The sequence below is a fragment of the Ovis aries genome, chromosome 14, assembly GCF_016772045.2.
Source record: "Ovis aries strain OAR_USU_Benz2616 breed Rambouillet chromosome 14, ARS-UI_Ramb_v3.0, whole genome shotgun sequence".
Taxonomy (NCBI): domain Eukaryota; kingdom Metazoa; phylum Chordata; class Mammalia; order Artiodactyla; family Bovidae; genus Ovis; species Ovis aries.
The window spans coordinates 33,695,443-33,766,230 of record NC_056067.1 but is presented as its reverse complement, the minus strand read 5'-3'; the positions used below and the strand labels follow the sequence as shown (position 1 = coordinate 33,766,230).

Below are 70,788 nucleotides of genomic sequence, written 5' to 3'. Positions count from 1 at the left end.
GAGAAGTGGGCTGGGGCCAGGACTGCTTTTGATCTTGAGAACTGTGGAGGGCATAAGAGTGTTTTAAACAACATTGGACTTGTTGTGGTTGTTCAGTCGCTAAATCGTGTCTGACTCTTCGCGACCCTGTGGACTGTAGCATGCCAGGCTTCCCTTCTCTGTCCTTCCCTGCATTCTGGAGTTTGCTAAAACTCATGTCCATTGAGTTGGTGATGCCATCTAACCATCTCATTCTGTGTTGGGCCTTTCTGCTCCTGCCCTCAGTCTTTTCTAGCATTAAGATCTTTTCCAGTGAGTTGGCTCTTTGCATCAGGTGGGCAAAGTATTGAAGCTTCAGCTTCAGCATCAGTCCTTTAATGAATACTTAATGATTTCCTTTAAGACTGACTGTTTTGATCTCCTTGCAGTCTGAGGGGCTCTCAAGATTCTTCTCTAGTGCCACAATTCAAAAAGGTCAATCTTTGGCACTCAGGGTTTTTTATGGTCCAGCTTTCTCACATCTGTACATGACTACCGGAAAAAGCATAGCCTTTATTAGGCAGACCTTTGTCAGCAAAGTGATGTCTCTGCTTGGATGAGTGGTGGTAGCACTCATAATCAGACCTGTGTTTTGAAAAGAGTTTTGCTGGTAGTGCTGAGATGGTTGAGGGCAAGCCAGAATGGAGGCAAGGAGGCTGAGAAGTGGTGGTCGCACTATCCCAGGAGAGGAGTGATGGTGCCCCGGGAGGTGGAGAGAGATAGATGTGGAAGGTAAAATCAGTAAGGCTTGGTGCTGTCTTGGGTGTGGGGGTTGAGGGAGCAGGTGGAGTCAGGATGATGCCTAGATTTCTGTTTGGTGCAGCAGGGTAGATAGATTCACTAGGAGTGGAACACTGGAAGGGAATCAAGTCTGGGGAAGAATAACATGAGTTTGATTTTATACATGTTGAATTTCAGGAGTTGCTGGCATGCAGCAGAACTCTGAGGGGAGTCCAGATGGAAAGATACCCTAAGGACTTAGATGTGCAGGCATTAGAATTGATTGATTCATCCATCTATCCATCCACTCATCTATCCTCCCGTGAGTTCATGTGTTCTTTCTCCCATCCTGCGGTCATCTGTTGATGCACTCATTTGCCCATCTGCCCTCTCACTGTTCCACCTCTCCTGACTCCTGTCTTCCAGTCCATCTACCCATCCATCCCCTGAACATGTCTTGGTAATGTTAAGGAGAGATGAAGAAAGCGGCCTTGGTTCATGCTTGTTGAGGTGTGGGGACAAGGGCAGGGCCCTCCTAAGGCCAACAGGCTCAGAGGCGGTGCTGAAGTAGAGGGAGGAAGCTCAGAAGGTGGAGAAATATCTATTAAACCTACAGCAAGACCTTCTGAAGCTGTTCTCTGCTAAAAGCATGGAGGGGTTTGTGCTTTCATCCCACTTTGCTGATGAGGAGACTGAGGCCCTCTGAAATGAAGTGGTTTTCCAGAGATGCACACCTGGTTAAGCCATGCCAGGTAAGATGATGAGACACTTTGAAATAGGCAGAAAAGATTACCAGATGTCCTTCTCATTGACTGTTGGGTGTTAACCCATCACATGTTTATCTGTTTCTGTAGGAGTTTGTAGCTTTCGTGGTCTCTGAGCTGTTTTGTTATTTTGGAAATAGTAGAAAACTGATTGTGATGAAAACTATTGTGGTCCCTGTGATGCAAGTGAATTTCTTTAGGTGAGGCCAGTTGGTATCTTGTTGGGAGTGGGTGGGCTAAAAGCTGTAGTTGTGGCTGCACTTTGGATTGGACTTTAAATTGTGTATAATGTCTTACTGGTTCCCTCATTAGTTAATGAGTTAAATCATTGACATGTATTCATGAGTTAAATGAAATCTTTGACATCTGTCCGTCCACCTAACCTTCCTGTCATTGATCCACCTCCCACACACGCACTTATTTTTCCTCATGTCCATTTACCCATCCTTTTGTTCTTACAGACTCCATTTATTTACCCATCTATTCATCTGTTTACCCCATTTGCACCCATCCATCCATACTTACTGTTGCCTCCTCCAGGCCCAACATGTTGAAACAAAATAATATAGGAAACCAGTTCCCTGCTCTTAAGGAGCCTACAGTCCATCAGGAGAGGCAGGACAGTGGTCGCAGAATAATATATTTTCTGTGCCAAATGTGCCCAGAGAAAGGGCATTTAACCCAATGTGAGGAACTTAGAAATGCCTGCACTGTGCTCTTTGAATTGAGCTTAAAGTTTAATTAAGATTTTGCAAGATGGACAGGATTGGTTGATGTTCCAGGAGAGAGAGTAGCTTGCGTGTACAATGGTGGTATAGCTGTCAAGAGACCAAGGTAATTTCAGAAACACAGGTAATTTGGAATATTGGGAGCGCAGTTGAGTGTGAATGACTCATGTACTATTTGAGAAGATTGGAATGCAGGTCTGGAGTGTTTCCCACACTAAAAATTGATTCTCCAACTCTCCACACATCAAGTGGTTATCCAACAACTTGGTTCAATTCTTCAACTCCCCAGAGTTAGCACAGATCCCACAGCTTAAAGGCACAGCACAGCAAGACTGCTCCCCACATTAGTTATCAGTTGCAAAACTACCCTTTGATTATAAAGAGAAAGTTCCCATGGTCCTTTCCTTGGGTTCAGTAGTTTGCTAGAATAGCTTGAAGAACTCAGGGAAACACTTTACTTAAGTTTATCAGTTTCTTACAGAATATACAACTCAGGAACAGCCAGAGGGGAGAGATGTATAGGGAAAGGTGTGAAGGTGTGGAGTGGTATGTGAAACCTCTGTAACCTCTCTGGGGGCACCACCTCCCTGCACCTCTATTTGTTTGCCCACCAGGAAGTTCATCAAGTCTCATTGTTATTCAGCTGAATCTCCAACCCCCATCCACTCCATCCCCTTCCTATAGGACAGTGAGTATGGCTGGAAGTTCCATCCCTGTAATCACTTGGTATTTCTGGTGACCCTAACCATCCTGAGCTGTGTTAGGGCCCTTCTCGAAGTCACCCTACTAGCAAAAACTCAGGTGTGCTCGAAGGGCTTGGTATGATTAATAAAAGACACTCCTATCACTTAGGAAATTTCAAGAGTCTTAGGGGTTCTATATAAAAACCAAGTATTATAACAAAAGATGCTCATATCACCCTTCACATTCAAGAAATTATGTGGTTTTCACTTGCTCTGTGCCAGGAAGCCAGGATAGAGACCAAATATATTTCTCATTATACTGCAGCAGGTCGTAAAGGCCTTGGATGACAGACTAATGCCTTGAATAACAGGCTGAGGTCCTTGGGGGGCATGTAAGAGCTTTATGGAGGGAGTGACATTGTCAGGTATGCGTTTTAAAAAGATCTCTCTGGCTGCCTTGTAGAAGATGGGGTTGGGTGTGTGTGTGTGCTTAGGAGATCAGATGGTCCAGTCTGATCTGTAGAATGAGGACTTTGCCCATGATGGGCTCTTGATCCAGCCCTCGAGGTTGGCCTAACCACCATGTTTGGCCTGGCCCCAAACCTGATTCTCATTCCATTTACTCTGCCAAGGCTGAAGTCAAGGTAGCCAGGCTGAGGCTTGTGGCATGAGGAAGATTTAGATGTTCTGCATTTTCGAGGGTGGCATACAGAACCCCCCACCAGGGTCTTCAGGCTTATTGTGGTCCATCTCCAGCTTCAGAGCTGCCATGGACTTTTGTGAATTGCTCACTGGCTGATCTGTCAAGGTTACTAGGATCTCAGTTCCATGCCTCACTTTTTTGCCTCTACAATTTACATCCACAAAACCTATTAACTTCCCATCAGTCACACCATGATGTTTCCTCTGGTCCCATGAAATCTCCATCCCACCAGGCTTGCTAGTGACACCTGACTGTGTTTAGCCCAAGCAGAGCTGCTGCTGGGAGTCAGACATGGCCCTAGCCCTCAAAAACTTGCCAGTGGGATGAAAGACTGATCTGGGAGTCCCGCTGATTTGGGCCGAGAAACACCAGCATATGGAATGGGAAACAGCTCAGGCTGCAGAATTGGGTGGACTTGCGTTTGTATCTTTACCATTCACTGGATTGTGCCCTTAGGGAAGTCGCTTCATTTCCTCTGAGCTTCAATTTCTTCATATGTAGTAAGGGAAAAATAATATTTACTTTATCTTAGTCTGGATTTTTTTAGGTAGCAACTAATACAACTGATGAGAACCAACTTGAGTCTTTTTAAGCCAGAAAGGAAATTTACTAGAACCCAAGTCTGGGCGTTTTGAGTGGAGTGGAGTGGAGACCAGAGAAGCCGATGGGAGCCTTGGTGAGACTTTGCCTCTTTGTGCCTGCATCTGTCTGCTCACTGTCCTAATTTTTCTCCTCTTTCTCCATTATTCCATATAAAAAATCCACACTGCAGCTTAGGAGTGAGTTCACAGCAGCTCATTTTAACTGCAAGCAGATCTGACTGACCCTCTTTCAGACAGAAGTCCAAATACCCAAGAGATAATCTGATTGGCTGAGTTGTATTAGGTGTGCACATCTGATCCAGTCAGCTGTGATGGGTCTGGGGAGGGAGCATGTGGCACAGATGTGGCAGCTGGTGGCCGTATGCATAAGCAGGGGGGAGTTCTTTGTTTATTGAGGTACAGTTGGTTTACAGTGTTATTAATGTATTAGTTCCAGGTGTACAGCATAGTGATTCAAAATTCTTATAGTTTGTACTCCTTTTGAAGTTATTACAAAAATCGACTGTATTGCCCTTGCTGTATAAGATATCCTCATAGTTTACTTATTTTATACATAGTAGTTTGATCCTGTTAATCTTCTACCTGAATATTGTTCCTTCTCCCTTCGCGTGTCCTCACTAGTCGCCATTAGTTTGTCCTCAATTACCTGTGAGTCTAAGTTTTATTGCATGCTTCCATTTGTTTTTATTTTTAAGATTCCACAAATGAATGATAACATGCAGTATTTTTCTTTCTCTGACTTACTTTACTAAACACAATATCATCCAGGTTGAGCCATGCTGTTACAAATGGCAGAATTTTCTTCTTTTTATGGTCGAGTAATATTCCATTGTGTATGTGAAGCACGTCTTCTCCATCCATTCACCTGTTGATGGGCACTTAGGTTGCTTCTGTATCTTGACTATAGTAAACAGTGCTTCTGTTTACTATACATTGGGATGCATGTGCCTTTTGGAATTAATGTTTTTGTTTTCTTCAGATGTATATCCAGGAGTGGAATTGCTGGATCATATAGGAGTTTTATTTTTAGTTCTTAAAGAACCCTCCATACTGTTTTCAGTAGTGGCTTCATCAGTTTACAGTCCCACCAAGAGTGAACTAAGATTCCCTTTTCTCCACATCCTCACCAACATTTGTTATCTGTGGTCTTTTTGGTGATGGCCATTCTGACAGGTGTGAGGGAATATCTCCTTGTGGTTTTGATTTGCGTTTCTCTGATAACTAGCAATGTTGAGCATCCAAAAATGGTGACTGTTAGCACATCTGTCCCACTCCAGTATTCTTGCCTGGAGAATCCCAGGGACAGAGGAGCCTGGTGGGCTGCCGTCTATGGGATCGCACAGAGTCGCACGTGACTGATGTGGCGTAGCAGCAGCAGCAGCAGCAGCACATCTGGATGTCTTCTTTGGAAAAGTGTCTACTCAAGTCTTCTGTGTGTTTTTAATTGTTTTTTATATTGAATTGTATGAGTTGCATATATATTGTGAATATTAAGCCTGTACTGGTCATATCATTTGACCAGTGTTTTCTCCCATCAGATATTTCCTTCCTTTCCATTGGTTGTCTTTTTATTTTGTTGAGGTTTCCTGTGTTATGCAAAAGCTTTTAAGTTTAATTAGATCCCATTTGTTTATTTTTTTCTTTTATTTCTTTTGCCTTAGGACTCAGGTCCAAAGATTTTTGCTATAATTTATATCAAAGAGTGTTCTGCCTATGATTTCTTCTATGAGTCTTATGGTTCCCGGCCTTACATTTAGGCCTTTAATATATTTTGGATTTATTTTTGTATACAGCATGAGACAATATTTTCGTTCTTTCACATGTAGCTTTCCAGTGTCCCCAGCACCGGTACTGAGGATGCTGTGTTTTCCCCATTGTGCATTTTTGCCTCCTTTGTTGTAGATTAATTGACCATAAGTGTGGGGGTTTATTTCTGGGGTCTCTATTTTGATCCATTGCTCTATGTGTCTGTTTCTTAGGTCCATACCATACTGTTTTGATTATCATATAGTCTGAAGTCAGGAAATGTGATACCTCCAGCTCTATTCTTCTTTCTCAAGATGATTTTGGCTATTCTGTATCTTTTGTGTTTCTATATAAATTTTAAGATTATTTGTTCTACTTCTGTGAAAAATGCCTTTGATATTTTGGTAGAGATTGCACCGATTCTGTAAATTGCCTTGGGTAATATGGTCATTTTAACAGTGTTCTTCCAGTCCATGAAGATGGATTCCCATCCTTCCGTCTGTGTAGTCTTCAGTTTCTATCCTCAGTGTCTTTTGGTTTCTGAGTATATATCCTTTGGGACTTCCCAGGTGGCTCAGTGGTAGAGAATCCACCTACCAAGCAGGAGACACAGGTTCAATCCCTGGGTAGGGAAGATCCCCTGGAGGAGAAAATGGCAGTCCACTCCAGCATTATTGCCTGGGGAATCCCGTGGATAGAGGAGTCCGTCAGGCTACAGTCTGTGGGGTCTCGGGAGTTGGATGTGACGGAGCACACGTGAGACATGAGTCGTTTACCTTTTTAGCTGTATTTATTCCTAGGAATTTTATTTTTTCTCATGAGCTCCTGTGTTGGATGCGTATGTATTTATAATTGTTATATCTTTTTCTCAGATTGATCCTCGGATCACTATGTAATGTCCTTCTTTATCTCTTGTTACAGTCTTTGTTTTAAAGTCTATTTTGTCTGATAAAGTATTGCTACCCTGGCTTTCTTTTGACTTCCATGTGCATAGAATACCTTTTCCATTCCCTCACTTTTAGTCTGTCTGTGTCTTAAGATCTGAAGTGATTCTCTTATAGGCACCATATATGTGGGTCTTGTTTTTGTATTCATTCAGCCAATCTGTGTCTTTTGATTACAGCATTTAGCCCATTTACATTTAAAGAAGTCGTTAATAGGTAATGTTCTTGTTGCCATTTTGTTCACTGTTTTGGGCTTGTTTTTGTAGGTTCTTTTTTGTTCCTTTTTTCTTCTTTTGTTCTCTTCCTTGTGAATTGATGACTATCTTTAGTGTTATGTTTGGATTCCTCTGGCTTCCTTAGTGGCTCAGTTGATAAAGAATCTACCTGCAGTGCAGGAGACCCAGGGTAGGGAAGATCCCCTGGAGAAGGAAATGACAACCCCCTCCGGTGCTCTTGCCTGGAGAATTCCATGGACAGAGTAGTGGGGCAGGCTACAATCTATGGGATCCCAATGAGTTGGTTACAACTGAGCGAGACTTTCTTTTCTTTCTTTGGATTCCTTTCTATCTCTCTCTTTTTTTGGTGTGTGTATTTCTTACAGATTTTTGGTTTGTGGTTACCATGAGTTCTATCTATCTATCTACGTATGATTGTTTTAAGATGCTGATCTCTTAATTTCAAATGCATTTTAACATGCCTGAATTTTTTAAACTCTCCTCCCCTCATGATGACTGTTTTTGACATCGTATTTTGCATCTTTTTGTGTTGTGTATCCCTTAACTGGTTATTGTAGAAGTAGATGACTTTGCTGTTTTTGCCTTTTAACCTTCTCACTTGCTTTGTCCATGATTGATTTACTACCTTTACTGTATGTTTGCCTTTACTGATGAGCTTTTTCCTTTTATGATTTTCATGTTTCTGGTTGTGGCCTTTTCTTTTTCAGTTACAAATCCCTTTAACATTTCTTGTAAAGCTGGTTTGGTGGTGGTAAACTCCTTCAGCTTTTGCCTATATGTAAAACTTTATATCTCTCCATCAAATCTGAATGAAAGCCATGCTGGGTCCAGTATTCTAGGTAGTGTGTTTCTCCCTTTTATCACTCTAAATATATCATGCTGCTCCCTTGTGACCTTTTAATATTTTCTCTTTTTAAAAAATTGTTACCACTTTAATTACAGTGTGTCTTGGTGTGGTCTTCTTTGGGCTGATTCTGTTTGGGACACTGTGCTTCCTAAATCTGGATGTCTGTTGCCTTTCCTTGGTTAGGGAAGTTTTCAGGTATTATGTCTTCAGATATGTTCTCTTCCCCGTTCTTCCTCTCTTCTTTTTCAGGCTCTTGTAATATGAGTGTTAGTGTGCTTGATGTTGTCCCAGAGGTCTCTTAAACTGTCCTCATCTTTTTTTTTTTTTCCTGTTCAGCTTCAGTGATTTCCTTTTTGTCCAGCTCACTGATTCATTCCTCTGTATAATTTAATCTACTGTTGATACCATCTAGTGTATTTTTCATTTCAATTATTATATTCTTCATCTCTCTTTAGTTCTTCTTTATATGTTTTCTAACTCTTTGTTAAAAACTTCTAGCTTCTCACTCTGTTTATTGTTCATTCTTTTCCTGAGTTCTCTGATCATCTTAATGATCATTACCTTGAACTCTTTATTGGATAGATTGCCTGTCTCTACCTCACTTGATTCTTCTCCTGAGGTTTCATTGTTCCTTCATTTGGAACTTGTTCCTCTGTCACCTCACATTGCCTAAGTTGATGTTTTTATTTCTTTGTGTCTGGTAGTTGGCTGTGCTTCCTGACGTTGGTGAAGTGGCCTTTTGTACAAGACATCCTGTGTGTCCCAGTAGCACACTGCCCTCTGGTCACAGAGCTGATGCTCTAGGTATGGGGCCTTCTGTTGTGGCAGGTTGATAGCCGTGGGTGGTCTGGTCGGCGCGGTTGGTCCCCAGTCTAGTTGTCAACCAAGACCCTGCCTGAAGCAGGGGGTGATTTTCAGAGAGAGTGGGGACTTGTGAGGTGGGCAACACCCCCAAAGTTGTCTCCTAGATTATCTTAGATATGTTGAGGAGACTAAATATGATAATGAATGTAAGCGGTTGGCACAGTTCCTGGCATACACTTTGGGCTCTATGAATGGTATCTGCTATTATTCATTCATTGCCTTATTTAATAAGGACTCTTTAAGGGTGTGGTTTCTTAGATCCTACGCTAGGTGCTTAGGACAAAGCTGTAAGGTCCTGTTGAAGTTTTTGTCAGGATTGAAAGAAATGATACATGCAAAATATTTAGTGTAGTTCCTAACTCACAATAATGTTTCAGTAAATGTTGTCTATAAGTAAGTATTGAGTCTAATTGAAAAGGAGTGAGAAAAATTCTTACATTTTTTTCTATATGTCTTTTGATCAGTTGGCTACAGGACTGAGCCATGTTTGGTTACAAAAAATAGATATTATTGATCAAAGTAATGTCAGCTGCCAGACTGATAGTTTTCAGATGTTGTTTTTAAGTCAGAATTAAAAGTTTAGGAATAACTGGCAAATGAAATAACACTGGCATCTTCTGAACGCAGGCACTTAAACCATTAAGAGCTAGCTAAGTTAAAAATACCCATGTGCAACGTGTGATTGTCTTTATTTTCCTGACCAAGAATGGACAGATCTGCCCATCTGCAGGAGACTTAAGTTGTGGTATAGCCACACGACAGAATTCTGCAATGAAGATGAACATACTTCAACCGCAAGCTATGTATGGGCAACTCACAAACACGGGGTTAAGTGAAGGAAGCCAGACACTGAATGATTCTATTTATATGAGTTCCAAAACAGGAAAAGCACATCTATGGTATTATAAGTCTGGGCAGTGTTTGCTTTCGAAAAGGCATTGGCTGGGAGGGGGCTCCAGGCATGTTGGTAATGTTTCTCGAGCTGAGTGCTGGGAACACAGGTATAGTTTGTAAAATTTTACCGGACAGCACACTTGTGTGCATTTTAATGTATGCTTGATATAGTTTGATAAAAAAGTTTTGAAAACTGATAGAGTGCCCCTTTGTTCTGTACCTGCACAGCCCAGGCAGGAGAGGCAGGCTCCCTACCTGGTGACTGAGAAGGAACTAGATTTCCAGGCAGGGGGATAAAGGGAAAGGAAGTCATATTTATTCTGTCTGTGGAGAACTTTGTTTTGAGGCTCAGTAACAAAAATAGTTTCACATCTTCTGAACAATAATTTTCTCTTTTTGTTTATTTTAAAATATCTCTTGAATATTATAAATGTTTCAACAGGGGGCGCTTTCCTCTGCAGTGGCTGCTACTGAAAGTTTTGGGGTCAGCCTCTGGCAAGTGCAGGGATTGTATCTTTAGATGTCATCCTGAGTTTTTTATTTCCTGTCTTTATTTTTCCCTTCCTAGTTCACTCATTTGTTTAAAAAAATTGCAATGCGTGTGTTTCCTTTGTCCAGATTCACTCACTTATTTTTTAGAAGTTGAGGTGTGTGTTTCCTTTACCCCTAGTCACTCATGTGTTAGAGAAAACATAATAGTGTGTGTGTGTCTTTTTTTTTTTTTTAATTCAGTTGTGCTGTGTATCATGTGGGTTCTTAGTTCCACAACCAGGGATTGAACCTGAGGTCCTTGCATTTAAAAGTGTAGAGTCTTAACCACTGGATCACCAGGGAAGTCCCAGTATATGTGTGCCTTTTAATAGCTTTGATGCTTTTTGGAGAAAAATGGTGTACAAATAAACAAACCAGTGCAGAAAACATGGATAGCAACCTTATGTGTGTTGAGCATCTCCACCACTTATTTCAGAGGATGTTACAGGGGAAAAGTGTGGTTTGGAGGGGCTGACTTGGCACATAGGAGGTGCCCAGTACACTGGTGAGGCATTGGCCAGCAGGGCAAGGATGAAACACAGAGGACCACATGGGGCCTCTGCTTTCTCCAACTGCCAGAAAGCAGAGAGAAGTTCACTCTGGTCTGGTTCAGGAGCTCTGGACTTGGAGCCAGAAAACCTGGGTTCCATTCACCCTCTTTTTCATGGGCTGTGAGTCCTGTGACAAATCCCCTGTCCTTTAAGAAACTTTGTCCAGCAGAAGGTCTCCATCAGGCACTGCCTGGGCCCTGGGTCTCTTGTGCAGACTTTGGTCCCTCCCCTGGGGCAGCAACCAAATATGAAGGGGACTCTTCTTTTTTTAAAAGTTAAAGTATAGTTGACTTTATGGGCTTCCCTAGTTGGTATGTGGTAAAGAATCCATTGCCAATCAGAGAGACCTGGGTTCAGTCCCTGGGTCAGGAAGATCCCCTGGAGAAGGAAATGGCAACCCACTCCAGTATTCTTACCTGGGAAATCCTATGGACAGGGGGCATGGCGGGCTACAGTCTATGGGGTTGTAAAGAGTTGAACACAACTTAGTGACTGAAAAAACAACATTGTTGATTTACAGTGTTGTGTTAATTACTGCTGTGCAGAAGAGTGATTCAGTTATACCTATATATATACATTCTTTTTCAATATTCTTTTCCGTTATGGTTTATCATAGGCTATTGAGTATAGTTCTCAGTGCCATACAGTAGGGCCGTGTTGTTTATCCATTCTGTATATAAAAGCTTACATCTGCTAACCCCAAACCCCCTCCCCACCTCTCCCCCCAGCCCACTCCCCCTTGGCAACCAGCAGTCTGTTCTCTGTGTCTCATAAATAGCTTCATTTGTGTCATATTTGGGATTTCACATGCAAGTGATCATATGGTATTTGTCTTTCTTGACTTACTTCACTTAGTATGATAATCTCTGCATCCATGTTGCTGCAAAGGGCATTGTTTCATTCTTTTATATCAGTCAGTTCAGTCATTCAGTTGTGTCTGACTCTTTGTGACCCCATGGACTGCAGCACACCAGGCTTCCCTGTCCATCACCAACCCCTGGAGCTTTCTCAAATTCATGTCCGTCGAGTCAGTGATGCCATCCAACCATCTCATCTTCTGTCATCCCCTTTACCTCTCACCTTCAATCCTTCCCAGCATCAGAGCCTTTTCCAATGAGTCAGCTCTTCACATCAGGGTGGCCAGAGTATTGGAGTTTCAGCTTCAGCGTCAGTCCTTCCAATGAATATTCAGGACTGATTTCCTTTAGGATGCACTGGTTGGATCTCCTTGGAGTCCAAGGGACTGAGTAGTATTCCACTGGATGTATATGCACCACATCTTCTTTATTCACCTATTGATGGACATTTCTGTTGTTCCCATGTCTTGGCTGTTGTGAATAGTGCTGCTGTGAACGTAGGGGTGCGTGTATTTTTTGAATTAGAGTTTTGTCCGGATATATGCCCAGGAGTGGGATTGCTGGCTCATATGGTAATTCTATATTTAGTTTTCCGAGGAGCCTCCATACTGTTTTCCACAGTGGTTGCACCAGCTTACATTCCCACCAACAGTGTATGAGGGTTCTGAAGGGGGCTCTTAACCCTGCCTCCTCTTTCTGTCTTGGCTCTCTCCACCAGAGCTCCTGGGGACGCTTGGTAACTTGGGGACGTTCAGTGCCACCTATTCACATTCATAGGACTCAGAAGAACAGGCAGTCGTGGAACCCAGCAAGACGGCTGGGCGTGCTTCAGTGCGCCTGTGCCTGCACCTGCGCCTGCTCCCCTTAAGCAGGCCCAGCAGCTCAGGAGCCAAGGGAGCTGGCAACCCAGGCAGGCAGACAGACTGGCCCCCTCTCTTGCCCTCTCATTTGAGGAGTCTGTCTGCTCTTTGTTTTGAACCAACCAGGGTGGACTTGAAATGCTGCTAGGGGAACTCATCTCCCAGGAGTATGCTAAGCATGTCCCCCAGATGCAGTACAGAAAGATTTACACCCCCAGCCTGGAGTAGCTGAGCCTTTGCCCTTGGGGGAGGCAGGGCAGAGGTCCTGCAGAGTCTTGTGAGTTTGACCCTCTGGGGAATAAGCTGTTTCTTAGCTTCTCTGTTTGGGCTATATTGCCTTGTTCCTTTTAACAACATCATGAGAAATGCTGGGCTGGATGAAGCACAAACTGGAATCAAGATTGCCGGGAGAAATATCAGTAACCTCAGATATGCAGATATTACCACCCTTATGGCTGAAAGTTACCACCCTTATGGCTAAAGAGCCTCTTGATGAGAGTGAAAGAGGAGAGTGAAAAAGTTGGCTTAAAGCTCAACATTCAGAAAACTAAGATCATGGCATCTGGTCCCATCACTTCATGGCAAATAGATATGGAAACAGTGGCAGACTTTATTTTTCTGGGCTCCAAAATCACTGCAGATGGTGACTGCAGCCATGAAATTAAAAGATGCTTACACCTTGGCAGGAAAGTTATGACCAACCTAAACAGCATATTAAAAAAGCAGAGACATTACTTTGCCAACAAATGTCCATCTAGTCAAGGCTATGGTTTTCCAGTGGTCATGTATGGATGTGAGAGGTGGACTATAAAGAAAGCTGAGTGCTGAAGAATTGATGTTTTTGAACTGTGGTGTTGGAGAAGACTCTTGAGAGTCCCTTGGACTACAAGGATATCCAACCAGTCCATTCTAAAGGAGATCAGCCCTGGGTGTTCATTGGAAGGACTGATGCTGAAGCTGAAACGCCAATACTTTGGCCACCTGATGTGAAGAGCTGACTCATTTGAAAAGACCCTGATGCTGGGAAAGATTGAAGGTGGGAGAAGAAGGGAACGACAAAGGATGAGATGGTTGGATGGCATCACTACCTCAGTGGACATGAGTTTGGGTGAACTCTGGGAGTTGGTCATGGACAGGGAGGCCTGGTTTGTCGGAAAGAGTTGGACACAAGTGAGCGACTGAACTGAACTGAACAATGTGCTACAAGGATCGCATAAGCAGGGCACATGCTGCCCTCAATATAAGCTTTTTTCAACTCAGTCTGGAAGAAAGGACACCCCTCACTGCAGCGTTGGCACTTCGTTAGATCAAGCCACACCCTACCTTAAGCCCTTCAGTGGTTTCCCATTGCTGTAGGGCCAGGTCTACATTAGAAAGGACAGTCAAGATCCTTTCTGATCTGGTCCCTGCCTGCCTCTCTAGGTTCTACTTCAGTCACTTTCCCCTTCCCCCCATGGGCTCCACCCATCTCCAACATCTGAAAGCCCCCTTTGCAGCGGCTTCTCTGGCTTTATTTTCCCTCAGGTTGAATTAATATCTCCTTCATCTGGGGTCCCACAACACACTTCACATTTCAAAGTGATAAAAATTGCGTAAGATTTTCTTTTGTGTTTGTACATACACGCCACCCTGTTTATGAGCCTTTGGAGGGGAAGAGCAAGAGTTACTCAGTACTGTGTCCCCAGCTCAGGAGCCGGCCCGGGGCTCCATAAGCCTTTGCTGTACCAGTGGAGTTGGAGCATAAAGATGCCTGCCACTGTGCTGGAACAGGGGACTGCCTCTGGAGCATCCCGTCTGCTCGCGTGTTGTTCTAATCCTTTTCCCTCCCTGTCGCTTCTCAGGGTATCTCTTCTAGCTTTCCTCCTCCTTCCATTTGATAGTTATAAGCTTCACAGAAGAGCTGCAGCTTTCTTGAGAGAACAGTACCCTTGATTGCTAAATTAATATGCTATATTCACAAACCAGGTTTGGTGAGAATGACTGCTTTCTTACTAGGACATTGCTAACTGCATAGCAGTCCTTTAGAAGTCAAACAAAGTGTACTCTTTTTTATTTAAAAAATAATTTTAGACTTACAGAAGAATTGCAAACATAAGAGTTCATGTACATCCTTCACCCAGATTCCCCTAGTGATAACGAGTTATACAGCCATAGTACAATGATCAAAACCAGGAAAGTAACGTGGGTACAATATTTTATTGTATCCTATGTGACATTCTCTAGTTCTTACCTAATGTTCCTTTTCTGTTTCAATATCTGCTTCAGGATCCCAACTTGCTTGTAGTTGTGTCTCCTCAGACTCTTCCGGTCTATAACAATTCCTGATTTCTTTCCTTGCTTTTATGAACTTGACATCTCTGAGGAGTACCGATCAGTTACACAGAAGCATTTTCTTTGCTTCTGGTTGGTTTCCAGGTGATTGAAGTTCCTGGAGGTGTGTGGTCAGGATGAGTTCTGGATAAGTGCTTCTTTTTCCTTTCCCTATCACTCTGCTTGATTCCCTTGGGTTCTCTGGAGCAGGAGTCAGGGGAAGAAGCCATTCTGTGGAGGTGACCAGTGCTTCTTGACCTTGGGTGGTTACCACCACAGTCAGTTCCCAGTCACATCTGCAGTCAGTTATACAGGTAACCATGCACAGTGACCTCGGGGTGGCACAGACTCCTCCTTGCTCCTCCTCCTTCTCTGCACGTCTCCCCTCGCCCAGTCGTCCTTGTTGATAAGAGGTGAGAGGAGGAGGCTTCAGGACTGGCACACCTGTGCACACACTTTCCTGGAGTCACGCTCTCTGGGACACCTTTGCCAAGTCTGCTCAGGGACTGGCTGGTGTATAGGGTAAGGGGGACCATGTGCTGAGCCTTATAGCCCCCCTGCTACTCACCAGTGATGGGCTATGTGGACCATGAAGTTAGGGACAAGGGCAGAGGCCTGGGAGAGATGGCAGCGGTGGTACCAAAGTGTCAGTCGGCTCAGCCCCAGCACAATCACAGCACTTTCAGTCAATCCTGGGCTTTTTGAGGAATGATGGAAGAACATCTTAGAATCCAGTCACTTAGTTTATTCACTCAAATTTTCATCTACCCATTTATTTGAACAGAGTAAGGCCTGGTTCGTTTTTATTGTTATTTTGGTTATTGCTGTCATTAAGTATGAGGACCTAGGGATGAATACAACTCAAGCCCTGCCCTCAGAGTGCTGGAGGGGGTGAGGAAGAAGGGAGGCAAGCCCACAGAAGACCTCAGCACCATGTGACAAGGGCTCCGTTGAAGGGATATATTAAGTTTGTGGGAACAAGGGAGAGGGAGTGACTTAATTGTGACAAGGATGTGAGGTGGATGGGGCAGGTGATGCTAAAGGAGTTAGAAGAGTTAGGCTGACAAACAGGGAAGGAACTCATGTCCCGTCTAGGGGAACAGCCCGTGCAAGGGCCTGGAGTGCAGAAAGCCTGTGGCTAGTGAAGAAATGGAAAACTCCCCACACCTTCACTCCTTCATTCATTCATCTACCCACTTGTTCTGGGCCGGCTTTTCTGGGAATGGGGCCACCGAGGGGAGGCAGATCTGGCCTTGCCTAAGGGTCTCACAGCCAGGGTGGGGAGCTGTACAGTTATTTTGAGAGCACAAATACACATAGTGCTTTGGGGAGGAGAGAGGGATGGTAGGGAAGCCTTCTTGGAGGAGGATATCTTTGAGGTTTGATTGGAGAAGGGGTTGAGCAATAAAGAAGCAGAGATGGTCACTCTTTGTAGAAAGAGTATCATGTGCCAAGGCTCAGGGGTCATTTGTTTATTCATTCATTTATTATATTTATTCATTCAACAAATATGTATTGAATACCAGCTATGTGTCTGTACTATGCATAGAGATTTCAAAGTGAACAATTATGGACCTTACATGGAGAGTTTTAGTTACTTTAGGCTAAATCACGCTTTGATGACAACCCCCTAATCTCAGTGGTTTACGACAGCTAAGGTTTACTTATTAATTTTTGTTTGTTTGTTTATTTTTGGCAGCACTGAGTTTTCTTTCCTGCTCTTGGGCTTTCTCTAGTTGTGGTGAGTGAGGGCTGCTGTTGGTTGCGGTGAGCAGGCTTCTCATTGAAGTGGCTTCTATTATTGTGTAGCACTGGCTCTAGGCATGGGCTTCAATAGTTGTGCACAGGCTGAGTTGCTCCATGGCATGTGGGATTTTCCCAGACTAGGGATTGAACCCCTGTCCCCCGCATTGGCAGGGGGAATCTTAACCATTGGACCACCAGGGAAGTCTGTTAAGGTGTATTTTTCACTCAAGTTATGTGTTCATTGCTGGTGGCAAAGAGGAGAGATGGTAGAACCATGAACTGCTCCAAAGAGGCAAATGTCTCTTCCACTCTCATTTGGGAAAGTGCATCACCTGGCCAAGTTTGACATCAGTGGGTTAGGGATGGGTAAACCTCCCACAGAGAAGGGCAGTGCATATTTTGACCAATAAGGCAACCTACCGTATGGTCTGAGGAAAGGTAGCTTAATATGACTGGAATGTCCAATATGAGCCCAACTAAGAAAATAAATTTTAAGGAGAAGCCAGATCATGCACGGCCTTGAGTACCAGGCTAAAGGGTTTGGACTTTTATGTCTGGCAGTGGAGAGCCATGGCAGGTTTGAAAAATTCTGAGGCCTGTTCAGCAAAGAAGTGTAAGATCTCATCTGCACTTTAGACAAATCATTTCAGTATTAGCAGGAGAGTGGCTGGCAGGGGTTTAGGCTAGAGATAGGAAGAACAATTCGGAAATGTGGGGGGTACCATAGTACAGAGAATGAAGTGGGTTCCAACTAAGGTTGGAACAGTAGAGAAGAGGAGGAGAGGGCTTCAAGAGATGCCCGGACTAGAATCGAGGGAGTTATTGTTCTACAGATAGTTCAGAGAGAAGCAAGGAGCGAATATGTGTTCCAGTGGCGCCTTGTGCACCAGTGAAGTAACCAAGAAATTAATTGCTCATAGAGTGAGACCCTGATCAAATATTTCTCCATTAACATTTTTCTATAATTAAAAAAATTTAATGCTTACTTTTTTGGAGTATATGTTCGATGATTTTGACAAATGCATAGACTTGTATAACCACTGCCACAGTTAAGATAATGAAAAGTCTTTCTTGTGGAGCTTCTCTTTGTTAAGCCATTCTTCCCCTATAGCTCCTGGAAACCCTGATCTGTTTTCTGCTGGTATAGTTTTGCCTTTTTCAGAATGTTGTATAAATGGAATCATGTGGTATGTAGCTGGAGAAGGGCATGGCAAGAATACTGGAGTGGGTTGCCATGGACAGAGGAGCCTGGTGGGCTACAGCCCACGGAGTTGCAAGGAATCCCACAGGACTGAGTGACACACGCACACGCACACGCACACACGCACACGCACACACAGACACACAGACACAGACACAGACACACAGACACACACAGACACAGACACACAGACACACACACACACACCCACACACCCCTGTCACCGTAGCCTTTTAAGTCTACCTCCTTTTGCTTAGCACAGTGCACTTGAGATTCATTCAAGTTTTTGCATGTATCAGTGTTTCCTTTTTATTGCTAAGTAGTATTTAATTGTATGGCTGTACCACATGTGTGTTTTTTTAAAAAATGCCCCATATCACTTTTCAGTATTCTCCACACTCTGTGAAATGTTGGCTTTTTATGTGATACCCCAGGCAGGGCATTTCTGTTTCTTGCTGAACACCTTGTGTCTGTAGGTCTCCCTGTGCTCAGTCAGGAAAAGCCTTTTCTGGTTGGTTTCCTAGGCTCAAAGGTAGAGTTTTGCTTGCTTTCTTTGATGTGAGGACTCATTTCCTGCTTAGAGTCCCATGTGAAAACAACCCCCCACCTTGCACAGCTTCCTGTGTAACATCATCAAACATCCCACCAGCAACTGTTACTGAGGAGCATCAGAGGTTAACTGCACTTCCTACACCTTATGCTACAAAAGCATATTGCAAAGTCCTGTGAAGTCTCTGAGAGTTGGTTGACACTCAGCTTTCCCAGACATATCCAGATTGCCTTTGGATGGGCTGTGGAAATTGGTCTCAGCCTATTCTCTTATGTCTTTGAGTAATGTAGTATAAGAGTGATGTAAGATTTTCTATGCATTTCAGAATCCTGTGGGGTCACTTGGCTAGAAAACCATGTTTTCTTCATCCCACAGATTATAATAGTTCAGATCCAGAAAGTTGCTGGAAATTTGGGGTTAAACAGCTGCAGAGGCTCCAAAGATGCAGCTCCAAAGATGCAGGTCCCACAGGACAAAGTTCAAAGGAATGATTGTGAATTCACTCAGTCGTGTCTGACTCTTTGCGACCCCATGCACTGTAGCCTACCAGGATCCTCTGTCCATGGGATTTTCCAGGCAAGAACACTGGAGTGGGTTGCCGAAAGGAATGGTTAAAAACAGCAACAACCATTTTGCTGAGTTCAGAAGCAATTACTTTAAAAAGCTATCCGTTGCATTAGTAGATAGTAAACTAAAAAACTTTTTTTAAGATTAAACTGTAAATGATATGTGGGGACAAACTTTGCTTATCAAATTTACTATTTTTCAATGAGAAGGAAGTGTTTACAAGTTACCATTAAAATAAGATTCTTTTCTACTTATAATGCATGCTAATTAAAGAAAGTTAGAAAACACAGAATTAAGAAAAATTATTCATAACTTCCAAACGTGGATATGGATATCTGCAAGTAAAAATGTTGAGATCTGACTGTTAATAATGCACTGGGTTCAGCCTTTTGGTTTGACCTTGAATTTAGCTCAAGATGACCAGGTCACATGATTTAATGGCTGCCCAGTATTGTTTTATGGATCTGCCATAATTTACCTTATTAGTCTTTTATTATTGGGCATTTCTGTTGTTTCCTATTTTTTACTTTATATATACATGAAATTAACACTGTGGCAGATATACCCTGTGCTTGTCTCTTAAGTCTGTGTCCTTAGAAGGGGAATTGTTGGGTGGTCTGGGGTTTTGGTTGTAAAGATCAGAGATTCAGCCTGTCATTTTGAGTACAGTAGAATTTATGGTAAGGATTCTTAACCTGGGAGATGCCTGGAACCAGGGTGCTCAAGGATGGCTGCTCTTTCTGGCCTAAGAATCAATGCTCCAGGATTGACTTGGCGAAAGTGGGGGTGCAGCAGAGCTGCAGGGCTGAGTGTGGAGGGAGAGGCTCCTGGTGCATGAGGGGTGGGGTGCACATCCAGGGCCAGCTGCTTCCGCTAGTTGAGATTCTCCATGTCTTCAGAGCTACTGGAGGTCACAGGTAACCCATCTACTCGAGAAGGTGGGGAACCAAGTACTTGCCTTTCTTTTCCCATTAGAGACTGGCATGAGGGGAGATGCAGAGCAAGTTGTGGGGCTGGACCCTGTAGCCCCCTGTCTGATCTAGGTTCTGTCGAGGTCCAGGCCCCTCAGAACCAGAGGTGTATGTTAGGATGCCCAGGTGTTCCGTCTCAGGGATGCTGGAGAGTCCTGAGCGTGTGTTGCGGCCCTGCGCCCCCTAGTGGTCACGTTCTCCATTACTAGCACAGTGGGCACGGATGACGTTTCCTGCAGCTTCTAAGCCCCCAGATCTAGGGAAATCTCTTGCAGAGCCATACTTTTCTGGGAGTCAAAGGCATGTGCTACTCCCAACTCTCTCTTAACTTGCTCTGTGACTCTGGCTACTTTTTATTTCACAGAGCCTTCAGGTCGGCCAGAGGGGAGAGCTTAGGGCCTTCCCAGAAAGAGTTCCGGAAAGATCCTTTACTGGGTCTCATTTGCATGCATGCATGCTCAGTCATGTCCGACTCTTTGCGACCTCATGGACTGTAGCCCGCCAGGCTCCACTGTCCATGGAATTCTCCAAGCAAGAATACGGGAGTGGGTTGCCATTCCCTCCTCCAGGGTCTCACTCTAGCCATCTGTGAAATGAGGAAAGTGATGCTGGCCTCATTTGACTTGAGGAAGGGCTCAGAACCTCTTTAGCTTCTGCCCACTTTGGCCCTGTGGGGCCCCCAGAGTTGGCTGGAGTGGGTGCATGCCGTGTGGTAGGCAGATTCCGGGGAGCGCTGGGTGTGTGCCCTTTCATGGCATCCATTAAAGGCTGCTAATTGAGAGATGAGCTCTCTGGTTTCATGAGCATCACTCCTGCCACCTCAGGGTAAACAGGAGTCAGAGAGAATGTGGCCAGGGTGGCATCGTGCTCAGAGCCAGGCCCCTCTGGAAGGCTGGAGGGATAGGGACTCCCTGATTTGAGAGTGCCTGGGAGACTTGTCAAACTTTATTATTTTGGGCTCCCAAATCACTGCAGATGGTGACTGCAGCCATGAAATTAAAAGATGCTTACTCCTTAGAAGGAAAGTTATGACCAACCTAGATGGCATATTGAAAAGCAGAGACATTACTTTGCCAACAAAGGTCTGTCTAGTCAAGGCTATGGTTTTTTCAGTGGTCATGTATGGATGTGAGAGTTGGACTGTGAAGAAAGCTGAGCGCCAAAGAATTGATGCGTTTGAACTGTGGTGTTGGAGAAGACTCTTGAGAGTCCCTTGGACTGCAAGGAGATCCAACCAGTCCATTCTAAAGGAGATCAGCCCTGGGTGTTCTTTGGAAGGAATGATGCTAAAGCTGAAACTCCAGTACTTTGGCCACCTGATGCGAAGAGTTGACTCATTGGAAAAGACTCTGATGCTGGGAGGGATTGGGGGCAGGAGGAAAAGGGGACAATAGAGGATGAGATGGCTGGATGGCATCACTGATTTGATGGATGTGAGTTTGAGTGAACTCCAGGAGCTGGTGATGGACAGGGAGGCCTGGCATGCTGTGATTCATGGGGTCGCAAAGAGTCAGACACGACTGAGCGACTGAACTGAAGTGAGCTGAACTGAACTGGGAGACTTTTTAGAGCAGAAAGTAGTACACAGATCTCATGGGCTTCAGGGGTTGGACAACTGTGAGCTCAGAGGGCAGACACTTCAATCAGGAAAATAGAGCTCAAAAACCAATCTGAGGGGGTGACATCAGCAGGAATGGCAGAATAAGGAAATCCTCTTTTCCATAAAAGCAATGAGAACACTGGAAAAAATGATCAAAATCAACCTTTTCAGAACTTTGGAAATTACCCAAAGGCTTGAAACAATCCAAGGAGTATTCATCGAAAACAAATAGCTAAGGGAATTCCCTGGCAGTCCAGTGGTTAGGAGCGGTTAGGACTCAGCACTTTCACTGCCAAGGGCCAAGAACTGGTCAGTGAGCCAAGATCCCACAAGCTGCTTGGCATGGCAAGCAAGAACAAACATTAACAAGGAAACAAAAAAGAAACGACAAAAACGACAAAATGGCTAAATTGTGGTAAGAAGAGTTAACTTCGCAGTGTTTTAACTTGCCTTAGTCCCATCCACTTCTCTCTAGCCCAGTAGTCACCTTGAAACCCAATAGCTCCACAGTTGTAGTGAAAATCAGCTGCCTGGCAACTACTGGAAGGAGCAGAACAGAATATAAACTCCTCCAAAGCTCAGTTCCTAGATACCTGGTGTCTTTTGATCTATCTGGTGCTTCCTTAGGTGAGCTCCCTTGAAAGGTTGTGTTTATTTGACCCAACTTGAAGCTTGCTTAATGCAAACAAGCATTTCTTTTTTTTTTTCTGCTGAGAACATTTGTTGAAAATGTTCAGCAAGAGTCTCTTAACATCACAGTTACCTTAGGCAGTGATAACAGGCAGGGCAAACAAGAAGCCAACCAAAAATTTTAAAGGAAAGCTTAAGGAATAAGCTGTCCACAGAGGGCTTTGAAAAACTGGCATATTCCTAGGAATCTAAAAGGCCACTCATATGTGTAGGGCTGTGCACATTCTCAGGGAAGACCTGGAAAGGCCCTAAGCTCTCACCTCTGGCTCTTCTTGAAACTCTGTGCAACAGAAAGTAAAGGCTAAGACAGACTTGTAAACTGTCTTCCTGAGCATTGAAGGAGTTCCCCAACACACACAAAGAACCCCTTGGCAAATGCTGAGAGACTTCTTCCTTCCAGGCGTTTAAGGGACTCAGTCACTAACTGACTAGTACCAAAGAGAGTAGCACGTGGACTGTGATTGCAGCCATGAAATTAAAAGACACTTGCCCCTTGGAAGGAAAGCGATGACAAACCTAGATAACATGTTAAAAAGCAGAGACATCACTTTGCTGACAAGGTCTGTATTGTCAAAGCTGTGGTTTTTCCAGTAGTCATATACGGATGTGAGAGTTGGACCATAAAGAAGGCTGAGTGCCAAAGAATTGATGCTTTTGAATTTTGGTGCTGGAGAAGACTCTTGAGAGTCCCTTACTTCAAGGAGATCAAACCAGTCATACCTAAAGGAGATCAATCCTGAATATTCAAGGGCTATTGCTGAAGCTGAAGCTCCAATACTTTGGCCACTTTATGTGAAAAGCCAACTCACTGGAAAAGACTCTGATGACTGGAGAGATTGAAGGCATAAGAAGTGGGCAGTAGAAGATGAGATAGTTAGATGGCATCTCCAACTTAATGGACATGAATTTAAGCAGACTGGGTAGTAGTGGACGACAGGGAAGCCTGGTGTGCTGCAGTCCATGGGGTCACAAAGAGTCAGACATGACTTACCAACTGAACAACAACAGTCAGAGACTTCAGTAGCTACACACAGCAAACGAAAGTCAATAAACAAACTGTAGCACCAAGAAAACCTAGCAACAACAAACTCTGGTTTCCACAGTTGCCATATTGTATTAAATATCTAATTTTCTACAAAAATTATGACACATGCCAAGAAATAAGAAAAATTGGCCCAGTGACAGAAAAACAAGCAATCAACAAGACACTATCCCTAAAGAAACCCAAATGTTGGTCTTATTAGACAAATACTTTAAGCCAGTTATTTAAAATATGTCCAAAGAACTAAATGAAACCATGTCTAAAGAATGAAAGAGAAGTATGAGACCGATGTGTCATCAAATAGGGGATGTCAATAAAGAGGCTTTAAAAAGAACCAAGTAGAAAGTCTGGAGTTGAAAGTACAGTAAGTGAAATAAAAATTCACTTGATGAGCTCAAGAGCAAATGTGAGCTGGCTGAAGAAACAGTCAGCCAACTTGAAGATAGGTAAAATGAGACACACTGAAACCATACTCACAGAAAACTAGTCAATCTAATCACACTAGGACCACAGCCTTGTCTAACTCAATGAAACCAAGCCATGCCTGCAGGGCAACCCAAGACAGGCGGGTCATGGTGGAGAGGTCTGACAGAGCATGGTCCACTGGAGAAGGGAATGGCAAGCCACTTCAGTATTCTTGCCTTGAGAACCCCATGAACAGTATGAAAAGGCAAAATGATAGGATACTGAAAGAGGAACTCCCCAGGTCATTAGGTGCCCAATATGCTACTGGAGATCAGTGGAGAAATAACTCCAGAAAGAATGAAGGGATGGGGCCAAAGCAAGAACAATACCCAGTTGTGGATGTGACTGGTGATAGAAGCAAGATCCGATGCTGTAAAGAGCAATATTGCATAGGAACCTGGAATGTCAGGTCCATGAATCAAGGCAAATTGGAAGTGGTCAAACAAGAGATGGCAAGGGTGAACGTCGACATTCTAGGAATCAGCGAACTAAAATGGACTGGAATGGGTGAATTTAACTCAGATGACCATTATATCTACTACTGCGGGCAGGAATCCCTCAGAAGAAATGGAGTAGCCATCATGGTCAACAAGAGAGTCCGAAATGCAGTACTTGGATGCAATCTCAAAAACGACAGAATGATCTCTGTTTGTCTCCAAGACAAAACATTCAATATCACAGTTATCCAAGTCTATGCCCCAACCAGTAACGCTGAAGAAGCTGAAGTTGAACGGTTTTATGAAGACCTACAAGACCTTTTAGAACTAACACCCCAAAAAGATGTCCTTTTCATTATAGGGGACTGGAATGCAAAAGTAGGAAATTAAGAAACACCTGGGGTAACAGGCAAATTTGGCCTTGGAATGCAGAATGAAGCAGGGCAAAGACTAATAGGGTTTTGCCAAGAAAATGCACTGGTCATAGCAAACACCCTCTTCCAACAACACAAGACAAGACTCTACACATGGACATCACCAGATGGTCAACACCAAAATCAGATTGATTATATTCTATGCAGCCAAAGATGGAGAAGCTTTATACAGTCAACAAAAACAAGACCAGGAGCTGACTGTGGCTCAGATCATGAACTCCTTATTGCCAAATTAAGACTTAAATTGAAGAAAGTAGGGAAAACCGCTAGACCATTCAGGTATGACCTAAATCAAATCCCTTATGATTCTACAGTGGAAGTGAGAAATAGATTTAAGGGCCTAGATCTGATAGATAGAGTGCCTGATGAACTATGGACTGAGGTTCATGACATTGTACAGGAGACAGGGATCAAGACCATCCCCATGGAAAAGAAATGCAAAAAGCAAAATGGCTGTTGGGGGAGGCCTTACAAACAGCTGTGAAAAGAAGAGAGGCAAAAAGCAAAGGAGAAAAGGAAAGATATAAGCATCTGAATGCAGAGTTCCAAAGAATAGCAAGAAGAGATAAGAAAGCCTTCTTCAGCGATCAGTGCAAAGAAATAGAGGAAAACAACAGAATGGGAAAGACTAGAGATCTCTTCAAGAAAATTAGAGATACCAAGGGAACATTTCATGCAAAGATGGGCTCGATAAAGGACAGAAATGGTCTGGACCTAACAGAAGCAGAAGATATTAAGAAGAGGTGGCAAGAATACACAGAAGAACTGTACAAAAGGATCTTCATGACCCAGATAATCATGATGATGTGATCACTAATCTAGAGCCAGACATCTTGGAAAGTGAAGTCAAGTCAGCCTTAGAAAGCATCACTACGAACAAAGCTAGTGGAGGTGATGGAATTCCAGTTGAGCTGTTTCAAATCCTGAAAGATGATGCTGTGAAAGTGCTTCACTCAATATGCCAGCAAATTTGGAAAACTCAGCAGTGGCCACAGAACTGGAAAAGGTCAGTTTTCATTCCAGTTCCAAAGAAAGGCAATGCCAAAGAATGCTCAAACTACCGCACAATTGCGCTCATCTCACACGCTAGTAAAGTAATGCTAAAAATTCTCCAAGCCAGGCTTCAGCGATATGTGAACCATGAAGTCCCTGATGTTCAAGCTGGTTTTAGAAAAGGCAGAGGAACCAGAGATCAAATTGCCAACATCCGCTGGATCATGGAAAAAGCAAGAGAGTTCCAGAAAAACATCTATTTCTGATTTATTGACTATGCCAAAGCCTTTGACTGTGTGGATCACAATAAACTGTGGAAAATTCTGAAAGAGATGGGAATACCAGACCACCTAACCTGCCTCTTGAGAAATCTGTATGCAGGTCAGGAATCAACAGTTAGAACTGGACATGGAACAACAGACTGGTTCCAAATAGGAAAAGGAGTACGTCAAGGCTATATATTGTCACCCTGCTTATTTAACTTCTATGCAGAGTACATCATGAGAAACGCTGGGCTGGAAGAAACACAGGCTGGAATCAAGATTGCCAGGAGAAATATCAATAACCTCAGATATGCAGATGACACCACCCTTATGGCAGAAAGTGAAGAGGAGCTAAAAAGCCTCTTGATGAAAGTGAAAGAGGAGAGTGAAAAAGTTGGCTTAAAGCTCAATATTCAGAAAACGAACATCATGGCATCTGGTCCCATCACTTCATGGGAAATAGATGGGGAAACAGTGGAAACAGTGTTGGGCTCCAAAATCACTGCAGATGGCGATTGCAGCCATGAAATTAAAAGATGCTTACTCCTTGGAAGAAAAGTTATGACCAACCTAGATAGTATATTCAAAAGCAGAGACATTACTTTGCCAACTAAGGTCCGTCTAGTCAAGGCTATGGTTTTTCATGTGGTCATGTATAGATGTGAGAGTTGGACTGTGAAGAAGGCTAAGCACCAAAGAATTGATGCTTTTGAACTGTGGTGTTGGAGAAGACTTTTGAGAGTCCCTTGGACTGCAAGGAGATCCAACTAGTCAATTCTGAAGGAGATCAGCCCTGGGATTTCTTTGGAAGGAATGATGCTAAAGCTGAAACTCCAATACTTTGGCCACCTGATGCGAAGAGTTGACTCATTGGAAAAGACTCTGATGCTGGGAGGGATTGAGGGCAGGAGGAGAAGGGGACGGCAGAGGATGAGATGGCTGGGTGGCATCATGGACTTGATGGACGTGAGTCTGAGTGAACTCCGGGAGTTGGTGATGGACAGGGAGGCCTGGCGTGCTGCGATTCATGGGGTTACAAAGAGCTGGACATGACTGAGTGACTGAACTGAACTGAAAATGAGATAATCTAGTCTGAGAAACAGAAAGAAAAAAGAAGTGAATAGAAATCTAGATGTCCATAGGAAATTAGCAGGTATATTAACAAATGCATAATGGGAGTCCCAGAGGAGAGGAGGGCTTCCCTAATAGCTCAGATGGTAAAGCATCCACCTGCAGTGCAGGAGACCTGGGTTCGATACCTGGGTCGGGAAATCCGCTAGAGAAGGAAATGGCAACCCACTCCAGTATTCTTGCCTGGAGAATTCCATGGACAGAGGAGTCTGGCGGGCTGCAATCCATGGCGTCTCAAAGAGTTGGATACAACTGAGCGACTAACACACACAGAGGAGAGGAGAGAGTGAGATAGAATATCTGAAAAAATCATGGCCCCAAACTTATCAAATTTGATAAAAATATTAATATATACATTCAAGAAGTTCAGTGGATTCCAAGTAAGATCAACTCTAGAACCTATCCTAGGCACATCGTAATAAGACTATTGAAAATCACAGACTGAGGGACTATTGATTGCAGCAAGAGAGAAATAATTTATCACATAAAATTTTCCTCAATAAGATTAACAGTCAACTTCTCACCAGAAGCCAGCGAGGTCAGAAGGCCATGGGATGAAATTCAAAGGGCTGAAAGAAAAGGTATATCAACTATTAATTCTGTATCTAGCAAATCTACCCTACAAAAAAAAATAGACGTGAAATCAAGTCTTCCCAGATAAAATGGAGAGATTCCTCACTAGAAGACTCTCCCTACAGAAAATACTAAAGGGATCATTCAGGCTGAAGTGATAGACAGTAGACAGTAACTTGAATTCACATGAAGAGATAAAGATCAGTGATAAAAGTAACTATATAGGTAGATACAAAAGACAGTATATATGTAGCTTGTAATTCTTTTTTCCCCTCCTATATGATTTAAGAGACAACTACAGAAAGCAATAAATACACAGCTGTGTTGGCATACGGTGCATAACTGTAATCCGCGCAACAGTGACGCCACAGAGGAGGCGGGGAGGAAGTGGAGATAGTAGGGGCAAGGCTTTGTACACAACTTAAATCGAGTTGGTACAAATTTTACCTGGATTATTCTAAGTTAAGAGTTAAGATTTTAAGTATAATCATTAGGAGAACCACTAAGAAAATGACCAAAAATACAGCAAAGGAAATCGCAGGCGAATTAAAATAGGACACTAAGAGATGTCTGATTAACATAAAAGAGGCAATAACGGGGTAACAGAGGAACAAAAAAGACAAGACATAGAAAACAAATAGGAAAATGGCAGACCTAAATCCTGCCTTGCTAGTCATCACATTAAATGTAAAGGGATTAAATACTTCAATAGCACAGACTGGTAGGGATGGATAAACTGCCATGATCTGACTATGTTTTGTTCACAGAAGACACACTTTATATTAAAAGACAACATTTCAGAGACTGGTAGGATGGATAAACTGCCACGATCCAACTATGTTTTGTTCACAGAAGACACACTTTATATTAAAAGACAACATTTCAGAGACTGGTAGGATGGATAAACTGCCACGATCCAACTATGTTTTGTTCACAGAAGACACACTTTATATTAAAAGACAACATTTCAGAGACTGGTAGGATGGATAAACTGCCACGATCCAACTATGTTTTATTCACAGAAGATACTTTATATTAAAAGACACAAATAGGTTGAAAAGGAAAGGATAGGAAAGATATACCATGTAAACAGTAACCAAAAGACAGCTGCAGTGACTGTACTAATATCAGACAAATCAGACTTTAAAATAAAAATTATGACTACATACAAAGAGGTACATTTTATAATGCTAAAAGGGTCAGCCCATCAAGGAGAAGATATAACAGTTATAAGCCTATGTGCCTCTAACAACAGAGACCCAAAGTACATGAAGCAAAAACTGACAGAATTGAAGGGAGACATATACAATTCGACAGTACTAGTTGGAGATTTTAGCACTAAACTTTCAATAAAATCTAAATACTAGCGAGAAAGAAGATCAGTGCGGAAACAAAAGACTTGAACAGCCCTAACATACCACTATAGAACACTCCATCACAACAGTAGCATACACACCCCTCTCCAGAGCACGCGGAACATTCTCCAGGATAAACTATATGTTAGGGTATAAAACTAGTATAAATTTACTAGTTTTAAATCATAAACTTTACAAGGATTTAAATCATAAAAATTCTCTGACCACAGTGGAATGAAATTAGAAATCAATAATGGAAGGACATTGGAAAATTCCCTAATATTTGGAAATTAAACCATACATTTCAAATAACCGATGGATCAAGAAATCACAAGGGCCATTAGAGCAAAATTGGAATTAAACATATTGACCCCCTGAGAGCTCCAAGAAGTAGTGTTTATCCAGAGCACAGATTGCAAAATGCCATCCCTGAGAGATACACTGCTCAGAAAACGCTGCTGGCAGGGGTAAAGGAGCCAGGGGCCTTGCTGAAGTGAGTTTCATCTCTCACCTCCACAATTCAAGTCCTGAGTCTGTCAGGGAGGCCTCCTATTCTCGTTTTTGATTGCTTCCTATTCTCATTTTTGATTTCCAGGCAGGACGTCAATGTTGGGGTTCACACACCCAGGTGAAGTGCCAGCTGCTCAGTCAGTGTTGTTAGCCAGCTAATTAGAGATTGATTTCCTCCCTCACTGCTGATTTATCTCACCCACCTGGTCCATTTGCCACTTGGAAAAGGTGCGGCAGCTCAGCTGCCAGAGGCCCTGCCTGTTGTGTAGAGTCAGGGTGGGACTGGGGGGCATGTGCAGGCTGAGGGAAGGCACAGGCCTCTGGGAGGAGACCAGGATGGACGAGGTGTCTCTTGTTATTCTCTGCTGCAGTCACTTTCCTACAGTGTGTGTCTGAAGTCCTGACCGCAAGTGTCACCTTGCACTCTGGGTTCCTCTGATGGTGGTGGTGGTGCTGGTGGTGGCATGTATGTGCTTCTATTTCTCATGAGCTCACTTAGCTCTAGAAAGAGACGTATTTCAAGGTTTTTCTTTATTTAGTTATTTTAAAAAATACAGCATGGTTCCATGCACCAGTGTAGCCTGTATATATGTATATATATAGTCATTATTAGTCGAGCAGTTACTACAATGATAGGAAACAGATGGTTACAGGAATTTCTTGATCCAACTAAAATACCCGAAATAAAATTGTTAACCTAAATAGTAACCTGCTAATTATGCAAATACCCTTATTCTATATGTCTGTGAGAGCTAGAAGTGTGTTAAGTATTATTAGTATAAAAACTATAAAAAACCTAGTTATTAGTTAAAGATTAAAAGTCAGTGTTATCTACAATCCCCTGAATTGAGGGGCCTTGCCCACAGCAGGAGCCTTGGTCCATGACAGAGGGTGAATTGGAGAATTTGCCTCCTTTCTCCTCTCCCCTCTCCTGTTGAGTGATGCCCTTTCCCCAAGACGTGTCTGCAGTGGAAAGTTCCATATGTGGCTGAAAGTGGAAGAGACACAGGCGACCACAGGACTTGAGCAGGGGCCTTGCCTTCTGCAGGGAGGGGGCCCTGCTGGGGTTCCCTGAGATGTGGCAGCAGTGAGGCGTGAAGACAAACTACACGGCTCTGTTGTGCAGTCATGGGTCACACCTGAAGTGCCACCATGCCAAGAGGTCAAGAGTAGATGGACAGAAAGAAAAAAAGAGCATGACCGAGTGACCAGGAGAGGTGGGGAGGAGTCTTTTGCTCTGGGAACACCTGCCCAGCTTCCCAGGCAAAACTGGAGGGGTGTCATGTCTCAAATTGGGGTCACAGTGACCCCCAGCCCCTTCCGGAGGGAGTGGGTGTGAAGGTGGCCCTCACCCTATGATATGGTGTCACACTTGCTCCCCACTGCTCCTCCAGGGAGAATTCACAGTTGCTTCAGAGTTCAACAAGCCGCTTCCATGACCTTGGCTGGACTTTCAATACACAGTACAGCATAGTTGCAGGCACAGCGGGCCAGCGAGGTCACCTCGGGACCCAAGGCTGGGAGATGTCCAGGGGCCTTTCCTCTCTTGACAGGCCTGGGGAGAGGCTGAGGAATGCGGGGGCACTTGGGAGCGTGTGAGGAGGGTGAGGTGGGACAAGCGTGATGGGTGGTCCCAGTTTCTGGTAGGACAGGGCTACAGAGTGTCTTGCCCCACGGTAATGCTGCCCAGTCTTTTGCCTCCAGGCTGACAGGCACCAGGGCCTCCCCAGCCTCCCCAAGGGGTTCAGGGACCTCAAGGGAAGACCCCCACCCCAACCCCTGCAGCAACTGAGCATAAACGGCTTTGAAGAGCCAGAGAGAATCTTTGAGTTGGACCGGTGATTCCAGGTGACAGGGTTATATGGATGTCTCAACCCAGACAGCATACCAGCCTTGATTTCCCAGCATTTGGGGAGTAGCCATGGCTGAAATATGTTCCTGGACGTTTCAGGAACTTGGCTTTTGCCAACCAAGGTGGTGAAGTCTCTGTGACCTGCGAGGATGGGCTGTTAGGCTGGGACAGTGCTACAGTTGGAGGCCTCAGTGCCTTGTGTCCGACTAGCCTGAGCTGCAAGTGGTCTGGCTCCCAGGCCCAGAGGCCTGTGCCCCCCTAATACACCAGCTCCTCCTGGGGGTCTGAGCCATACAGCTCGGCCAGCATCTTGAACCTGGGTCCCCAGTCATTGAGAAAGTCATAATCAATGTCCGAGTCCGATGAATCCGTGCCCAGGGAGCTGAGGGACTCGGCAATGGACTCGGCGCCCTCGTAGCCGTAGATGTGCAGCGTGTCATAGGGCGGGCCGCCGCCGTCGTGGTCCGCCTCCTCCTTCTTCACCCCGATCATTGCGGCCATCTCCCCGGGCGCATGCGCCCCGGGCGCTTGCCGGGGTGGCTTCTGCACCTGAGCGTAGAGGGACGGCCGCGCGTCCAGCGCCGGGCGCGGGGGCTTGGCCCCGCCGTGGCGCACTGAGTTGAGCACTGACACGTCGTAGCTGGTGGTGTCCATCTCGCCGCCGCCCTCCTCATCGTAGGTGACCAGCTGCTCGTGGATCTCTGGCACGCTCTTGCCGTGGGCGCGGGCCTGCTTCCGGAGCCGCCTCCGCAGAATGATGAGGAGGGTGATCACTGTGGTCAGTGAGCCAGAGCTGGTCAGGCGGGGCGGAGGCTTATGCCCTCCCTTCCACCTCCCCCAGGCCCACCTGCTCCCTCCCCTCCTCCCTGGGCATCCCTGGGCGAGCCCAGCTCCCGGTGGCACGTGGGCCAACACAGAAGCTTTGGTTCCATCTGGTCGCATGGTGGGTCCACCCTCAGCACCCTCACTCCCAGCCCAGAGTCATGTCCATCCCAACCCCACCCCAGGGCATGATCCTTGTTGGTGTCACTGGCCACAGTAGGGTTGGGAGGAGAGGAACACAGTGGACCTTCTCTCAAGTTCATTTTCTCCTGCCACTCTCCTTCCCATCTAACTGCATCCTCAGTTCCTCCCACCTCGTAGCTCTGTGATGAATTCTCTGTCATCTACAAAGGCCAGGAGGCCATAGGTTGGGGCAGAAGAGGGGAAAAGATGGAGTTGGAATTTGGGGTGCAAAGCTTCTGAGCCATGATGACGATGGTGGGTCGTGACGGTGCTGGTGGACGTGGCTCCCGTTGCAGTAGCAGCAGCCACTCTTGAGCACACCTGCTGTGTACATTCTGGCATAGTGGTGGCACGTTTTCACGTTCTTTTACTCAGTTCAGTTCAGTCGCTCAGTCGTGTCTGACTCTGCGACCCCATGAACCGCAGCACACCAGGCCTCCCTGTCCATCACCAAGTCCCGGAGTCCACCCAAACCCATGTCCATCGAGTCGATGGTGCCATCCAACCATCTCATCCGGTATTATTATCCCATTTTACGTAAGTAGACTGATCTCAGAGAAGCTGAGTCCCTTGCCCAGAGTCCCATGATCAGGCAGTGGTGTGATGTTGGCCCTGCCCAGAGCTCTGAGGGGTGCGACTGCATAAGGGTTGCCAGCCCTAGGAGGGGTAGCCCACATGGGGCAGAGAGCTCCTGGAAGCAGGCCCAGAACTTCCCTAGACTCTGTCCTTCTAGCCTGGAGTTACTTAACCGACTGTTAATAGGCAAGCCAGGGTGGCCCTCTGAGTCTGCTTCCTTGTCTGTAAAATGGAAGTGATGACTCCTCTGCCGTTTACATCTGATAAGGTGCAAGGTTAAGTGCAATTCTATGAGTGGTGGGGATGCCAGTATCATCACTGTTACAGATTTGTATTGAGAGGGGACTCTCAGTCTGGACTCTTGGCCACAGCAGGGGGGCTCTGCCAGGGGGCCTCTCAGGGGAGCCACTGGCAGGAAAGGCCTGGAGCCTCACTGTGTCCCCAGTCCTGTCACTGTAGTGCGCAGGGTGACCTCTGACCACTCATGGGCTTCCTTTGGACGGCTGGCTCCTGCCCCACGTAAAGAGCAGGAGGAGCCCCGGCCATCTGCCGGTGGGCGTTGGTGGATGAACATGACTGAGCGCTGCCGCCCAGTCCCCGGGGAGGAGAAGCTCCAGTGGCCCATGGTGGCAACTTGTGTGACAACTTGCCCTTCACCAGCTGCCTCCTTTCCCTGTCAAAACTCCCACTCTTCCTTCTGGGCCTTCCTGGGACCACTTCTCAAATAAATCATGTGTACCCCAATCCTTTTCCCAGGGTCTACTTCCTGGAGACCGTACACTGAGGCTAGGTCTAAAATGCCTGTAAAATTTCTGAGGCCCAAACAAGGGGAAAAAAAAAGAAAAAGAGAGAGAGATCAAGGCTGGAGGAATCCTAAAAAAAGAAAGAAAGCGCCCCCTGGTGATAATTTAAACAAGAAAATTTACACTTTCCATTTCTCTCCGAAAGAGAGACTGGATCCTCTTTTTTTCAAAAGAGATTTTATATAAATAAGTGCCTGGAACAGTGCCTGGCACACAGTTAGTGCTCAAAATATGTCGGTTGAATGAATGAATGTTATATAAAGTATTTTAAACTGGGGAAGGGGTCTTGAGCTGCGCTTCCTCCTCCCGTCATCCACTTCCACCCTTCTGCACCCAGGGAGGTGGACCTTACCCCAGCATGGGCCGCACTTTGGGCTGAAAGCAGCGGGGCTGGGCCTGGATCCCCGGCCGCCTCCTCCTCCCCTGCAGTCCCCTCGCCATCCCTTCCCATCCTTCTGGGCACTGACCTGTGATGGTGAGGATGCAGAGGAAGATGGCTACCAGCGCCTGGATGCTGATGCCCACCTGGGCGGCCACCTCCTCGCACAGGGTGAACTCGCCGTGCTCGTTGCACTTGCACACGGTCACGTGCAGCATGCTGGTGCCCGTGAGGCTTGGCCTCCCGTTGTCCGAGATGAGCACGGGCAGGTGGTGGACCTTGGCGCGCTCCCGGTCAAAATACCCGTACTTGACTATGATGTTGGCCGTGTTATCTGGAAACACCAAGGCCTCGGAGTCAGGCGCTGCTGTCTGGAGTGCCCATTCTCTCGTCACCACCGACAGTGGGGCCCGCCTCCTCCAGGAAGCCCTCGTAACTGTACCCGCTCATATGCTGCCTGGGCCATGTGTCTGCCCTTTATACCCCTGCCTCGTGTTTTAGCCGTTGTGGGCAGGTCTGTTCCTCCAGAGAGGGGATGTTTTGGGCAGCTGCTTCGATTTGGCCTCTAAGAAGGATTTGGCCAGTACTTAAAATCATTGCTTTTTTGTTTCTATGGGTAACTGAAATACCTGACCCCTAACCCTACTTCAGTAAGAGGGAACTCTCAGTTAATTAATGCATTGTTTCATGCTTTTATGAACAATCGGGGGAAAACAAAATTGAAAAAGTCTCTTAGCATCAGGCTAACTTCTAAGGCTGTTTCTGCTGTCCCTGAAAATGCATTAGAAGGTAAGAACAACGCACAGGTCCCCTGGGGCACTGAGGGAATGATTCCAGTGTAATTGAGGATTCCCTGGGCAGGTTGGAATTGGGACTGTGCTTTGGTCCAAATATTGGCTCTCCCTCTCAGCTCCAATCAGTCCATGTACAGAATTCCCCAGGGAGATTTTTGAACATGTTGCTTTTCAGACCCCACCCCTACCCACCTCCCCTCTACTCCTCCTTCCTTCTTTTCCCCTCTCTCCTTTCCTGAATTTCTGTTTCAGTGGCTCTGGGCAGAGGCCAGAAAAATGTGTCTTTTACTGGCTTCTGGGAGGTTGTGATGGTCAAAGTTGCAGGGACTCCCTACTCCAGGTTTTATGTAGCTACATGGGCGGGGTTGGCACACTCAGGAAGCCAAAAGCAAAGGAGGCTGTCTTATAGATTTTAAATGGAAGCCAATTATGTTTCATTATTAAGTAGCCATATCTATTGTAATAGAAAATAATAACAGTATGGCCACTGAGACTGTATGAGAGAAATGAGAGATTTCTCGCTATACTCATTTAATATTGTAGCGGGACATTCATGTTATAAGTGAGTCTGAGGCCAACGAGCTTATCTCCTGATCACATATTGGGGGGGGTCTTTGGGGGTGACACTTAAGCTTTTTACTCCATTGCTGACCTCTTGTGAGGTAGGTTTGAAGCAGGCACTGGGGATGGTTGTGACAGGTATTTTTCCCACATTATTTACTACCGAAGACAGCGGAGTGTTGAATGGTGTGGCACTGACTGTCAGCATGTCCTGGCCACCATCCCCATCTCTCAAGAAGGAGTGTGTGGCTGGCCCCCTGGGTCTCCCCCTCACTCTCAGGAATCCCAGTCCCTGACCTTCCTCAGAGGTGGCAGTGGCTGTGTCTATGGTGGGAGCCTCACCAACCACCACGTTGCCGGTTAGGGATGGGCAGGGATTCCTCCCCATTCTGGAGAAAGGATTGCTCTCTTTAGACCCAAGGGGGATTTTCTAGGTTTTTTTTTTTTTCTGAGGAAGGTGCAGAGAGCATGGAAGCCTGTCTGTTTTTGGCTGGAATCCAGCCAACTCAGCCTTATCACTCCAGGGAGCACATACTCATCAGAAGCTCTGATTGGCCACTGCTGACATCGCAGGACTCTGGGATGTGACTGGTGGACCAGATCCCGTCCTGAGGATACCTGGTGTTAAGTGATCATTGCGGCCAAATCAAAACACTGTATTCTTGGCATTTTGGTTTCAAATGTCCCATTTTGGCTTTTTGGGAGCAACCTCAAAGTTCCGTGTCATAGAGTAATTTGCAGTTGTATTGACCACAGAGGTCCCATGGGAAGGAGTCCCTTAGTTTGTGAACCAGGCTCTCTACACCCCATGTCTATTCTGTGCCTATTCAGTGACCTGGGCATCTTAAGGGAAAAGGCAAGGCCATGTGGAGTTGGCAGCGTGGCCAGGGTGGCTCTGACAATTGCACGGACCAACAAGGTATGTGGTGGGAATTGTATACAATATCTTGGAACTTGATAGCCCCAGGGAGGGCACCTGATTCATTGGCTTGTCTGTAACCGTGGCATCTCAAGACTCAAATAACTCCATCCCTGACCGCCACCTCCCCCCAACCCCGCCCACTCCAAGAGCCAGGCTGACTGCTTCAAGGCGCACCGTGATTATCAATGAGGGTGAAGTTGCTGTCCTCAGTGCTCAGGGAGAACTTGAACTTCACATCTCGTGGTGTTATATCCTTATCTGTTGCTGAGATTTGCACGACCAGCTGGAGGGTGGAAGATGGGGGATGGTCAGTGGTGGTGTTGAGCTGGCTGGGGTTTCAGTGATGGTGAGGGACTTTGGATTTAGATCTGACTGTGGCTGCCTCTCACCTGTAACACTAATCTCAATGGTCTCCAAAAAGTCACTCTTTCTACCACCCGCCTCCCCACCAATCTGCTCACTACACATTGTTTCTCTGAGCCTCAGTTTCACCATCTGTAGGGGGAATGTCATCTTTCCTCAAGGCTGTTCTACAGGTTACATTAAGCTCATGAAGCGCCAGCTGACTGTGAGCAGGAGGTGCTGCCCCTTTGGTCTGACCCAGGCAGGCGCTGCCTCGCCCTCCCGCCTGAGCCAGACTCACCGTGCCCTGGGGGGCGTTCTCACACACTTTCGGCTCATAGGGCTTGGCGAACTCTGGGGCGTTGTCATTCTCATCCATAACTTCAACGTAGACCTGCACAATGGATTCTTTGCCCGTGGGAGTCCCTGCAGGAGAAAGGCCTTGTCACTACAGTGGACTTAGCAGATGTCAGCCCTGAGATTAGAAGGTGTATTGGTGGGAGTCCTGGAGGGGTGCTCTTTTTTCTGGAAGAGGGGGCTGTGGACATTTAGAAGGAAGGCCAGGGATGGTGTTCTGGATGAAAGGAGCAGAAGAGGAAGCGGGGTAAAGCCTCATGCATAAGGATATTTGCTAGAGAATTACTTGTAAGAATCAAAAAGAGAAACAACATAAATGTATTTTTAAAGGTTTTAATTAAATCAATTAAGTAATTATTAAGTCAATGCAGTAATTTAAGTAATCAAACCGATTTAAATAAATTAACTATGGAATAATTGAAAAGGTAAACAGGCTGTGTGAAATTGCTTTAATAAACCGGACCAGTTTAAAAGAATGGACCATGTGGCTGTTTGCAATGCCCATGTAAATTACATTTTAAAAGTTATAATCTCTTTAATAAAGACATTTTAGTACCACGAGAAAACAATTCTGGAATAAGGTTAAGTAAAAATTCAAGGTATTATGATTTCACTTGTATAAAATGACAGATAGAAAAAGGACCGGAGGAAACACACTAGAGTGCTAACGGTAATTATTGCTGTATGGTGGGGTTATGGCGGGGGGATACTTTGCTTCTTCTTTGTTGCATGTTAAAATGCACAGTAAGCTATTACTAAAAGATTTAAAAATTGTACGAGTGATGGGGAAGAAAGGGGCAAAGATTGATCTGGAAAACACTCAGAAGTCTATTGAAGTTGGCCTGGCTGCCATGTGGGGGACATGCTGCCTGCAGGAGGCAGGGACCCTCCTGGGTAGCTACCAGTGGGACTTTGGCCAAATCACCCATTTTCTGGGCCCCATTGGTCTCTGGGAAGGGTGGGGAGTGTTGATCCTTCTCCTGGAGAGCAGTTGTTTTTCTCATATAGTATAAGAATGCAAAGCTCCAACACCTGCCTTTCCCTCTGGCAACAGTTACCCTACTTTCTGGAGACTCTAACAATCTTAGAGTTGGCAAGTGCTTCAGATTTTGAATTCAGCCCACTAACTGGCACATAAACAGTCTCCAAAGCAGCCTTTCCCAAATGTCCATGATGATAAAAATCACACGGCACTTGGTCAGTGCGCATTCCCTGCTGTTTCTGACTCTCTGGACTAAGACCTCCAGAGAGGCATCTGAGAAGCTCTGTGTTTAAGAGGTGACTCATGTGATGCCCATCACAGGGACATACGGCAGCCTGTTTTGGAACAGTGCTTCTTAAACTGTAGTGTGCATGAGATTCTGACTCAGTGTGGGGTTGGGGCCTGCCGTTTTGCCTTCTAACACAGTCTCTGGTGACGTGGATACAGCTGGCCCATCTACACTTGGGGATGGAGGCACTGTAGCATCCCAGCCAAGTGGTGCATCATCAGTGCTTCTAGTACCTCTGGGGGCCTCAGATGACAGCCTATGCCAATTTTAAAAGAATGAGGAAAAGAGAAGAGCCCAGGTCCTCTGGCAAAAGGGGCCACTCACCACTAGGATCCACCTCTTTTGCCTCCACTGTCAGGTTGTACCAAGGGTACACTTCTCTGTCCAGTTCTTTGTCGTTGTAAATATCCCCTTTCTTGGTTATTCCGAAGAACTGGCCCTTGTCACTGGTCCTGCGGATGGAGTACCTGTCCAGGGGAAAGAGTTTCCAGGGATTTCATGGCTTTCCATTGTTCTTTGTGGAGTCCAGACTGCCCAGAAGGACAGACAGATCCCTTAAGATCTGTCCCTTGCATCATCCCCAACCCTTCTCTCACTGCTCATTGCACCTGACCATGCAGAGAGAGTCAGAGTGGTAAGATCATCTCTTTGATCTTAGCACTGTTGCGATCACTGGGATGAGGGTGGACCCTGAGACTCCATCAGCAGTATCTTCAGAGTCGAGGCAGGTGGCACTGTAGCCAGCTTTACTTCAGCTTGAATTGGATTTTGTGATTAATGAAAAAATAGTTGAGTAAGAGCCAGGAAGAAATAAAAAAAGGAACCAGAAGAGATAAGAAGTGATGAAAAGGAAATTAAATTTGTGAAGTAAAAATTGAAAAGTTCTTAAGAAAAAAGGCATGAAAAGAAGAGATGAAAAAAATCCATAATGTTCCAGATACATTTTTTCTAATAGCAAGGAGAATTGATGCTTTTGAACTGTGGTGTTGGAGAAGACTCTTGAGAGTCCCTTGGACTGCAAGGAGATCCAACCAGTCCATTCTAAAGGAGATCAGCCCTGGGATTTCTTTGGAGGGAATGATGCTGAAGTTGAAACTCCAGTACTTTGGCCACCTGATGCGAAGAGTTGACTCATTGGAAAAGACTCTGATGCTGGGAGGGATTGTGGGCAGGAGGAGAAGGGGACGACAGAGGATGAGATGGCTGGATGGCATCGCTGACTCGATGGATGTGAGTCTGAGTGAACTCCGGGAGTTGGTGATGGATAGGGAGGCCTGGCGTGCTGCGATTCATGGGGTTGCAAAGAGTCAGACACGACTGAGCGACTGAACTGAACTGAACTGAATACCAAAGAAAACTCCAGAAGAAAGAGAACAGAAGAAATAACAAACGATGTAATAAAAGAAACCGTCTTGATCTGAAGAAAGACCCAAGTTTATATATTGAAAGAGGTCATTGATATCAGGCATAGTGGAAAAAAGATCAATATTTAGCTATATTCTGATGATACATTGGAATTTCAGGGATATGTAAAGAAATGAAGAGAGTCCACACAGGAAAAATACATCCTTATAAAGAAAGAGAAATCAGACTTAATCATAGACATTCACACAATGTTAAGTGCTAGAACACGTTGATAATATTTTTGATCTGTAAATATGAAAGAACTCAGGAAGTATATCACCCACAAGATGGGTCCTGAAAAACTTTTTGTGAAAACTCACTTCATCTAAGAAATGTCTCAAAACAAAGTAAAAAATCTGGCTTGGGAGGAATTAAATGGAAATTGTTGATTTCTTTATCATATATAGGAAAGCAGTGGAGGTGGTGGTGGTGTGTGTGTATGAGAGAGAGAGATTTATAAGTAGAAAATATTGGTCCAGGAAACCAGGTTAAGTTTTACAGACAGAAATAAATGTCACTGGCAGAAGTAAAAATGCATATATTCCATCCAAATACCTAGGAGAATAAATATGAAAAAAATAGACTACAACAAAGATGGGGAAGAGAAAAAGTCATTAGTTTTGAGAAATAGCCAGTGTAAAACAGGCTAAAAGAAATAAGATCAAACTCATCTGGAAATGGCAACCCACTCCAGTATTCTTGCCTGGAGAATCCCAGGGACGGGGGAGCCTGGTGGGCTGCAGTCTATGGAGTCGCACAGAGTCGGACACCACTGAAGCGACTTAGCAGCAGCAGCAGCAGCATTTATGATGAAAAATGTAAATAGGTTAAACATGACACCTCTCAGTTTTGATTGAAAAGCAAAGCCATCTGCATTCCAGTTTCAGGAGACAGCTTAAATGCCGAATGACCTAGAAATATTAAAAGTAAAGATTGGGCTTGATGGCTCAGTGGTAGAGAATCTGCCTGCTAATGTAAGAGATGTGGGTTTGATCTCTGGTCTGGAAAGACCCTACATGCTGCAAAACAGCTAAGCCCATGTGCCACAGCTCTGAGCCTGTGCTCTAGGGCTTGGGAACTGTGACTGCTGACCCCGCAAGCTCTAGAGCTGGTGCTCTGCACGCAGCCAGGGAAACCACTGCACTGAGAGGCCCACACACAGCAGCCAGAGAGAAGCCCCTGCTTGCCACAACTAGAGAAACCGTGTGCGGCAGCGAGCACGCAGCACAGCCAGATAAATAATAAAATTACCTGTGAAAAGAGCAAAGGTCGGAACATTTCAGGCGAACATCAGTGACATGAAAGCGGGACTGACCCTACATCAGGCAACATGGAGTGGAGGGCAGAATATTTAAGCAGGACAAACTGGGTAGTGCCATAAGGATGAAAGAGACAAGTCATAATGAAGGTAAAAGAATTATAAACCATTGTTAACAGAATAGAAAAATTTAAAATACATAAAGCAAAAGCTTAGATATCACAGAGGAAGGTGGACAAAAGGACAGTCGTGTTACACCACAGAACACATTAAAACCAAAACACGCCCTACCGCTTGTAAATGAAAAAAAAGTCTCTTAAATAAACCATTGGATCAGTGAAGAAATAAAAATGATGATTACAGACTATTTAAAATAGAATGGCTATGAAAACAGTCATCCCCAAACTTATGAGATGTGGTCAAAAAGGAGGGATGCATTTGTCCTTAATAGAGCGTTAACTCTCCCCAAACTGATATGCAAACACAGTTCTTATTAGAATGTTAATGCTTTTTATAAAACTCAAGAGTTTTATGGTTCACAAGAAAGAATGGATGTTTGAAAATGCATTAAAGTTATATAAAGTGAAAAAATACCTGGGGGAGGGACTTGCCTTATACATACCAAGTTTTAGTATAAAGCTGCTACAATAAAACAGAATGGCTTTGCTACAGAACAAAGGATTCAAAAATAGATTCAGGGATATACAGGAACTCAGTCTGTAACAAAGGTAGAAAATGATGACTTATTTGATTAATGCTGCTGGCACAGTTGGGTACCAGCTCTGGAATAAAACGAGACTGCGTGAACTTCATACTCTCAAATGTTGTGTGGCCCTAGAAAGCATGGGCTGGAACTATATCTTTTGTCACAGAGGGTAGAGGTGCCTAGTTGAGATGGAGGAACAAGTAGTGATGAAACGGTCATGATTGTTGTTTAGTTGCTAATTCACATCCAACTCTTGGCGCTATGGACTATAGCCCACCAAACTCCTCTGTCCATGGGATTCCCCAGGCAAGAATACTGGAGTGGGCTGCTGTTTCCTTCTCCAGGGGATCTTCCCAACCCAGGGATTGAACTTCTGTCTCCTGCATTAGAAGGCAGATTCTTTACCCCTGAGAAACTAGGGAAGCTAAAATGGGCATACTGTGATCCAGAAAAAATTTAAAACCATCAGATCCCTGAAACAAATGACAAATCCACCATAAATGTCTGTAGGTGTTTGTGTGGTCATGAAGAAAGGCGTGGTAGGATCACAGCACACCATGAATGCGAGTTGTCTGGAAGTCAGGGTTACTGACGCTTTCTTTGTAGGTCTTTGTGTTGTTTCAGTGTGTGAAATAAACTTTTCCCTTTTGTGGTTTTGGGAAGACACATGAATGAAACATATTTAGTGAAGAGATTTCACATATGTCAAGTTGGTTGTGCTGTTGACCATCGGATCTCCCTAGATGGGACCTGTGGGAACCTGTACCTCCCCTTCAAGCTAGAGCAGACAGTGGGCAGCTGTAATGGCCAGGACCATGCTAGGTGGGTACCTGGGCAGGACAAGATTATACCTGGCCACGTGGGTTAGTGGAAGAGCTCGGGCTTCTTGTCCTGCCACTGCCCAAGCCCAGCGTCCATGCTGGGAGCAGCCAGTTTCCCCCTTGGCATCCTGGGCTCAGCCCAGCTGATGTAGGAGCCTCAGTGCCAGGGTGTGGCCATGATCATCCCCGTCCTCACGACCTCCACCCCCTTACCTGATGTCCCGCTGAGCAGCGTCAGGGTCCTTGGCCAGCACTGAGCCAATCAGAGGCTTCTTCTGGTTCTCCTGCAGCTGGAAGTGGTAGAAAGGCTGCTGGAAGATGGGGGGCTCGTCCACATCTGTGATGTTGATAATGACACGGGCGATGTTCTTGGGGGAGGTGCTGCCCAGGTAGCGGAGGTCAATGGTGGGGTCTGTGGCCTCGATGGTGAAGCTGTATTGCGGGATGCGTTCATAGTCCAGGGGCTGTGGGAGGAAAGTGTGGTGAGCTCCTGCTCTGAACCAGGCCCTGCACGGTAGTGCTGGGACGACACCTGTTGCACAGATGAGGGGCCTGTGGCCTGGCTATCTTCACCTTCGTCCTGACCTTGGCTCTATTCTGAGAACTGGAGACACCAAGCAGATCAGCCATACTCTTGCTATAAGGGGAGCACAGACTAGTGGTTCTTCCCACAGCTCCTCAAAGCCGTGCCTTTTCTGTGTGCCTTTGCTCAAGTCTCTTGCCTGCTTGCCACACTCCTCCTCACCCCATCAAGGAGCCTGTCCAAACGTAACCAGATGTGCTCACTGAGCCTGTTCCTGCCCCTCCTGACAATAGTTTCGTTCCTGCCTGGGTCCCCTTTGGTGCGTGTGTGTGTCCTCCCTACTGGCCGAGAGCGTTGGTACCATGGGGGCTGTTCGACTCCCCTGGGTATATCCAGTTCCCAGCACAGGGCTGGATCAGAAAAGGACTCCAGAGAGGTCTGCTGGAGGAGTGGTCTGGCTCAGGTACACAGGTTCGAGTGTCCCCTCTGAGGAGGAGATCCCTGGCCTGGGCCCCCTAGTCCTCGGCGTGGCCATTCTGGAGGCAGTTTGTGCCCCCGGCAGACCTTGTCTCCTCTTCTAGATTCAGCTGGTTTGCCCTCTCTGCAGCAGCCACTGCCAGTGGGCACCCCATCCCCATGGTATTCACTGTGTCCTTACACACTGACAGCTTTTGGCTGCAAGCACCTGTACTCTACCAGGGCTGTCCTCGCCAGCGCCCAGGGCAGATCAGAAAGTGCCAGGAAGTGGGCCCCCAGGAGCCCTCAGGCAGCCCACAACTGCTGCGACTCAGAAGCATGTTCCGCATAGTTGCCTAGATGTCCCCAGTGGGACCGTTTCCCACTCACCCACAGTGATCACCTGCTCACTAAGGAGCCTGTCTTAACTCTCCTCCCTTTTACATCTCACTGCTCCTGGGGGCTTCCTGAGATCACCCCCCAAATGAGCTGTATACACCTAAGTCCTTGCCTCAAGGTCTGGTTCTGGGGTAGCCCAGCCCAAGGGACTGACCCTTCTTTCGTGGCTCCACGTCCCAGCTCCAGGGTCACAGGATCCACGAGCACGTGGCCTGCTCCACGCTGGCCCAAACGTGGACCTTTGGTGGCCTCTGACCCAGGAGCAGCCCCTGGCTGAGTCCTGAGCATGCCAGGGCCCCCAGTCCCCCATCTGATGCCACAGCTGCAGGCCTGCGAACCTTTATGGGCTTGATGATGCCCTCGTTGTGGGTGGGGTCCGTCTCGATGGTGAAGGTGTCCCTGTACTCGCCCTGCACGAAGCTGTACTTGGTCTTCCGGTTTTGGGGCTCATCTGGGTCCTCAACAAACAGAGAGCCCAGGGGGCTGCCCACGCGGATGTCTTCTGGCACAGAAAATGTGTACCTGGCTGATGCAGAAGGGGTGCCCCAAAGGGCATGGGGTTAATGAGGTAGACAAGGTAATTGTCGCATATACTATCCCAGTATGTTCTGATACAAGCAACAGGCACAATAAAGTAGCAGAAGCAGTAGTAGTAATTCCTCTGGAATTTTGGGTCTCAAGGCACAGAGGTTCCACTCATCTGTCCTTTCATCCCTTCATCCATCTGACAAGTAGTTATCAAGCACCCCCTGTATGTCAGGCACTTTGCTGGGGGATCTGTCAACTGCCAAGAGGAGAAGCCCTGCCTTTGAGGAGCTTTCACCATTCACAGTGAGGTCATTTCAGGGCACGCTGGCCTGTCCTTGCAGTGGCTGAGCCTCTGAGTGGCATCAGCCTTGGAGGTGCAGGTGATGAGCCTATCTGACCTCCTCCCCACCCAGCGCGTGTGAAGAGCTCCTGTTGGACATTTTCCTGTGGGGAGAGTCAGTCTGTGGGTGGGTCAGGGCCCAGCCCTGGCTCTGGCGCTCTGCTGAACCCTGGCTCCCCAGCTCGTGGGTTTTCCCAAGCTCATGGAAACTGGGTGAAACTGGTCCTGTCTGTTAGTGGGACTCTGGGCATGTGGGACACAACAGAGAGTATGATCTGCTGCTGGCCCAAGAGGGCGCCCTGGCAGGCCAGGTGTGCAGCCTTGGGAGTATGTGCAGAGACGGGGAGCGCCGGGAAGCCATCTCTGATGTAGGCTCACTCTGGGGTGGAGGGAGAGGTGGATGGATGCCAGGCTCCTCCCTGAGAGCACCGCCCCCACCAGGGCCCAGGGAGAGGGGCTCACACTGGGTGAAGATGGGGAAGTTGTCGTTGACGTCCTGCAGAGTGATGAACACAGTGGCTGTGCCTGACTCCCCCCGGCGGCCCTGGGCGTCTTCTGCTTCCACCACAACCTCGTACTTATCCTGCGTCTCTCGGTCCAGGTGTTTGTTCATGGTGACAATGAGTCCTGCAAAATGTGTCCTGTCAGGAACCATGCTACCTGAGGAACTTTTAAAGAATATGGATGCCCAGACGCTACCCAGAGAGCCGTGACTTCAGAGCTCCTGGGTGACGTCCCTGTGCAGCCAGGGCCAAGAGCCAGGGGACATCCACCACCCATCTCCACGCCCTGCACTGTCAGGCCAAAGCCACACAAACACTTTTGTCCACTGTGGGCCGAGAAAGAGCCTGAGGCCACATCTAGGCTCAGAGTGAGCAAAGTGCTGTGATGGGTTATGCCTCAGTGCAGCATAGGTTGTGTATTCGCCATTGTTCTGAATGGTGGCATGCCCCAGGCCTGACCACTTGGACTTTTGTCTTTCTCCAAAGACTCAGTCCTTACAGTTTTTTTAGGTCACATGTGATAGCTAATGACAACGAGCCACATGCTCTTTATACGTCATCTAATTCAGACTTCACAGCTCCTGTATGGGGTGCGTGCATATAACCTTCCCCATTTTCACCATGAGGACTCGCCAGTGCTCAGAGGTTGGTTGATTTGCCCAAGGTCTTTAGAAGTGGTGAGCAGCAGAGATGGGGTTGGAAACCAGATCTGTGTGGTTCCATAGCCAGAGCTGCTAACTAGCCTTCTCGTCTGCCTCTCGTGTCACTGCTTGGGTGGATTTTTGTCCCCTGGACTTGAGTTTACATCCTGGGCACCTGTCTGCCTCCTCCTGCCCTCACCAGCCCCCTTGTCTTGACGCGTGGTACCGACCGCCTCCACAGGACACTGCGAGTCAGTGTTTGGTGACATCTGTCAGACTGGGCTTCCCTCTGTGCCTACACCTCCACCCGCTCCAAGCCAGTGCTGCCCAGGGGGGTTAGTCACACGGACCAGGGCCACGGATGTCGAAACTGTCTTTTCCCTTTGTGAGCTGGTACACGACAGAAGCGTGGTCTGCCACTGTGGGGTCATCTGCATCCACTGCTGTGACCTGGATGACCGAGGTCCCTGCCGGGAGAGAATCCAGGGTTACTGCCTTGTGACCACCAGCCCCTCACCCCATTCCCAGATGAGGGCAGATGGGGCTCAGGCTGTCCCCTGAACCCCCTCTCCCGGGTCCTGTTTTCTGAGGAGCCTGCCTGGCGCTGAAGTGCTGACAGTGGCGGAGGCCCAGCCAGTCAAACATGTAGGGTGAAGAGAGCAGTGGTTTTCTTTTATGGGGGAAATGAGGGGAGGGGTGAGTGTCTGCAGTCATGGAGAGAAACAGAGGAAGAGCTGCTCTATTTTTGCTCCTGGAAGCATGAGAACAAGAGAATAGGAAGGGTCCCAAAAGACTGGGTGTCGCATGTCTTTCCCCTTGAACTCCAGGCTCCCCAGGCTTAACAAGAAGGTCTGGTCTTGAGCCCTAACCAGAGAGCCTGGACGAAGGGGTGGGGATGGGAGCTCTTTTCTTGCATCCCCTGGAGGCTGGGAGTAGAATTGAGGAAGAAATAGTCTCCTCTGGGGGCCTAGGGTCCAGGCTGGTGACATACCTGGGGATGAGGTGTGTCCCTCTCCACTGCTCCCCCCGCGACTCCTAAATAGACCCTAAAGGTAACCCCTTATCTTGATGGCAGAGTTGGCCTCCTTCATGTGTGAAGTCTATGTTCTCGGCATGCCAGCCCTGAGAGTCAGAGCAGTGGGTGGGGTTGGCTTCAAAGAGTAACAAGGTGTGTGTGTGTGTGTGTGTGTGTGTGTGTGTGTGTGTGGTGTGTGTGTGGGGGTATGGTGTGTGTGTGTGGTGTCTGTGTGTGTATGGTGTGTGTGGGGGGGTATGGGGTGTGTGTGGGGTGTGTGTGTGTGTGTGGTGTGTGTGTGTGGGGTATGGGGTGTGTGTGTGTGGTGTGGTGTGTGTGTGGTGTGTGTATGGGGGTATGGGGTGTGTGTGTGTGGTGTGGTGTGTGTGTGTGGTGTGTGTATGGGGGTATGGGGTGTGTGTGTGTGTATGTGGTGTGTGTCTGTGTGTGGGGTGTGTGTGTGTGTGTGTGTGTGTGTGTGTGTGGTGTGTGTGTGTGGTGTGTGTGTATGGTGTGTGTGTATGGTGTGGTATGTGTGTGTGATGTGTGTGTGTGTGGTGTGTGTGTGTGGGGTATGGGGTGTGTGTTTGTGTGGTGTCTGTGTATGTATGTATGGTGTGTGTGTATGGTGTGTGGTGTGTGTGATGTGTGTGTGTGGTATGTGTGTGGTGTGTGTGTGTGTGTGTGTGTGATGTGTGTGTGTGTGTATGTGTATGTGTGTGGTATGTGTGGTGTGTGTGTGTGTGAGAGAGACCATCAGGGCTCTGTCTGGGACCAGGTCAGAGTTTAGTCTTCAGGGACCAAAGTTCCTTCCAAGTCCCGGGAAGTGGCACTGCACGCCTCCCCGTCGCTGCTTGGACCTCACTGAATCCTGCTCCAGGCAGTGCAGCTGCTGATGGGAGAGGTGCCTCTGGATCAGGGATGTGTGAGGGGAGAGGGAGAGGGACAGACCAAGCACATACCTATCCCTGACATCTCGGGCACGGAGGCGTTGAACACCCGGTGGGTGAACACAGGCCAGTTATCGTTGACATCGTGAACTTTGATGGTGAAGCTGGAAGGAGACTCCAGGTTCCTCTTGGTGTCCTTGTCCACCACGAGGGCAGTGAGGTGGTACTCAGAGATCTTCTCCCTGTCCAGCCTCTCTAAGGCGTACACATCGCCTGTGTTCTTGTCGACCCGGAAGACCTTGCCGGCAGACTCTCCTTTGAGCTGGTACTCGGTGTTCTTGCGGTCCACACTCGATTTAATCTGTAGGAGGCGAGGCACCGTGAGCTGGAGATGGCAAGTGCTGGCTGTGTGCCTGTGTGAGTCTATGGGACTGTTGAAAATCACTTCTATAAGCGTACAGTTAAATGAATTGTATTAAAAATGAAGGTGATGACCTCAAAACTTATTGCTTCCTAATAATTTTACCACATTTCACTGTGTTCTTGAGTTTTTATGTTGGTCCTGTCTAATCATGGAAATCCTGGCTAACGGTGTGTTGGTGCACATCTCTCTCCCGCTCTGCCTTTAAGCTGGTAGCTTGAAACAGATACGGGGAAAGTATTTACCCCAAGGAAATTGGCAAAGGCTATGAACAGGGCTTTTCCCTTCAAAAGCTAGTTGTCAACTGTTTATCAGCACATCACTGGGCCCCAGCCATTTAGATTTGGAGTGATACATAAGATGTTCTCTTCTTGAAAAAAAAAATGTTCTCCTCTTGGATATTTTCAATATTTAGTCCTGCAGAAAAGAACTCCAGCAAGCTTTGTTTAACTCAGGATTTCCCATACTCATTAGACCACTGAATCCTTTTCCTTTGTAACACGTGGTGTTAGTGTCCTTAGGAATAAGGTTTGGTAAATAACATGTGTAAAGGAATTTGCTCAGGCTGTCAATAAATGCTAGTTTTTACTCATGCTAGAGCCATATGTTAAAGGATATTAGAAGGTTAGAATTGCTGAACATTTCATTTATAGAATCTTAGAAACAGAAATTCTTAGGAGCATAAACAAATGATACATGTTGAGTGCTTCTCTAATGGATGGTTAGGATGTTCAAAAAACAAAGTTCAGTTTAATAAAAGAAAACAAAATCATCAACTCCCTACGAAGTGCCAGCCTGGGAGCATAGAGAGAGCGCAGACTGTGCTCTTGCTCTCAGAGCCTGATTTGAAGCTGCAGAGGAGATTTTGAGGATGGGCAGCATTTAAGGGTCAGTTGGAATGAGAGCCTTGAGTGAAGGTGTTACATCAGAAAGGCTGGTGGAGGACTGGAGAGAGAGAGGGGTCTCAGAACAGAAGAGGTGGCATGAAGATGGGCCTGGTCAAGTCCCATGATGTCTGGAAAGCATCCTTAGGCTTAGCAACGATGCAGTCATCAGAGCCCTTGGGGAGAGCAGCATTAGGGTGGTGGGCTGAGAAGCTGGATGACAAGGCTTTTAGAGAAGAGTCTCAGAGTGAGGAAGGGGGAACTGGGAGTGAGGCTCCTCCCCTTTGGGGGCTGGAGAGACGGAGAAGTGAGGCTGTAGCTAGAGGTGGTGAAACATCTTAGAGCACAGTGTGCAGGGGGCAAGTGGTTCATGGGGAGGCCTCAAACCCAGCAGCCAGGACATGTGATGAGTGGATGGACTGGAGGCAGGAAGTGGTACGCCTGCTCTGGAGCCTGTGGCCTGGGCAAGGGACAGTGGGGATCAAGGAGGAGGGACAGTGTGGGCCCTGTGAGTTACTCCAGGTTAGGATAGGATGGTCGTTCCACACCTGGCTGCATGGGTGCATTAGGACCCAGGTGGGGAAAGGTAGCCAGGGGAGCAGGAATCTGCTTGGATAGTCATTGAAATTCTAAGATTGTGGCAATGGAAAAAATGTTGGCTGCCGTATTAGTAAACAAGGGATGTTACAGCCATCAAGCCATCATATTACAGCACCCCCGCCCCACCTCCTAGCAGATGGTGCACCCGAGGAGACTCAGGATGAGAAAGCACAGGATACTGACCCCAGAGAGCTGAGCTGTGCATCAAAGGAATGATTTCAGTGAACCCTGACCTTGGCATCTTCTCATACACAGAAAAAGGGCTAAGTTCTGTGAGATGTCTGTTTTTCTTCAATTAACAGTAATCTTTTGAAGTTTCAACTACCTGATCTTTGTTGCAAAACCTCCTGTATATCCTGGCTCCCCACCTTGCCTCTTTGCAGAATTCCCTTAGAGGGACGTGAGAGTCCTGTCTCCCAGGCTTGAATTCCTCAGAATGTCTACCAAATAAAACAGGACTCTCAACTTTTAGATTGTGCTTTTTTTTTTTTTTTTTCAGTTGACCGTTGTATCTGACTCATACTTAAACAACTTTGGTAAAAATTTCTCAATATTATCAAATCAATAGCATTAAAAAAGATATCCTGTGAAGGTAAGTTTCTGTTTTCCTTCCCTCCAACTTCTCTTAGGTAGACTTTATATATTAGAACAGTTCTAGATTTATAGAAAAACTGAGATGATAGTACAGAGGGTTCCCATCCGTCCTGCTCCCAGTTTCCCTGTTGTTAACAAATTACATTAGTATGGTACGTTTGTTGTAATTAATGGACCAGTGTTTATATATTATTATTAACTAAAGCCTGTAGTTTGTGCAGTTTTCCTTGGCTTTTACCTAGTGTGCTTTTCTGTTTTACGATCCCACCTAGGATACCACATTACATCTATTAATGGTTGTTATGTTTCTTTAAATTCCTCTAGGCTGGGATAGTTTCTCAGACTGTCCTTTTTTTTTAAATTGAAGCATAGTTAATTTACAATATTGTGTTAGTTTCAAGTGTACAGCAAAGTGATTCAGTTGTACATACATACATGTTCTTTTTCAGATTATTTCAGATTATTTTCAAACCATTGTAGGTTTTTTACAAGAGGTTGAGTATGGTTCCCTGTTGCTATCCAGTAGGTCTCTGTTGTTTACCTGTTTTATATATATTGGTGTGTAGATATTAATTCCAAACTCCTAAGTAATCTCCCCCACACCTACCCCACTTTCTTCTTTGGTAACAAAAGCTTGCTTTCTCTATGATACTCTCCTTGTTTTTGATGACCTTGAGAGTTCTGAGGACTGCTGCTCGGGTGTTTTGTCAGATGCCCCCCTACTAGAGTCTGTTTTGCTCATGATTAAACAGACTGAGGTTATAGGTTTTAGGGGGGTCCTCCCCTTTTTAAAATTATCCCTATGTTTGGATGTAACATCTCAATGCCAAAAGCTATGCTGACCCATATTTGTGGATTCAGAAGGCTGCTCAGGTCTCATTCCCATTGTCCAGCAAACAGCTCTGTAAACAAAGGCTCTGTGGCTCTGATCTTGATAAACAGGGACTTCCTTCCTTCAGATGACGTCTTTGGAGTGAGGAGGTGAGCCATGGAGCCCTGTCCTTGCCTTTTCCAGGCAGCCTTGCTGCTTCTCAGAGTGGGGATTGCACGGGGCTCCCTCCCCACCCCCTGCCCCATGCCAGGTGCCAAGTGCGTGCTGGTGGCAAGTGACTAGCAGGCCTGATGCTCTTCCTGCTGGGCAAAGAATCTCAGGCGAGCTGTTCAGAGTCTGTCAGGGCTGCTCGTAGCCCCGCTTTCTGCTGACTGTTCCTGACTCAGCTCAGTGGTATTCCTTGGGGGCAGCCATTCTCTTTGGAAGTTGATTCATGGCCAGTCATCCCACTGCAGAGGAGTAGGTGGTCTGATGACATTTTCCTCTAGTGTGGGGAGTCAGGAGCCCTACGCTTTCCTGGGGCTCTTCTGGTTTCCCTGTGTGACCCTGCGGCAAGCTTCTTCCCCTCTGAAGGCAGACTGAAAGATCTAAAATTCCCAGCCATTCTTTGTGGCCAGAGGAGGCCTGGGCCCAGGGAGCTGGCCTTGGGCAGGGCTGCGAGTGGAGATTCCCCAGCTGGCCCCCACTGCCCCCTTCAGTGGCATTTCTGGTACTAGGGCCAGACTGAACCCTCCCCCATTTAAGGGTCCTTTCTGGCCTGTTTCTCTATAATCACGGGGAGCCCCCGTCTGCCATGTGTGGGGCTCTTTGTCTAATACATGCTGGGTGGGCAAACTGGTCCTGTGAAGGGCCAGATAGTAAAAACTTTTGACTTTGTGGGTCATATGGTCTTTGGACAGTTACTCAAATCTGCCATTGTAGCATGAAGGCAACCACACCTTCACTTTCAAAACCGCCTGGTGGGGCAGTTCTCTCGGCCCCTATTTATGCATGTATTTGTTTAATTGAAATATAGCTGATTTACAGTGTTGTGTCAGTTTCTAGTGTACAGCAGTGACACACACACACGTATATATGTATACACACACACACACTTTTTGAAATTCTTTTCCATTATAGGTTATTACAAACTACTGAATATAGCTCCTTGTGCTGTACAGTAGGACGTTTTTGCTTGTCTGTTTCATATATGATAGCTTTATCTGCTCACCCCAAACTCCTAATTTATTCCTCCCCTTTCCCCTTTGGTAATCATAAGTTTGTTTTCTATGTAATCATAAGTTTGTTTCTGTTTTGTAATTAAGTTCATTTATATCATGTTTTTAGGTTTCACATATGAGATATCATATGATATTTGTCTTACTCTGTCTGACTTCACTTAGTATGCTGACCTCTGGGTCTGTCCATGTTGCTGCAGATGGCAGTGTTTCATTCTTTGTATGACACACACACACACACACACACACACACACCTATATATATATGCATATCTCCACATCTTTATCCATCCATTGATGGACAGTTAGGTTGCTTCCATGTCTTGGCTATTGTAAACAGTGCTGCTGTGAACTTTGGGTTGGATGTATCTTTTTGAAATAGAGTTGTCATATTTTATGGATATATGCCCAAAAGTGGGATTGTTGGCTCATACAGTAACTCTGTTTTGAGCTTTTCAGGGAACCTCCATGCTGTTCTCCATACTGGTTGCACCATTTTACTTTCCCAGCAACAGTATAGGAAGGTTCACTTTTCACCGCACCATCTCCAGCATTTATTGTTTGTAGACTTTTTGCTGATGACCATTCTGACTGGTGTGAGGTGGTACCTCATTGTAGTATTGATTTGTATTTCTCTAATAATTAGCGATGTTGAGTATCTTTTCATGTGCCTGTTGGCTATCTGTATGTCTTCTTTGGAGAAGTGTCTACTTAGGTCATCTGCCTGTTTTTTGATTGGCTTTTTTTGTTTTATATTGCGTTATATGAGCTGTTTATGTATTTGGGAAATTAAGCCCCTGTCTGTCACATCTTTTGCAGATATTTTCTCCCAGTCTATATGTTGTCTTTTTGTTTATTTATGGTTTCCTTTGCTATGCAAAAGCTTGTAAGTTTGATTAGGTCCCTTTTGTTTATTTTTGCTTTTATTTATTTTGCCTTGGGAGACTGATCTAAGAAAACATTTGTGTGATTTGTGTCAGAGAATGTTTTGCCTATGTTCTGTTCTCTGAGTTTTATGGTGTCATGTCTTATATTTAAGTCTGTAATAAGTCATTTTGAGTGTGGTGTGAAGGAGTGTCCTAACTTCATTGGTTGACATGTGGTCAACCCCTGTTTTAGATCACAAGCTCCGTGATAGTGGGGACCACGTCTGTCTTTGCCCCCAGTTATCTTCTAGAGCCCAGTCTGTGCTTGGGACCTCCTCTCACCAGGGCATTGATCTTTCTTTAGCTGACCCTGTTTAGCTTCCAGGAAATTGACATGGTGAGATTTTAAAGCACTTGAATGGAGTTTTTCTCCTCAATCAAAACTCTTGGAAAGCCTAACCCATCTCCCTATTGTCATGTGTGAAATTCCACCACTAGAGCCTCTCCTTTCAATAGAGTGGTTTTGACATCAGCAGCCCTTTGACACAGGAAGATCGTTCATTAGTCACTCAGTGTAGCTCCAAACCCTAGGAAGGTGACTGAGGATGGGCGTGTTTGCAAAGGGATGAAGTGAGGGTTAGAGTCATAGACACTGCCCTGGAGGGCAGGCTTGGGTCAGGCACCTTGTTATGGCTGTCTTAGAATCTGGTTGAGTGGGTGGTCTGAGAGAAAGGGGTTTTTGAGGAAGTCCAAAGGCCTTGACTAGAGATGGCAAACTGTGGCCTGGATGATGAACTTTGTTACCAGCACAATTCTGTAGACATCTGCTCAGGACCTGAAGACCTCTCAGATGGGCAGATTTAAAGCAGCCTTCACTTCATGGGAAATAGATGGGGAAACAGTGGAAACAGTGTCAGACTGTATTTTGGGGGGCTCCAAAATCACTGCAGATGGTGCTTGCAGCCATGAAATTAAAAGATGCTTACTCCTTGGAAGGAAAGTTATGACCAAGCTAGACAGCATATTCAAAAGCAGAGACATTACTTTGCCAACAAAGGTCCATCTAGTCAAGGCTATGGTTTTTCCAGTGGTCATGTATGGATGTGAGAGTTGGACTGTGAAGAAAGCTGAGCGCCGAAGAATTGATGCGTTTGAACTGGGGTTTTGGAGAAGACTCTTGAGAGTCCCTTGGACTGCAAGGAGATCCAACCAGTCCATTCTAAAGGAGATCAGCCCTGGGTGTCCATTGGAAGGAATGATGCTAAAGCTGAAACTCCAGTACTTTGGCCACCTCATGTGAAGAGCTGACTCATTGGAAAAGACTCTGATGCTGGGAGGGATTGGGGGCAGGAGGAGAAGGGGACGACCGAGGATGAGATGGCTGGATGGCATCACCGACTCGATGGACACGAGTTTGAGTGAACTCCAGGAGTTGGTGATGGACAGGGAGGCCTGGCATGCTGCCATTCATGGGGTCGCAAAGAGTCGGACACGACTGAGCGACTAAACTGAACTGAACTGACTGGTCCCACCCTAAGTCCTGAACCCTCAGACTATACTGGCCTCCTTAACTGTGCATGGGGTGGTCCTTCTGCCAGTGATATTCAGGCCACAGACCAAAGTCTGGGAGAAAAATGCACCCTGTGCGCAGCATTACTTCCACCACCACCATCACCTCCACGATCGTCATCATCGCTCCCACCACCTTCCCCTTCCCAGTCACCACCACCACCACTCTCTCCTTGTCTGCTTTCTCCTAGTCACCGCCACCGCCACCTCCACTGTCTCTCCCACTATGACCATCACCCTCGCAGCCATCATCTCTAACCCTACAGCCACCCCACCACCCCCATCAGAGTCTTGCCCATCACCACCAACGCTGCGGGCCGCCTGCCGCTGAGCCCTCTCTTGCTCCGGGTCCTAAGGCTTACCTTGCCCACGTAATGGGGCAGCGAGTCATTTCTCTCTTCGTCAATGTGCATCTGATTCCAGATCCAATCTCTCTTCTGGCGCCGGTGAGCCGGCAGCGAGCCTAGGGCGTTGGGTTGGCCAGGGTTGGCGGCCGCTGCAGCTGCAGCCAGCAGGCCCAGGTAGCAGGTGCCCCCTGCGGCCAGTAGCATCACAAGTGCCTGCATCTTCCCAGGGGGGAGGCCCAGCTCTGAGGGAAGAGGGGACACACCATCAGGCCACTTGCGGTGGGAGCATCTCCCAGGGATCACTGACCCATTTAACCCTTCGTCCTCCACTCTCTGCTCAGCCCAGCAGAACCAGGACCTGTTCCTGCCCCCACAAAGCTCCAAGTCCAAGAGGGGATGAAGGACGTGGAAACAACTCCTTCTTAAGATTCACATGTGCTGGAGGGGAAGCAAGCAAGGGTGACGGGGAGCCCAAAGGAGAGCTGTGGGAGAGATTTGCTGGAGGAGAGGGTGATGCTGACGTGAGTGAGAGCTCCCGGAGCCTTGTGCAGGGGACGCCCAGCTTATCCTCGCTTTACACGTGGGAAACCTGAGGCACAGACGTGAGACGTTCATGCTGGAGCAAATGGTGGGCCTGAGGCTAGAGCACTGTTGTCTGACCTCAACAGCCGACACTTATCAATAACTGCCATAAAAAAGTAAAAATGTCACCAGAATAATAAATATCAACTTTATATGTATTATCTCACTTAATCCTCCCAATAACCCTGGAGATGGGTGTGTGTAGCCCTCACTTTATAGATGAGCTGAGGAAAAGAGAGCTTTAGTAACATTTCCCAGCTCACCCAGACTCTAAGCTGCAGAGTCAAACTCAAACTGAATTGGCCTGGCCCCAAAGTTTCTGCTTTTTCTTTCTGTCCTCTCTTGTCCTAGCACCTGCTGTGGGATGGGATTTAAAGGCTTGTCTGAGCAAATATGCCCCCTGGCTGGCCCAAGAACCCCTGTAGCAGCGCTACTTTGATGCTGTCTTCAGAAGGCTCAGAAGGCTCTTAAGAAAACTGGATGTCTTAACCCAGAGGGTCAGGCCCTCACCAGACCCCGAGCTCACAGTTGGTGATCAGCTTAGGAGCTGTCACGAGAGCAGGGGTGGGGTGGGGTGGGAGTGTTGAGAGGCTGGGCTCACAGGACCAGCTTCATAGTGTGTGGGGTCCAGTACATAGTGGAAACATGGGGTCCTTTTTACAAAAGTTATTAAGAATCGAGGGACAGAGACAGAAGAACATGAAACCCAGCACGAGGTCCTTTTAAGCACAAGATCCCATTGAAGGCAACCCTGGGGGTGTGGGATTACCCTGGTGGGGAATCTGGGGTCACGCAGAGAGAGGGCCTGGCTTCACCCTGAGTTCCAGAAGGAAGGGGGGTTTTCTCACTGCCCCACAGGGGGTGTCACTGTGCCCTCTCAGCCCTGACCCCTCAGCCTATACCCATGCTGGGCCCTGTGTCACTGACCTGTGGCTCCTGGGAGGGTTCAGAGGAAGAGGGGTGCTGTGTGGGAGAACCAGGGCTCCCATCTGGAGAGAAGGAGGGGCCCACTGGGTGCTGGGTGGGAGGCTGCCACCCTGGCCGTCCCCCGCCTTGGCTGGAGGGAGGGGCACAGCACAGGAAGTTTCTAAACTCTAGTAACATTTTCTCTGAGACGGTGGCGCCAGGCTGTCCTCAGTGAGGGCTGAGGGTGTCTGTAGACTGGCTCCTGGGCCTGCTGATCTTAGCACCCAGCATCCCTGTGGCCCCTGCTGCCGGCCCGGGAGGAAGAGGGCTTGCAGGGTTGGGGTAGGGCAGTGCCTGGAGGGCAAGTGCCGTGTGCCTGGGAAGGCTTTCGGGTCCATTTCCTCAGTCCTAAATGAGGCCGTTGAACCAAAAGAGACCCGATGCCCTTCGAGGTGGGCTGTGAAAAGGGCAGCTGCTCCGGGCAGGAGGAAGGCAGTGAACAAAGGCACGAGGAGCTGAGAGTCCTGCCAGGAAGCCGTCCTAACTCAGAGGCAGCGCAGCTGTGACCCCTGGCCAGCCTCACGGGGTTCAGGCCCGGGAGGTCATTTCCTTCTTTGCCTGGAAATGACCTGCATGTCTTGCTGCTTTCTGTATCCCTCAAGTGAGAAGTGACTCACGAACGAAAAAGTAGGAAAGGGTGGGGGGAAGGGATAGTTAGGGAGTTTGGGATTGACATATACACATTGCTATGTTTAAAATGCATTACCGGGCTCTCCTGGTGGCTCAGTGGTAAAGAATCAGCCTGCCAAGGCAGGAGACACGGGTTCAATCCCTGATCTGGGAGGATCCCACATGTGGCGGAGCAACTAAGCCCAAGTGCCACAACTGCTGAGCCTGCGCTCCAGAGCCCAGGAAGCAGAACCGCTGAAGCCCGCGCCCCAGAGCCCGTGTTCAGCAACAGGAGAAGCCGCCGCAGTGAGAAGCCTGTGCACTGCAGTGGAGAAAAACCTGGGCAGTGACAAAGACCCAGCACAGCCTAATAAATACATAACATCAAAAATAAATAAGATGGGTTACCAACAAGGCCCTACTGCACAGCACAGGGAACTCTGTTCAATGCTGTGTGGCAGCCTGGATGGGAGGGGAGTTTGGGGGAAAATGAATACATGTGTACGTGTGGCTGAGTGGCTCTGCTGTCCACTTGAGACTATCACAACATTGTTAACCAGCCATACTCCAATATAAACTAAAAAGTTTTTTTAAAAAATAAAAAAGTGAAGCAAACAGAAGTGAAACTGAGAAAGGGGAAGAGAGAATTCTCAGGCCCCTGGGCAGGACTAACTCCTGAGGCCAGGCCCTGAGCGAACGTGAACGGAGCCTCTACTGTGTGTTTGGCGTTAGTTGCAGCAGTGAGCAGGACAGACAGGATGTGTCCTTGGGGGGTGTGCGCTGTTGGGGGAACCCCAGGAAAATAAGGACATGAGGAAAAGCATCGGCTGCTGGTCAGAGGCCCTCAGGGAATTATGCTGAGGGGCACAGCAGAGGGCGAGAGGGCAGCTGGCTGAGACTCCCAAGGCCAGGGAAGGCCTCTCAAAAGAGATGACTACTGGAGTGTCAGCCCTTGGAATACCAGGGGAAGGGAGGGAATCCCTGGCAGAAGGACCAGCAAGTGCAAAGGCCCCGAGGTAGAAGAAAATGGTTCATTTGTCTGAAGAAACAAAAGAGAAGGCCTTTGGGTCAGAGAGAAATGAGCAGTCTGTGGGGCTTCAGAGAGGGGACCAGGTCAGGGTGGTAGGCTGAATGGTGGCTCCTCAAAGATGTCCATGTCCCCCTCCCTAGCCGCCTTCCATGGCCGAGGACTTGTAGCAGATAGGGTCAAGTTAAGGGTCTTGAGATAGGGAGGTTATCCTGGATTATGTGGATAGACCCAGTACAATCACAGCGTCCTTAAGAAGATGGAGGCAGGAAGATCAGAACGAGAAAAAAGGAGATGTGATGATGGAAACAGAGCTTGAAGAGATACGGGGCCCCAGGCCAAGCTGTGCGGAATCGAGGCTGGTCCCCCAGTCTTTGGCCTGAGCAGTCGCAGGTCAGGGCTTTTGCTGAGATTTGGAGGATGGGTGGGTGGTGGCGCCACCAGGTCTGTGTGGGCTGTGTCAGGTTGGAGTTGCTATGAGACGTCTCTGTGGCCGTGGCCGTGGCCGGGAGCCGCAAGAGACCTGATCTGCAGTGGGAGAGAAGTCGGGGCTGGAGCAGCTGCAGACGGTCGTGTCGTGTGGCTGGTGCTCAGACTGGGAGGCTGGAACGTGAAGGAGACCAAGGGAGGAGAAGTGGCCCAGGACAGCCCCACAGGTCTTCCCTCTTTTCCCTGTCTGGTGTGCTTCTCATCAGGAATTTTGAGCTCAGACTCCTCTGGGGAGCCATCTCTGGTCTCCACCTTGCACCTCCCGCATCTGTGGGCATCTTCCATTACATCATTGCCTGGGGTTGGTCCCAGGGCTGGGGACCAGTTCCCACTGCTGGGCTCAAATCACAGCTTCCTTCTCTTCCTGGAGAAGAGCTTTCCGCCTGCCCTGTGCCCATCCTTCCTGCTCCCCAAGGCCCAGTCACACATGGCACATGGCTCTCTCCTCTGTGGGGTGACGTGGAGCAGGGTGATGGTTGTGACTGCAGGCTCTGGGTTCAGAGAACGTCAGTTGCGCTGCTTTGTCATTGCGTGACACCTCTCTGAGCCTCAGTCTCATTATCTGTGCAATGGGAACACTAGTGTCTGCCTCTCAGGGTTATTTTCAGGCCTGAATTTTTTAAAAACAGTAGGTAAGAATGAAACTAAATGTGTATGAATCCTTGCTGATGCTCTGTTCTGCTCCACTGAGTAGTCAGCTTACCACTTTTGTTCCTTATTACTCAGCCATTTGGCTGGGGGCATGTTCCACCCTGCTGGATCCACTCCCCCTGCCCCTCCCCTGACCTCTGCTCTGTGTCAAGGGGACTGACCCTGGGCTTTCTGGCTTGAGCTTCAGATATTTGGCCAGTAGGGTCTGCAGCGGGCGTCTTGAGGATAGGAGGAGAGAAGTCAGGAACTTCTTCCCCACTGCTCTCTGCTCTGGTTCCTAATTCCTCCTGTGGCTGCATCTCTCCATCCTGCTGGCCTCTGTTAACTCCCATCAGTCCCTCACTGGGTTCTGGAAACACCCTCCCTTCTTCTTAGTCCCCTTGGTCCTGGGATGGCCTGCTTCCTGCTTCTACAGGCCTCAACATCCCATTTGTTCCCATGATTAAGCTCACAGCTCTATCTTTCCTTCATAAAATCTCTTCTTTGGAATGCCAGGGGTAACTGATGTTTTCAGCTGGGACTCTATCTGATACAGTGAAGAGGATGCGGCTTTCTCTTTGTTGCAGCCTCTTGGATAGGGCAGTGGTCCTGGGGCTGCCAGCAGGCAACAGCCAAACAAACAAACAACCACATTGGCCTTCAGTACAGCAGAGGCCGCTAGTCACAGGCTACGGCCACGTGGCTCACGGGAGACATCATCCTCTCGGTGGCTTTGGCTGATCCCCAGCCCCGGAATGTCCTCTGAATGTGCAGAAAAGCCCCTTGGATCCTATTGTGTGTCTAGAAGAGGAATCGCTCTCTGCTGTGAGCCCTGGAGAGAAATCCCTTGGCACCCAGGACTGGTGGTTGCTCCTGTAGAGTCACCTCATGTCACTGGAGTGTCCCTTGCTGGACTCTGCATGCTCAGCTCTCTGAGCAGTGAGGGGCCAGGACTCTGGAGGTGGGGCCTTTGGGAGAGGAGGACCACGTGCCCCATCTCACTCCCCTGCTGGACCCTGGTGTGCTTGCCCAGGTCTGCCCTTTTTGCTGGGGGCATCATTCCTGAATGCCTCCTCAGTGGCATGCTGAAACTTCGTCTCACTTAAACCCTGCAAACTGTGAGATAGTTGTCAGTAATCCCGTTTTGCAGGTAAGCTCAGAGAGGTAGACGGAGTCCTCCTGGGTGACATAGCAGCAAGCGGTGGAGCCAAGATATGAACTTAGGCTACCTTTCACCCCAAGTAGTGTTTTTCCCTCATGGCACTCTGTCTCTATCATGTAATCATCATCATCATCATAATAGTAATAATAACAATAGTGATAATAATAAGAAGCTGTTCTCCATGCTGGCTTTCATAGATTCTGTCTCATGTAGTCTTCACACTATCCCCAGCATGCAGGAATTATCACCCCCACTTCACAGAGGAAGAAAGTGAAGCTCAGATAACAACTTGTAAGTCATACATCTGGAACCCTCATGCAGATCTGTCTTTTTTTCTAAATCCTGGGCTTCTCTTACACCCAGTCTCAGAGGGCCCTGAGGGACTTTTCCTTCTAAAAAGCCCCTGTATTTCTGTCTTTTGTCTTTTCGGTTAGAAATTTACCTAAATGGGCTCCTGAGGGGAAGGGTTTGTCAAGAAACTGTTCCTCCTCGTCCTACAGTTGGAGAGGAAGTCAGCCGGCAGGATTTGTTGGACCCACAGCCGGAAACAAAATTGCCCTTGGCTGTACCTCTGCAGGTGCGGTCAGCGCACAGCTGGGGTCAGGCTTATTTTAGCCCTTTCCTTTCCTGTAAGCAGAAGCCATGTCTCTTGGTGTTTCTCACAAGTGTTTGGAGAGATCAGGCTGCTGCTGGCTGGGTTTGGGTACCACAGATACGCAGAGGGACTGAGGAGTTTGGAAGTGATGTCTGTACTGAGAAATGCCCACCAAGCAGCCAGGGAGCTTGCCTGACAACAGCCTTGGGGATGGGGGATTTGCTCGGCTACTCAGAGGTGCCTGCTGGGCACCCAGGGGCCAGGGTCTGGCCTCTCCCTGTTAATCCAGGATCTGTGACGATGCTTCATCCCTGAAGCTCTGACAGTGGCTTTAGGGGCAGCTTCCAATGGACTGATGGGTGAAGACAGGTCCTCTGTGTCCTCGGTCAGTCTGGGAAGGTCCAGGGGGCCCCCTGGTAGTGGGTATATGGAGCCCAGGAGAAGGGGTAGGGGAACCCTGGAGCACGTGGGGGCCAGCGGGGAGGTCACGGCCTTGGAGAATTCCCAGGTCTGGGTGTATGTCCACAGTGTGTGGGGCCACGGAGCTCAGAACCTGGATGCCTCGGCCTGAGGACAGAGGTGTGGCTCTGAGGGCTGAGCCGCGCTGGTGGAGGTTGGGCTTGGGGGTGGTGGGGAGGCGGGGTGCCTATGCCCCTCTCCAGTTCCCTGTCTGGGTCTTGAGGGTGCTTGGTGAACCTCCAAGAGTAGCCCCAGCCTGGAGGACAGTGACGCCTCTCAGGCTTAGTCAGTCTCCAGCCCTTGCCCTTGATGCTCTCTTGCCTTTGCCTGGATTTGGGTCACATGTCACCACCTCTCTGAAGCCCTCTGTAGAGCCCAGGGGTTATACAGTCATTCAGCAAACGTTTCTCAAGCATCTGCTACATGCCAGGCACTGACTTACACGTGGACAGCAAACACAGGCTGCGCCCTCGTGTAGAGACACTGACCATGTGATGAGAAACCCAGTTGTGGCGTGTGGTGTGACGCAGGAGGAGAGGGGGCTGCGAGAGGGCGGAGGTGGGCGCCCCTGACTCTTCGGAGGGTCTCAGCCCAGGAGTGACCCCACCTCTCTCTGACCCGCTGTGGGACAGCAGGCAGAACTCCTTTTGGTCCCTTTCTCTTTGTGGCCTCCATCTGTCACTAGGGTTTGGCTTTGGAGGGGCTGTGAGGTCTGCTCAGCTCTGTGCTCTTTATAAGGGGGGATATAGGAGGAGATGGGGCGGGCAGAGGCTGTGCTTTATGTAGCTGAATGGACCCTAGGAAGCCTGGACCAGCTGGGAGCTGCTCAGCAGATAGCCTGGCCAAGGCCTGGGCTAGTTCTGCCCTGACCTGTTCAAGCCTTAGGTTTCAGGGGTTGGGTCTGGGTTTAGGGGGTTATTGCGCAGACCACAGGGCCCTTGGGTGTGGGCTAGAGAAAGACTCCAGGTCAAGGATAACACACACGACATCCTCAGGCCACACGGACACAGATATGTGCTGCCTACGCAAGCACACACTTGTGTCCCCCAGAGTCTTCTCTCTGCGGGGCTGGCCCTTCTCCTGTCCTCACACCTGCTGTGAGCTGGGACAAGACCTGACAGCAGAGCCCAGCCGCAGGCAAAGCCTCAGAGGGTGCACTGGACACTCCCCCCTAGCCCAGCCTCCTGCAGGCTCTGGCCTCCTGCCCAGGGACCCTGGGTCAAGGGTGAGGGGCTGGGAGGTGGGAGGAGAGGCCCAGAGCCTGCAGGGTGGGGTGCTGGAGCCCCTGCTCCCTGTGTGGCCCTGGACCACCCTCCCCACTGCCCTCTCACCACCTCAAGCCTCAGTCTAGGGCAGAGTTTGGAGCCAGTGATCCCCAAACTCATTCAGGGATTCCCAAATTGTCTCCTTGAGCCCCAGCATTTGCAGCTGGGCCTTGGCAGTCACCCACACTGGGAGGATGAAGGGTGAGGCCCCGGGAGCCACAGGGATGGGAAGTGTTGGGGGTGGGGCTGGGCAGATATGAGCTGGCCCCTTGGGGCTTCATCCTGAACTGGGGCTCTGTTCAGCCCCATGACCTGCTCCTGAGGGTACCAGACCTGATCCCCTCCCATCGGGATTCTGCCAACAGCCGCCTGTCTCAGCTCCCCTCAGAGCTGCCCATGCTGCTGCCCTGCTGACTGCTCCTCCCTGGCTCCCCACCGCCTACAGGACGAGGCCCTGCTCTTGAGCATCCCTGCCCACCCTCTGGCTCTCCTCTCCTTCCCCTCCCGCCCCTCCCAGCCAAGAGGAGGACTGGATGTTTCTGCAGTACACAGTGCTCTTCCTCTCTTTAACAGGCTTTTTGCCCAGGCTGTTCCCTCTGCCCGGAATGCCTTTCCTTGCTGTGGCCCCAGGGTGAACGCTCTGCTTCTTTTCAAGCCCCAGTCCGTGTCCTCCATGACATCTTCTGACGGACTCCTGAGTGTCTCTGATCAGGCAGGGCCTGGGCCAGCGTCCCCTTCATCCCAGCATCCAGCTGTGTGAACTCGAGGCCCAGAGGACCTTGAGGAGCCAGTGCCCCCATCACTGGCTGTAAGCCCGCCTTGGTCTCCTTCCCTCCTCCCTCACAGAATTTCAAACAAATCTGCGCATCTGCAGACAACACCTTGGGTGCTCAGAGCAGGTACAATAGTTGAAACAACTCAGAGAAGCTCCTCCTTGTCCCCAAATAGCATCTCTGATAGCCCACCACTTTGTCAGACACACAGCCCTTTGAGGACAATCAGATTATCCTTCTGATGGGTCCTGATGACCATATACCCGTGTGCAGGGCACCTCTGAAGGCAGGACTGACAAAACAGAAGTCCTGGGTTGCCACTCAGCCTTTTTCATACTCATGGCAGACATCGGTGATAAATCACAGTGTTCTTTCCTGCTGAACTCGAACTCAGCTCCTGAATCCTCAGTACAATCTTTGAGCTGCTGCTGCTAAGTCGCTTCAGTCATGTCCGACTCTGTGCGACCCCATAGACGGCAGCCCACCAGGCTCCCCCGTCCCTGGGTTTCTCCAGGCAAGAACGCTGGAGTGGCTTGCCATTTCCTTCTCCAACGCATGAAAGTGAAAAGTGAAAGTGAAGTCGCTCAGTCGTGTCCGACTCTTTGCGACCCCATGGACTGCAGCCTACCTGGTTCCTCCGCCCATGGGATTTTCCAGGCAAGAGTACTGGATTGGGTTGCCATGGACTACCAATTCATCAGGACTAGTTTGTGATTTGAAACAAATGCATGCTAGGGTCTCTGGGTCACCCCGATATATCCTAAAGGGGCAGCTCCAAGCTTCAAGGAGAGAAAACCCACCCTTGGGAGAGCCTTTTCCAGCCTCCTCTGGGATTTCTGACTTTGCCTGGGGCTCTGAGGCAGTCAGTGGGGGCAACAAGCATTACACACTTGCCTCTTTGCTCCTGGGTTCTGTAGCCTTAGGCCCACTCCTTGCCTTCTCTGAACTCTAGCCTCCTCATCTCTGATGGAGAGTTGATGAGATCATGGGTGCCGAGCTCAGCACACAGTAGGTGCTTAGTGTGTGGGTGTCCCAACTCTCACCTTACCCACTCAGCCTGGCCTGGCAGCTGTGGGTGTGACCTCATATCCTGGTTCTGCCCTGGGCATTCACACCTGACCTCATTTCCTGGTTCTGCCCTAGGCTCATCTGCTGCTCCTTTCTGTTTGCCTGTGCAAGGGAATCTCATTCGCCGCCTTCCTGGCCCAGCGCCCTGCACCCTTCTGTCCCCTCCTCCCAGTGTCGGCACCTGCCAGAATCCGACCTTTATGCTGTGGCGCTTGGCCTAGTGGTCCTCATGTGAGCTTAGGGACCATGCAGCTCTAGAGAAACGAGAAGACCGAAGCTCAGAGAGCACACCCAAGACCTTCTAGCACCTTCTGGGGCTCCTGCTCTTCCTCCAGGAACTCTTCTGTGATTTCTCCACCCAAGATCAGCTTGGAGCTGGATTAGGATGGGCTTGCCAGTATCTCTCCAGCAAGAAGCTGGTTACTCAGGGCAGCACTTGTCTCCTAGAACATTCCCCTTCCAGGATCGCTGGGCTCCTGGCTCAGTCTGGTGCCTGATTCTGTGGTTTGAACTGTCCGGTTCAATCCCCACCCCGGCTTCTCCCCCTCCAGGCTTCCCTATGGAGTGTGGCAGGGCAATGGGGTCAGAAGGGGCTGGCCTCATTCATATCCTGCTTTCACTTCACAGTAATCGTGTGACCTTGGACTGGCTGCTCAGTTTCTCTCAGCCTCTGTGGTTCTGTCTCTCAACTGGCAATTCTTTTAGTAGCTTCGCAGACACCACGGAGGTACAGAGGGGATGGAAGTAGCAGGGATGGATTTTTTCCCTGAGCTAGTGGCCATTGTGTCCATTGTGTGTCCTCGGGGTAGCAGCAGAGCTGTGAGTCATCTGGCTTTGGGAGAAGAAAAGCATGGCCCCTCTGGCTTCCTGCCCCCGTGTCCGGCCCTTGTTCAGCAGCACAATCGCTCAGGTCCAGACTGTGGGGCGGGCAGCTTAACCCCTGCCAGGCCAGTGGGCGCCTCACCTACCCCCTCACCACAATTAGTGGGGTAATTAGCGGGGTAAGCCAGAATTGGCGGGGCTGCCTGGGGGCACAGCAGCTCCTGGTCCCCTTGATCTCCTGCTGCCCTCCAGGCTGGGACCCACACGAGGCCGGACTCAGGTCAGTTGGGAGGGTCCTATTGCTCCCCAGTGCCTGAAGGTGAACCAGGGCTCTCAGTCCTGGTACTTACCCCTGGTCCTCAGCATCATTTGCCCTCCCACCACTCCCTGCTCTAAAACCTTCTGGCCACATTGGCTTGTCCAGGTCCATCAAGCTGCCCAGGCTCCCTGCCTCCCCTGGAATGCCCTTCCTCTCCTGTTAGGATCCTGTCTGCCCCTGACCCATGACAGAAACATCCATGGGGTAGGGGGTGGGGAAAAGACATAGTGCTTGGTGCGGAGTCGCTGCCCACAGTGTCTGCTGGAAGATGAGCTGACGCATCCCTCACCTGCTGGGGACTGACCAACCCCAGGGGTCATAACCTTAATGACATTCTAGCCATGGTCAGTTCCAGGTGGCAGGTAAATTCAGCTGTGATTTCTCAAAGCTCTTCTCCTACAATTCATTCCCAGTGCCAGTGGATATATCACCTCCCTTGACTCATGAAAAGACCCTTTCTTCCAGTTTATAGGTGAGGAGGCTGGCATGTGAGCAGCTGTGTGGTTTTGGGAAGAACCTGGGCTTCGGGGTATGAGATCTCACTTCATATCTCAGTTGCCTTGACTGAGAAATGGAGAAGGGCTGTGTCTAACTCATCAGCTTGCTGGTGTGGTATACAGTAATGGGCTCCAGTGCCTCAGAGCCTTCTGTGGCCCTATCTCCAGCCCTTACAATGAATTCTCCTGAAAGAACCACCATCTCCATTGTTCCGACATGCAAACTGAGTTTGGGAGATGCTGAGTAACTTAACCAAAATCACAGAAGCATATGGTCGAGCTGGGACTTGTACCCAGGAAGACGGTCTCCAAGCCAGGCTCTCACCCTAGACCACCTGCCTTCAAGTCTTTGGGGAGAACTTCTCTAAAATATGAGGGCTTCCAGGTCTCTTGGCAACTGATCTACGGGTACCTGGGTGTTCCTGGGTGTTGGGGGCAGAATCCACAGCTCCCGCGGTCTGGGGAGGGAGGAGACAGGATTCCACAGGCAGGGCCTCAAGTACCCAGAGCCAGCCTCAGCGTGCCTGTACTAAAAATGGGGGCAGGGGCTGGCCGGGAGGGAGCCGAGGCTCTGAACTCCCCTTTCGGGGCTCCTCACCCACTCCTAGCACAGAGCCTTTGGGAGAGGGGATGTCAGCCTGGATAAGCCCTCTCTCACGGGAGTAGGGGCGCCGCCTGGGTGCCAGCCTGTTGCCCCTGGTGTGCCGGGAGACTCAGGTGGAATCCTGTCCTCTGAGCATCGGAGCTCGGCACCCACGGATGCCTCTGGGCCCTCAAGTCTGGGAGTCTACCCGTGGGAGAGCTGAGCTTCCCCCTCCCCAAGAACATCCGTCTGTGCCCACCGCACCACCACTAGGCACCCCTTCCCCACCCCGCTCTAACCAGGAGACGCAGGCCACCTCAGGAGCGGCTCTTCCTGGGGGAGTCGCTGATGACCATTCTACAGAGGGGGAGGCCGAGGCCCCTCACTCACCGTGTCCGTGGGCTCACAGTGTATCTGTTCCGTCTGGTTGTCTGGCTGGGGCTGGGCGCACCGTGGAGTGCTGTGAAGCTCAGCCGACAGCCTCTGGAGGGGAGCCCCACCCAGCGGCGAGGGAGGCCTGGACGCCGCCCCTGCAGGTTTTCCAACTGGCCCCAGCCCATGTCCCCCCCCTCCGCCACTCCCCGCCCCCATCAGGATGGTTTCCTGTTATTGTTCATTTGTGAGGGCCGAGCTGGCTGCAGGGAGGCAAGCCCCGCAATGGGCCTGCCCAGGCGGGCTGCCCCCATGGAGGCCTAGTTTCAGATTTGGCCTCGGATATGTCACTTGAACCCCAACCCTAGGCCTCATCTCTGGGGCTTTGAGCCCAGCACCTGCCAAGGGCCTTCATTCATGCTCCTTGTAACCCCAAGGGCTGGTGCCATCACCTGCCTTTTATAGCTCAGGACACAGACCAGATTTTCCCAGGTGACCCCATGACATGTTGGGGGAGGGCCGACTGCAAAGGTGCTGGGGAGGCCTGGGGGGAGCCTCAGAGGTCGGGGCGTGGGGTGGTGGGAGAAAGGAAACAGACCGCAACCCTTGTCTGTGTGCACTGGGTCGGCTTCTTCTGGTGAGGGTGGACCTGGGTTCCAGCTGTGAGGTGCCAGCCTGTTTGGGTTTAGGAATACCGAGTGGAGTCAAGTTCCTTGACTCCACTTTTGAGCTGACCATGGGCCAGTCATGCACCTCCACCCCAGCCTCAGTTTTCTCTGCTGTAAAATGGGGATAATCAGAAATTCAGCCTCACATGGCTGTTGAGTCCAAGATAATGTGGAAGACAAGGGAAGCTCAAGGCAGGACCAGGGACTGTTAGAACCAGGAAGCTGGGGGCAGGAGGTGCTCAGATTCTGCCAGTCATGAGAGTCATAGGGGGAGATTTTACCAACTGCAGAGACTGGGGTCCTACGCCAGTGCAGCTGACTTCGGAATTTCCCGGGGCAGGTAGTGGGAATCTGTGAATACTTGCCCCTATTTTTCCATTGATGGATGAATGGCTGGGAAGTCCCGCATGGGATCCCTTATACAGCTGGACAAACATGAGACCTCAGAGGGAGAGAGCTTTGCCCAGGGGCACTAAGTCAGCGGCCACTGGTGTGGAGATAGGGGAGGGGGAGATAAAGATTTCTCTGTTCCAGGCCTGTTTGAGATGGCTTTTAGACCCGCAAGTGCCCAGGTCAGATTGGCAGTTGGAGAGAGAGGTGAGTAGTTAGATACAGGTGGATGCAGTCTGCCCTGAAGAGAGGTCTGGAAGCCCTGAGCTTATTATGGCTGGCACCGGAGGCCGAGGTGGTGGACGAGCTTACAGGGAGGGAGGCCGCGGCCTCTGAGATCTGTAGGTTCGTTAGGAGAGAGCCCAGGGAAGAAGGAGGGAAGCCAAGAGGTGTGTCTGAAGCCAGGAGGGAAGAAGGATGGTGTCGGCTGGGTCAGCCTGGGAAAGGTGAGGCCTGAGACTTGACCACTGGACATTTGAGGTCATTGATGGATGTGACCAGAGCAGGCCCAGGGAAAGGAGTAGACATGATGGACCGAGGGGACTGGTGTAGGGGACCAGGAAGTGGGGTCGTGTGGTCACCGCTCCTTCCCCGAGACTTGCAGTGAATGGCACAGAGAGATGAGGGGCTTTTAGGTTTGGTTTTAAAGCTCTGCTGACCTGTTTGTGTGCTGAGGGGACTTCAGCAGCAGGGAAAGGAAGGCAGACGTTGCTGGAGAGAGGCTGGTCCGAGGCGGGCCTCTGTGCGGGAGGATGCAGCCCATTCGCTCCCTGTTTGTGGGATCACAAACAAAGGCTCTGCACTTCCTTTTCCAACAGGATTAACTCTGCCTTCTCCTGCCGGGGGTGGGGTGGCCATAGAGGAGCCAGGGCCGGCCAGGGCTCCACCCCTGGTGCCCCAGCCCGAGTGCTCCTCACCCCTGCCCGTGCCTGCTGCCTGCCCTCGTGGTCGACGTGAGGTCGGGCCAGGTCCTGGCGTCCACTTCCTGCTGGGTCTCAGACTCAACCCTGGGGGCAGATGGAGATGGTGTCTGTCCTGACTCCACCCACCAGGATCCCTTGTACTCTCAGTCCACGGGGATGTTGACTCTGCCCTGAAGCCCACTGTTCCTGCTGTCTGTAAACAAGGGAAGGGCTGACTGGGCATATGCCCCCAGGGCGGGCCTGGGGCCTCCACACAGAGGTGGTCCAGGCCCCGGGAGGGGGGCTGGTGCCTCTGAGGATCTTCTGCCTGATTTCTGCCACTGCCAAACCCCGATTCCAATCCCCTCTGGAGGCAGAGGAGGTGACGGGAAGGCACAGGTCAGGAAGGTACCATCAGGAGCAAAGGAGGCAGCCAGTCGACCTGCAGGAAACAAGATGGTCTGCGAGGCCTGATTAGTATCTGGGGAGGGAAGCAACAATGGAGGTGGTGTGGCTGGGCTGGGAACACCCCCCGCCCCCCGCCTCTGCCAGGACAAATGCTGACCAGGGAGGTGGCCCCGTGACATCCTGCTGTGAGAGGTTCAGGCTGTGAGAGGTTCAGGCTTGGGGGCACACAGACCCGGTTCAGATCCTGAGTGGGCCCCTTGCTGGCTGTGTGACCTGGGCCAGCAGACTTGCCTCTCTGAGTCTCTTTCCTTACCTGTGATCTGAGTTACCAGTTCAGACTTTGCAGGGCTGTCTGAGCAGCAGATGAGACAATGAAAATAAATGATGGTAATAGCACACATTCGTTGAACAGATATTTCTCCGAGTGTGGCCACCTGTCTCAGAATCACTGGAAAAGCATGTACTGAAAACGTACCTGCTTCTGGGCCCCACCCCAGGGCAGTGGAGGCAGAATGGCTGCCGATGGAACCCCGAGACCTACGCGTTTGTGGCTTCCAGGCCCTGGGTTTGCACGCTCACACTGGAGGGCCATGCTCTCCCTCCGTAGAGTTCCCTCTTCATCCTCAGGACAACTGCGAGGATTGCAGCGGTGGAGGGGGGGCGGGGGCTAGGGAGGGGGCAGGTGGGGGGCTTCTATTGTTATTCCCACTACACAGATGGAGAAACAGAGCCTGGGAACCGAGTGCTCCCAGGATCACAGAGCCCGTTAGTGGCACATGGGAAATTCCCAGCCAAGCCTGTCTTTCCAGAGGCTGTCTCCTCGCCCACCAAGCGTTTTTGCCCGTCTGGGTCTGGCGCACTAAAGGATTGCACAAGAGGCAATCCTGTTCGTTCTTCCCCACAGTGTGGGAGACCCAAGGAAGGGACAGGGAAGCCAGACCACTGGGCCTTTGCCCATGCTCAGATCTGCTGGCTGGACTGCCTCCTCGCCTGCCTGCCTATGGATGACCCCCCCCCCCCACCTCCCGCCACATCCAACCCCCTGCTCCGTCTGGAGCTGTCTCCTCTGCCCCCTTCTCTCTCCTCTGCCTCCTCTGGGCTCCCGAGACCTTTTACAGGGCCCGCCTTCACCGCCCGCTG

The 70,788-nt window shown here is 48.4% G+C and overlaps 1 protein-coding gene across 2 annotated transcripts; it reads right to left on the bottom strand.

The window, feature by feature from the left end:
* Positions 1-29,900: 29,900 nt before the first annotated feature.
* Positions 29,901-67,393, bottom strand: CDH5 (cadherin 5). Of its 2 annotated transcripts, none has more exons than XM_027978028.2 (12): positions 67,299-67,393; positions 55,078-55,304; positions 47,805-48,093; positions 46,178-46,294; positions 45,146-45,310; positions 44,154-44,341; positions 42,651-42,901; positions 38,573-38,715; positions 36,922-37,046; positions 36,453-36,561; positions 34,090-34,335; positions 29,901-32,011 (listed from the first exon to the last, which is right to left on the bottom strand). In XM_027978028.2, the coding sequence occupies exons 2-12, from the start codon at positions 55,279-55,281 to the stop codon at positions 31,497-31,499; spliced, it is 2,352 nt and encodes a 783-aa protein (XP_027833829.2). In that variant the 5' UTR covers positions 55,282-55,304; positions 67,299-67,393; the 3' UTR covers positions 29,901-31,496. The 2 variants fall into 2 exon arrangements, with proteins under 2 accessions (XP_027833829.2, XP_042087682.1); XM_042231748.2 differs by lacking the exon at positions 67,299-67,393 and adding an exon at positions 56,572-56,635.
* Between the last annotated feature and the right edge of the window lie 3,395 nt (positions 67,394-70,788).

Excerpts from the sequence above, each read along its gene's own strand:
- CDH5 (XM_027978028.2), bottom strand. The coding sequence starts at position 55,281 with ATGCAGGCACTTGTGATGCTACTGGCCGCAGGGGGCACCTGCTACCTG. Across the intron at positions 45,311-46,177 it reads TTTCGACATCCGTGGCCCTG|GACTCATTGTCACCATGAAC; the intron begins GTCCGTGTGACT and ends CACATTTTGCAG. Across the intron at positions 37,047-38,572 it reads AAAAGAGGTGGATCCTAGTG|GGACTCCCACGGGCAAAGAA; the intron begins GTGAGTGGCCCC and ends TTTCTCCTGCAG.